The sequence below is a fragment of the Micromys minutus genome (genome assembly GCF_963924665.1).
Source record: "Micromys minutus genome assembly, chromosome: 13".
NCBI classification, from domain to species: Eukaryota; Metazoa; Chordata; class Mammalia; order Rodentia; family Muridae; genus Micromys; species Micromys minutus.
The window spans coordinates 58,346,734-58,418,822 of NC_137982.1; the positions used below are offsets into that span (position 1 = coordinate 58,346,734).

At 34.3% G+C, this 72,089-nt stretch overlaps 5 protein-coding genes and 2 pseudogenes across 7 annotated transcripts; 2 read left to right on the forward strand and 5 right to left on the reverse strand.

Moving 5' to 3' along the window:
• Window positions 1-16: 16 nt before the first annotated feature.
• LOC308429080 (UV radiation resistance-associated protein-like) lies at window positions 17-2,667 on the forward strand (the record flags this gene model as incomplete). Its single annotated transcript, XM_080927720.1, is given in 3 exon segments — window positions 17-35; window positions 38-1,437; window positions 1,439-2,667. Coding segments are annotated over 3 exon segments (1,695 nt in total). The 3' UTR covers window positions 1,715-2,667.
• Window positions 2,668-7,541: 4,874 nt separating this feature from the next.
• Window positions 7,542-8,480, reverse strand: LOC308429012 (olfactory receptor 5L1-like; the record flags this gene model as incomplete). The annotated part of the gene is made up of 1 exon (XM_080927659.1): window positions 7,542-8,480. One exon carries the CDS (start codon window positions 8,478-8,480, stop codon window positions 7,542-7,544), a length of 939 nt encoding a protein of 312 aa, XP_080783785.1.
• Window positions 8,481-20,623: 12,143 nt separating this feature from the next.
• On the reverse strand, window positions 20,624-21,562 carry LOC308429018 (olfactory receptor 5L1-like; the record flags this gene model as incomplete). Its single annotated transcript, XM_080927664.1, has 1 exon — window positions 20,624-21,562. The coding sequence occupies one exon, from the start codon at window positions 21,560-21,562 to the stop codon at window positions 20,624-20,626; it is 939 nt and encodes a 312-aa protein (XP_080783790.1).
• Window positions 21,563-36,407: 14,845 nt separating this feature from the next.
• Window positions 36,408-39,398, reverse strand: LOC308429246 (olfactory receptor-like protein OLF2; annotated as a pseudogene). The gene is made up of 2 exons: window positions 39,387-39,398; window positions 36,408-37,003 (listed from the first exon to the last, which is right to left on the reverse strand). The product of its transcript is annotated as an olfactory receptor-like protein OLF2 (transcript).
• A 1,816-nt stretch (window positions 39,399-41,214) lies between these two features.
• LOC308429247 (olfactory receptor 5D18-like) lies at window positions 41,215-42,180 on the forward strand (the record flags this gene model as incomplete). The annotated part of the gene is made up of 1 exon (XM_080927975.1): window positions 41,215-42,180. The coding sequence occupies one exon, from the start codon at window positions 41,215-41,217 to the stop codon at window positions 42,178-42,180; it is 966 nt and encodes a 321-aa protein (XP_080784101.1).
• A 4,884-nt stretch (window positions 42,181-47,064) lies between these two features.
• LOC308429003 (olfactory receptor 5D18-like) lies at window positions 47,065-48,006 on the reverse strand (the record flags this gene model as incomplete). The annotated part of the gene is made up of 1 exon (XM_080927644.1): window positions 47,065-48,006. One exon carries the CDS (start codon window positions 48,004-48,006, stop codon window positions 47,065-47,067), a length of 942 nt encoding a protein of 313 aa, XP_080783770.1.
• Window positions 48,007-59,080: 11,074 nt separating this feature from the next.
• On the reverse strand, window positions 59,081-60,347 carry LOC308429035 (olfactory receptor 5D14-like; annotated as a pseudogene). The gene is made up of 2 exons: window positions 60,176-60,347; window positions 59,081-59,838 (listed from the first exon to the last, which is right to left on the reverse strand). The product of its transcript is annotated as an olfactory receptor 5D14-like (transcript).
• Window positions 60,348-72,089: the final 11,742 nt, after the last annotated feature.

Below are 72,089 nucleotides of genomic sequence, written 5' to 3' on the forward strand. Positions count from 1 at the left end.
CCGCCCAGGTGTCTAGATGAGCTCCTGCGCCTCGCTCAGGGCCCGGTGCCTCTGCCACCCCCGGGCCCGTCTGCCGCGCTGACGCCGGGTGCCCCTGCGCGGGCCTTGCATGTGGAGCTGCCGGCTCAGCAGCGGCGTCTTCGACATCTCCAGAACATTGCTGCTGGGAACATTGTTAATAGAAATGGCCATCAGCTCCTGGATACCTACTTCACTCTTCATTTGTTTGATAATGTGAAGGTCTGTAAAGAGTTCTATAGGAGTGAAGTGATTAAGAATTCCTTGAATCCAACGTGGAGGAGTCTTGACTTTGGAATAATGCCGGACTGTCTGGATACATCTGTGTCCTGCTTTGTGGTGAAGATTTGGGGTGGAAAGGAAGAGGCCTATCAGCTGCTGATAGAGTGGAAAGTCTACTTGGATGGGCTGAAGTACTTGGGTCAACAGATCCATACTCGCAACCAAAATGAAATAATTTTTGGGCTGAATGATGGCTACTATGGTGCTCCATTTGAACACAAGGGTCATCCACATGCACAGAAGAACCTCTTTCAAGTGGACCAGAACTGTGTCCGAAATTCTTATGACGTCTTCTCTTTGCTGCGGCTTCATAGAGCCCAATGTGCAATTAAACAGACTCAGGTAACTGTTCAGAGAATTGGAAAGGAAACTGAAGAAAAACTAAGACTCACATCGACAAGCAATGAGCTGAAAAAAGAAAGTGAATGTCTGCGATTAAAAATTTTGGTGCTTCGAAATGAACTGGAAAGACAGAAGAAGGCGCTGGGGCGGGAGGTGGCCTTCCTGCAGAAGCAGCAGATGGCTCTACAGGACAAAGGAAGTGCATTTTCGGCTGAGCATGGCAACCTTCATCTGCAGAAGGAGTCCCTGAGTGAGCTGAGGAAGGAGTGTACTGCCAAAAGAGAACTCTTTCTGAAGACCAATGCTCAGCTGACAATCTGCTGCAGGCAGCTGCTCTCGGAGCTCTCCTACATCTACCCTATTGATATGAATGAGCATAAGGATTATTTTGTATGTGGTGTCAAGTTGCCTAATTCCGAGGACTTCCAAGCAAAAGATGCAGGTGTAGGCTTCTCGACAGGCAACCCTTCACCCGATAAAGTACATCGAAAACGGGCCAGCTCAGAGAATGAGAGACCCCAATATAAAACCCCTCCGCCCAGCTACAATTCAGCATTGACACAGCCTGGGGTGGCCATACCCACCTTGGGAGACTCTGAGAGGAAGGTCACCCCACTGTCCTCCTCCCTGGACACCTCCCTGGACTTCTCCAAAGAAAATAAGAAAACAGGAGTAGACCTGGGCAACAGCGTAAGTGGAGACCACGGAAATGCGGACTCCGGCCAAGGACAAGGGGAAGCTCTGCCTGGGCACCCGGCAGCCATAAATGGCACCACGCTTCCCAGCAAGCAGGCTGGCCCTGCCAGTACCCTGCTGCCAGGCCCGTGCCACTCGGCCCCCTCAGCGGAGCTCTGCAGTGGAGCAAGCAGAAGAAATTATTGGGCTGGAAGCCACAGGTTTCACCTCGGGCGACCAGCTCGAGGCGCTCAGCTGCATCCCAGTGGACAGCCCGGTGGCGGTGGAGTGTGACGAGCAGGTGCTGGGAGAGTTTGAAGAGTTCTCTCAGAGGATCTATGCCCTCAGTGAGAACGTGTCCAGCTTCCACCGGCCTCGCAGGAGTTCTGACAAGTGAGGCCAGCAGTCAGGCAGCACCCTGGCAGAGCCGCTGCCCTGCACCCGGCCCGAGCTGCACTTACCCTGTTTGATAATTCCGACACATGTGGAGCAGATTCCTCAGAAAGGCTGACTTTGGGACAGAGCAGACTCAGGGTCATTAGGTACCAGTGGGGCCAGTCCGTGAGATTCGCTTTCCAGGCGAAGGCCATCCTCTTGCTTACAGCTCGTCATGGTTAGGCATTTGTCTGCGCTTTATTTACACTGTGTTCTCAGAGGGAAGGATGAGTGAGCTCACCTTTAGTTTCTCATAAACATCCACCCTCTCCATAGCTTGTAAAACAAAAACCACTTTCCACCACTAAGAGGCCTGCGCCCATCTAGTAGGCTAATGAATAAGAAACGAGGTGGTAGTCTCTGGTCCAGGCTCTTGGCCCCAAGTACCCAGCCTGCAGATCCCGCTGTTGCCTGCTTTCTCAAGATGGGCCGTGCATCCTGAGAACTTGGGCGGTAAGTCTACTAGTCCGAAACCAGCAGAAATGATGTACTGTCTCTGTCTAGTGTGCCATACACTGATGAAGACTTGTCCTGTGGAGGATCCCAGGGGACCCTCAGAAACTGCACAGTTACCACAGTCAGAAGGCAGCCAGCTTCCTTTGGGGCCAAAGTTTTTATGAGGTCCAAAATTGGGCACACCTCTGGCAATACACACCCCAGATAAAGACCCCCTAGATATAAATCCTATTAACTTATTACACTTCAGGCAGAAGGAAGCCGTCATATGTGACAGAGTACACATAGAGTCAGGAAGCCCAGTGTGCAGACTGTGAGGCAGCTGAGGTACAGCATAGAGTGCATTTCACAACGCTCAATTATGTTTTACAAGTCCATTGTCCTCACACACTCAGATTCCATTCGCTCTTGCTTTATACATTATGTACCCACAGACATGCAGGGTTGCAAGCTCTTAAAAGAGAAATTTATCCACATATCCATGTATTGTAAAGAAAAATAAAAATAAAATTTACTTCACTTGAAAAAAAATAAAGTAAAGTTGTTCAATTAAAAAAAAGAAAGAAAGAAAGGTGAGGCAAAGGCCCAGCTCTGTTTCTTTTGCTCTGTGAACTTTGGCAGACACCTTAACATCTCTGTGTCTTCACTTCCTAACCAAATGAGAAGCCCACATGAGGTACAGCATCCAGGGCTGTGGAGAGAAATCTTGATGAATTCAGTTCATGATGAGTTTGTTATGTCTTTGATGCAGGATCCATAACTGTTCAGTCACCCATGCCCAAACGATTTAAAACAAAAATTGAAGAAGAAGAAGAAGAAGAAGAAGAAGAAGAAGAAGAAGAAGAAGAAGAAGAAGAAGAAGAAGAAGAAGAAGAAGAAGAAGAAGAAGAAGAAGAAACAGAAGAGGAGGAAGAAGCAGAAGAAGAAGAAGAAGGAGAAGGAGAGGAGAAGGAGAAGCAGAAGCAGAAAGAGAAGGAGTAGGAGAAGGAGAAGGAGAAGAAGGAGAAACCAGAAGGCCCAACTTCTTTCTATATCTCAGTTTTATCCCCTGGAAACTTAAATTTATTAGGAAGTTGAAGAGAGCTGAGGAAAAAGTTGCTCAATCAGTACAGTACTCACTGCTCAAGCAGAACTTAAGCTCAACACAATTCATTTAAAAAAAAGGTGGATACAATAGAAGCAAACCTAGTTAGCATAGCTTTGGTGAGCTTTAATCATCTCACTAACAATGGTTCTTGGATAAAGCTGACTTACTCAACAGAGGACACCAAGAACAACAAACAGCATGTGTACATCTATGTCTGTGCCAAAGAGTGTGGCAGGTGTTGGCAGATAGAGACCTCAAAAATCTATAGGCACAATTTTCTGCCTGCCAAGAAGCAGTCAAAAGCAACTCTTATGGCTTGAATATACTTGGGCCAGAGAGTGAGAATATTTGGAGTTGTGGCCTTGTTGGAGTAGATGTGTCACTGTAGGGAGGGGCTTTAAGACCCTCATCCTAGCTGCATAGAAGTCAATATTCTGTTAGCAGCCTTCAGATGACAATATAGAACTCTAAGTTTCTCCTGCACCATGCCTGCTTGGATGCTACCATATTATTGCCTTGATGATAATGAACTGAACCTTTAAACCTGTTAGGCACAGTAAATTGGCCAAGCCACTGCCCATAGAGGCCAAGCTCATGAGGATGGCAGATCTTTTTTCTTGGGAGGAGGCTGAGTACTGGTCTCTTATTAAGCATTGCTAATTTCTTAGGTCCAGACAAACAGCATCAATTGTCCAGTGGTATCCTTCTTGTTTTGACTAAAAAAGCCAGATCCACAAGGCCAAAGATGTGGAATTCTGCTGCTTGCAGGAGCTGGGACGTGGTCCCTTTGTTCTATAACAATATAACTAGCTTCCTATTTTCAAACTTCTTCACTGCCTAAGATTTGCTGTCCTGGATCTTGCTCTGGAGATTGATCTTGAACTCAGAGATCTGCATGCCTGTTTCCTGGGATTAAAGGTATAGGCCCTGTGTATGGTGCCTCAGGCTTTGTGTGTTCGTATATGCTTTGATCACGTTTTTAAATGTATTTGTTTTCTTGATGTGCTCTGACTTTTATGTTATCTTTTTTTCCTCTTATCCAGGGTTCTATAATGGCTGAGAGGATAGATGTAGAAAGAGACCCCATTAGGGCTGAGTGATCTAGAGCACCCCCCCCCCTTTGTAATGTTTAGCTGTAGCTCTTTGCATTTGTTCTTATCTGATACATGAGCAAGAATATCTAATGATAGTTGATCAAAGTGCTGATCTATCAAAATAGCAGAAGAAGTATCTTTATGGTATTATTGCATGTATTTTCCAAACAATCAGATTCAATTTTACCCTGAATTCTTGGTCATCTAAGCAATGTCAGTGTGCATTTCATTAGTAGGAGTTGTCTTTAAGTCAATTAAGATATTGGTTGCTTATTACTATAAGTTTTATGCTATCATTTCCCTAGCATATTTTGTAGGCAGGATATCATGACAAAGCAAAGAATTGGAGTCTGGATTGGTGTTTATATTTCTCTTTTGGTAATAGAAGGACACCCTTCTTCAACCAAAGACTCCAACAAGCAAGGCTCTATTTGGGTACCCACTCAACTTCTCTTTCTGGAATGAGTTGAGTCTAAGTGCTGTCTTCTGTTCTAGAGAGCAACCTATTGTCTTGGCAATGGCCTGGGTTTTTTTGGGAATTCTAATGGGACTCTTTTGGCTAACAATTTAATTAGATGTAATCCAATCTCCAATCATGGTACTAGAAGCCTCATTTGGTGACAAGGCTGTAACTCACCCCCCCCCCATTATTTGCTGTTTTTATTTAGGTCACCTTCATATATAAATATATTTTAGGAAGTTTGTATGTTATTATCTTTTCGTTCCAGGCCTTCCCTCATCCATCCATAACTATCTATACTGTCTATTTGATTTCCCTTTCTTAATGAGATATATCTCTATCCTATAATCTCTTATTATATAATTAATCTTTGTGGATCTATGATTATAGCTTGATTATAATTTACTTAACAGCTAATGTACACATATACGTAAGTAGATATCTTATATTTCTTTCTGAATCTTGCTTATCTCCCTCCCTCACTCAAAATGCGATTTCTCTACTTCCATCCATTTGCCAATGTGCACACTTATGTAGCTGTAACTACTATCTCACATAAATCTACATAAGGTGATTTTATTTGCTGGAATAACTATAGAAAAGAATGTCTTTATCTTTGTTTTGGGCCAATTACATGCTTTGTAAGTATTATTTTAAGCCTATACCAAAATATTACTGTTCATCGATTAAATATAAATATCAATCTGAAACCTTACTGTTGCATCTTCTATGCTTCTCTTCTATCTCCTCGAAGGTTTTACATCACCCTCTCTCTATATAAGCCTACCAGGATCATTTGCCTCATGAAGATTAATCTTGTTTACTACAACTCAGAAAAATATAAGTTCAATTAATTTATGACTTGTGGATAGAGTTATAGCTTATTTATTTAGATGGGACTATCTTTACTTGTATCATGAAGAGTAGATTACATTTTTCTTCACATGTGTTGTATGACTGTGACCAAACATCAAATGAACGCAACGCCATATGTGAGAAATGAGTGTTATTGAGTATACATAGACTTTATGGGAAAAAGAGTGAACTCCTGTTGGAGTACAAACAGTTAAAATGTTTCTTCTGTATTCTGCACGCAAAGCCAGTAGGAAGCTGACTGAGGTTAATATGGTTTGTCAGGAAACTCTTAAGTTCTTGATCAGTGATGTTGTTTTCAAAGCCTTCCATGAGTTTACCCTATGGGCTTTAGAGCATACCATGTAGGAATAAATCAATGATAGTTTTACAAGTTGATATTTATTATAGATCTACTAAGAGTTTGTGAAATAAGAAACCAGTGTCCAACAGTAGAGAAATGAATAAAAATGATGTGGAATAAAAATACAGTGGAATTCCCATAAAAGTTGTCCATATTAAATAAAAAGTATATAACCAAATTAAGACTGTGAAGTCAATGTCAGAAAGACAAATGTATATTTTCTATCACATGTAGTCCCTATAGTTTATAGGTTCATGTACAAAACTTTAAAAGTCAATAAGTAAAAATTATTGACAAAGAGAAATCAGATTCAAGACAGTAATTTGCCTTCATTGAACTTAAGTTAATTTCCTATAAAATTTAAATACAAGAAGAGAGATGTCTATGAACAAAGAAATATACTTAACAAACTAAATTTTTCAATATTACTAAAAAAAATTTGAAAACATGGGAATTTTGGAAATAACATTTTATCCTGTAATGATATGTGATTTTTACAAGGAGTCATAGAGCATGCATAGAGCATGAATGGAGCTGACTACAAGTATTTCACCTGTAAATGAGTTAACATGAGCATGGGATTAAATATAAAGCAGAGAAAAAGAGTTCAGAATTTCTGTCTTCAATGGCATTTCTCAATAGGCAGAAGAAGACTAAAACTCATTTAATCGAGAAAGTGAGCTTTTAAGTGTATGCTTTCTACTCTGTAAAGAAACTCTTTAGATGGTTCATTTTTTATGACAGATTTATGGTCTTCCAGAGTACCTCAGCTAAATTCTAATGACTCACATCTGGTGTATAAGATTAACTATAGCTTCAGAAGGCCCAAGATTCTTACATTCTTTGTGCACTGTGCACACATGTGAATTTATCACATTCTATATATTCACATCATGTAATTAAATATTATTTTCATAAATAAATATTACTGAAGGAGTTTTGTAAATGATTGCATATTATCTAATATTTTAAGTGTAATCATTGTTATAGTAACATTTAACGAGTGGAAGCAAAAAATAAAAGACACATGGAAGAGCAAAGTAAATAAAATTATGACCAAATATATATGATATTCTCATTTAGTATATGCAAATATGTTAGTGTCATTATTTTTTCTGTAAGTTATATGCATACTTTATTAAAATAAATAATAATGTCCATTATAGATACAGAATTTAAATTTAAAACTTTGCATAATCCATATTAGATTTGAGAAGACTTTACAAACAATGAAACATGATTACCTTGGTATAATATGAATCAAAACTAACAAATTTAAATTAAATGATGAAATTACTATGCAAGTTTAAACTTTTAAGTGCTATGATAGTAAATTTAAGAGTCACAATACTGACAAAGGAAAAAGAGTCACTAAGAATAACATGGACATTTCAACAACTTCTAGGCAAACATTTTTTCATCTATTAATGTCTATGCCAGTATCTACCTTTGGTCATGCATCAAACAATACAATATTCATTGGGAATATATCTTAGAGTTCACAACTTTCCTGAGAGCACCTTTGACATCCTTGTTTCTGAGGCTGTAGATCAAAGGGTTGAGCATGGGAATCACTACAGTGTAGAACACTGTGGCTACTTTGTCAGCATCTCTACTGTTGTCTGAAGTGGAAGAACAATAAATGGAAAGGATCGTCCCGTGGAAGACAATGATGACTGTGAGGTGGGAGGCACAGGTGGAAAAGGCTTTGCGTCTCCCCTCTACAGAGCGCATCCTCAAGATGGTGATGAGGATAAACAAGTAGGAGGTAAAGATAACCACAATGCTAAAGCTCTCATTGAAGGTGGCTACAACAAATAGGAGCACTTTATTAATAGTGACATCAGAGCAAGCAAGGCTCAAGAGAGGGGGCAGATCACAGAAGAAGTGGTTGATCACATTTGACTTAAACGATGGGATCTCAAGGGCTAAGCACAAATGAATCAGAGAACACACTGATGCACACAGGTAGCAGCCAGACACCAGTAACATACGTAGATCTGAGGACATAATAACCATATATAGTAGTGGGTTGCAGATGGCTACAAAGCGGTCATAGGCCATCACAGTCAGCAGGAAGATTTCAGAGATCACACATGTGCAAAATAGGTAGAATTGGACCATACATGCCAGGAATGATATGGCTTTGTCATTATTGAAGATGTTAGCCAGCATTTTAGGCACAATGATGGAGGAGTAGCAGAAATCCACAAAGGACAGATGGCTGAGAAAGAAGTACATGGGTGTGTGAAGTTGAGAGCTGACTTGAATCAGTGTAGTCATTCCCAGGTTGGCTAAGACAGTGACTCCATAAATGAGAAGAAAAAGCAGGGAAAGAAAACCACTCAACTCAGGGACATCTGAAAATCCCAGTAGGATGAACTGTCCCACAGTGCTGCAGTTTTCCTCAACCATCTGTCACATTTGAGTGTTGCTTGAAAATATATCTTTATTATTTTTCATTTTATATTTTAAAATGCAATATAAACTCTCTTAAAATGCAATTGTGTTGTATATACCTGTAAATGTATTGGAAAATGTTCATGTAAAATTTAGCATTGACTGATATTTTGATTAAAAAAAAGTCATTAAAATCCACAGTTTAAATCAGAAATTACACCAGTACAAAACGTCTGAATTGTAATAAATTGTTTCAATTTGTTTTATCTGAATTGCAAACATATACATAAATTACAAAGAAGTAGCATAATGTGTTTTTCATTTAGTTACTCCATGTTCTCTGAAATTCAAATTCATTTACCCAGAGATTTCCTCAGTCAATGTTGTAAATATTAAGTCCATGAGAGATAATTTTCAAGGTAACTTTCACTAAGTCTTTATAGAAACTTACACAACTATTGTTATGAGTCATTTGCTCCTATGTTTTAAAATGTAAGAATGGATACAAATTCTATATGATTTACGTCTGTGAAATAACCCTCTGATATAGACAAATTTAATGCAGCCGCACTTCTCCTTTGGCAGTAGATCACATTTAAAGACTGTTAGGGCTACATGATCTAGCTGGAATTCAGACACAGCATATATTTTTAAGCCCTCAAGCTGCAATGCAGAGCCATCCTTATTATACACAATTAATTGAAAACAATGTAGGTGAGGTTATTTGTAGAAGGAAGCAATCATGTTTGGAAGCTCTGTCTAACTGAGGAACAGACAAAGTGCAGAATCAGATACAGATTGGACAGAATGAATCTGAAATAGTGTATGTTCAATTTTCTGACACAGATAAATATAGATGACTTAAGAAAACTGTGCATAGAAAAACAGAGAGACTCAGAAAGAGATAGAAAGGAAAATAGGAGGCAATTTTACTAGAATAGTTTTACAAAGGCAGGTTGCAAGTGAAGAAAAAAGGAAGAAAAGAATGACAAAGAGTCAGAATTTTAGAACAGATTCCCAGGGATAGTCTAAGGCCAATCATGAAAATCCAGGGTTAATTTGTCTGCTTGGAGAGGAATTTTTCAACCAGATCAGTGGGGTTGAGCCATGCAGCCTGAATTCAGAGAGAACTAGGAAACATTAACTTATTCAGCAGTAAATCTCTGAGACAAGAATTACCTCAGATGGTTTACACACTGATTTGCTTAATTTTTGATTACTACTTTCAATTTTATATTGATGGCTCTTTAGCTTATTTCTAAAACTATATTGGTTTAGATTTCTTGGAGAAATTAATCAAAGGTGTAGACAAAGTATTGTAACAATTGCCTGCTGATAATTTTCAATGTTTCAAGGTGTTAAAATTTATAAATTAAGTAGAAAATTTAGGGTGACTGAAAAATGTTGTAATAGATATGAAAAATATTGTACTTGATTATCTAAATTTGTAAAATATAAAGCCAAAAATACAGAAAAATAAAATGGAAAATGAAGCATATACACAGATAGATTAGATAGATAGATAGATGATAGATAGATAGATAGATAGATAGATAGATAGATAGATGATGGATGGATAGATAGATAGATGATGGATGGATAGATGGATGGATGAATATATATATATATATATATATATATATATATATATATATATATATATAGAGAGAGAGAGAGAGAGAGAGAGAGAGAGAGAGATAGATAGATAGATAGAAGATAGACAGATAGATAGATAGATAGATAGAAAATGCATGAGGCATTGTGTGCTGGGGCACCAAACAGAAAATTTTGGAGGAAAGATTGTAGAGAAGACAAAAAACAAATTTTATTTTAAATCTTTCAGTTGGTTTCAAAGACTTGAAGGTAGACTAGTTAATGTGTATTATTTTAAATTCAGGTCATTGTTCTGATTTGAAAATGTTAATTCCTCAAATGTACAAAAATGACTATTTTTTCATTGAATTTAGAACAAAAGAAAAACATTATTTTGAAAATGTGTAACAGGAAGAGTTACATGGTGACTAGATCCTGATATAGCTGTCACCTGAGAGGATCTGCCAAACCTTTACAAATACAGAAGCAGATTCTTTCAGCCAACCGCTGTACTAAGAATAGGGTCCCTGGTGCAGGATTTGGAGAAAGGACTGAAGGAATTGAAAAGGTTTGCAACCCCATAGAAAGAACAATATCAACCAACCAGACACCCTGATTTCCCAAAGACTAAAACACCAACCAAATAATAGACATGGAGGAACCCATGGCTCCAGCCATATATATAGCAGAAGATGGCCTTATTGGGCATCAATAGGAAGAGAAGCTGTTGGCCCTGTGAAGGCTGTTTCCCCAGTGCAGAGGAATGTCAATGTGGGTAGGCAGGAGTGGGTGTGTGAGTGGGAGATTACTCTCCAAGAATCAGAGGGAGGGGAGATGGGATAGAGGGATCCCCAGAGGGGAGACTAGGAAAGGGAATAACACTTGAAATTTAAGATAAGATAATGTACAATTAAAAAAATCTTGCTTATTGCCTCACAAGCACTGCTTCTTTTAATCTAGGAATGTGATACAGGATGATACTAATCAGTATGCAAAGAAAACTTTTCTTTCAAAATATGGAGGAAGTCTGGTGATACCTTGTTGGAAGGCTTCTGATCTCACAAGTATACTGATATTTCACACAAAACACATTAAACAAACTGTGATGTAGACTAAACTGTGAATGGAGCCACAGCTGGAATTCCTGTATAAGACCATATTTGGCATCCTATTTCAACACTGAAATAAATCCCCTCTCTTCTGCTTCAGCATGGTTCATTTGTCTATGCTTCTACATGAACAGTTATAAGAGTTATTTACTGCTAAACTGAGTATTGCAATGACCATAAGCAAAATCTCCAAACAGCCTTTACCAGATTGACTAGATGAATTTAGGACAAACATGAATAATATAATATGTAGGAACAAGCATTCACTTCCTTGGTTCACATGGTTTCCCTCTTAGACCAATAACTTCCCAGTGGCTTTCCTTAGATTAAGCTGATAATATTTCCTGCCAGGATTTTCTATTACCATGGAAGTGACATATTACCCAACACACATTTCAAAAGCATGCTGTCTATTAATACATATTCTAGAAGCCATGCATAGACACAAAATAGCAGTGGTTTATGAATCAGTAGTCTTCCTTTACAAACTTTTCATTATAAATGTTTTAATATTATCCCATAGATAAAATAATGATAATTTTAATGCTCAGAAACTATTATTTCAGCTTATTCTACCGAAATCGGTGGTGTTAAAAATATCCAACAAACTAACCTGTGAAACAAACATTATATACTTCCTTCTGCTTCTAAAGATGTCACTGCAGAAAATCCAGTTTTTATGTGTTAGTCTGAATCCCTAGAGCCTATAATCTTAACCTACTGAAAACAAACACAAGTCTCAGTGGGACATTAATGTGGCAAGAAGAAAATACTCCCTATTGAGATTAAATTATTGATGTAATGAGATATAAAATAGAAATATTCAATAGTGCAATTCATTGTGTATTTATATAACATAATTTATTTGAAGTTTCTTGATGAACAATGTATGCCACATCTAAGCATTACCTCTGTGTTATATGAGAATAAATCACATGGATATTCCCTTATTTTAATGATATACCCTAGACTCACTAAGGAGTCTGAAGTCACCATAGAAATCACCCACACAAAAGAGAAATGTGATAGTGAGTATACCTTGATTCTCCTTTACACCAATAATAAACTAAAGATCATCATTGTCATGGTTCAACTTTACAAAACTGAATGAGGTCAACATTTCTTCCTGACATACAGTAAAAATATGTGACCTCTGTTAAAGAAATACTATTTATCATTTTGTTTTGTAAATTCATTTGACAAAGAACAGATAATAGGCATTGAAATTTTGGGAGAATAGATACCATGTGTACTGAGGGAGATCATAACACTGGCATATTTCATCACCTATTCTCACATTTGGTCTTTTCCTAAGTATACAAGGTTGCCTTAAAATATGTGTGCTTAGCATCTGTGTATGTTTATATATACATCAAGCTGTATTAAAATGTAATAGTGTAATTTGACACAAATAATATGTCCAATTCTTAATAGTCTATGCATAACTGTTTAAAACTAATTGAATATTTTATTTTTAAAGGATTTATCAAAGTATTCTTTTATATATTATATCTTGAGATAATTTTTTCCTGTTCCTTAAGCATAAGATTTTCTTTCTTTCTTTACATCTTCATTGTTAATCAAAACAAAAGCAAATGCCTGAAGTCTAAAGCATAAAGATCATTGAGATTTGGTTATACCTGGCTTTTTACCTTTTTCCTCAAAACTACTCAAATTGATCATTCATTTAATATAAAATAATGATATATTGTACATAATTAATGGATTGTTTTAAAGTCAGATGCAATGTTGTTGGTGTAAACATAGTATCCACTAATTTATTTTTAATTGATGTTAGAAATATAATCAAACTATGCACATTGAAGTGTAGAGTCCCACAATAATAAACTGGGAGATTATCTATGGAGAGTAGCCCTGGGAGACACATTGTGTAGTATCCTATTAGATGTATCACATAAATTTTTTGGGAGGTTTCCACTTACCTTAGATTTAAAGACATAAATAAAAAACATTTTAAGATTATGTTTATTCATTTTATAAGCCTTTGTATTTCTTTTATAACCATAAATATTAGAAGCTTACTATTAACATTTCACCTTATTATGTTTTTATTTAGATTTACTTATTTGTTTTTTTTTGTTTTCCTTTTAATAAACTTTATTTTAAAAACAAAGATATAAAAAAAATTAAAATATTTTTGCATGAATGTACACAAATACAATTGTGTCAGTTCTTGGCTTCTTTTCTCTTTTTTAAGGTTTGATACTCTGCATTAAGGACTTACTAGTTACAATGAGCAAAAAGTCCATGTAAAACTGGGTGTAACCCGGATTAGTCAATGTTTTTTTGGTGTGTAAAGATTGAGAATGATTTTTTTTTTGTTTTGTTTTGTTTCATTTTGTTTTCTTTTTTTCTTGAACTTCATACAGTCTGTGAGGTGTTCCTAGGGCAGTCTGAGCCTCTGGGGTTAGCATCCCACTATCAGTGACTGCCATATTATGTCATTTCTTTTGTGACTGGGTTATCTCACTCAGGATGATATTCTCTAGATGCAACCATTTTCTTAAGAATTTTTTAAGTCATTGTTTCTGATGGCTGAGCAGTACTCCATTGTGTAAATGTACCACAATTTTTGTATCCATTCATCTACTGAAGGACATATGGGTCCTTCCCAAATTCTGGCTATTATAAATAGAGCTGCTATGAATATTGTGGTGCATGTATCTTTGTTGTATTTTGAAGTGTCCCTGGGGTATATGCCCAGAAGTGGAATAGCTGGAACTTCAGGTTGTATTATGTCCAATTTTCTGAGGAATCGCCAGACTGATTTCCAGAGTGGTTTTATCAGTTTACAACCCCACCAACAGTGGAGAAGTGTTCCTCATTCTCCGCAACCTCACCAGCATCTGCTGTCATCTGAGATTTGGATCTTGGCTAATTTGACTGGTGTCAGGTGGAATCTCAGGGTTGTTTTGATTTGCATTTCCCTGATGGCTAAGGATGGCCAGAACTTCCTTAGATGTTTCTCAGCCATTCTATATTTCTCAATTGAGAATGTTTTGTTTAGCTCTGTACCCCATTTTTTAATAGGGCTGTTTGATTCTCTGGTATCTAGCTTTTTGAGTTCTTTGTATACCTTGAATATTAGGCCTCTATCTGATGTGGAGTTGGTAAAGATCTTTTCCCATTGTGTTGGCTGCCATTTTGTTTTCTTGGCAATGTCCTTAGCCTTACAGAAACTTTGGAATTTCATTAAGTCCCATTTGTTAAACTTTGACCTTAGAGCTTGAGCCATTGGTGTTTTGTTAAGAAAAAATTCTCCTGTGTCTATGTGTTCTAAGGTTTTCCCTACTTTCTCATCTAATAGTTTCAGTGTATCTGCTTTTATGTGCAGATATTTGATCCACTTACACTTGAGCTTTGTACAAAAAGATAAGAAAGGGTCTATTTTCATTCTTTTGCATGCTGAGTGCCAGTTGGACCAACACCACTTGGTGGATTGGCTGTCCTTTTTTCATTGAATATTTACGGTACCTTTGTCAAAAATCAGGTGACCATATACGTGAGGGCTCATTTCAATTCCATTGATCCATGTGACTATTTTGGTACCAGTACCATGCAGTTTTCAGCACAATTTCCTTGTAATATAGATTGAGGTCAGGTATAGTGATTCCTGCAGATGTTTTCTTGTTGTTGAGGGTGGATTTTGCTATTCTAGGTCTATTGTTGTTACAGATGAAATTGCACATTGCTCTTTCCAACTCAATGAAGAACTGGGTTGGTATTTGTTGGGGATTGCATTGAATTTGTAGAATGCTTTTGGTAGGATGGCAATTTTTAAAATGTTGATCCTTTCAATCCATGAGCATGGGAGATCTTTTCATTTTCTGAGATCCTTCTCGATTCCTTCTTTAGAGGTTTGAAGTTCTTGTCATACAGGTCCTTCCCTTGCTTAGTTAGAGTCACACCAAGGTATTTCATAGATTTTATGACTATTGTGAAGGGTATCTTTTACCTACTTTCTTTCTCCACATCTTTGTCCTTTGAATATAGGAAGGCTACTGATTTGTTTGAGTTAATTTTGTTTCCAGCCACTTAGCTGAACTTATTTATCAGCTGTAAGTGTTCTCTGGTCGAATTTGTGGGGTCACTTAAGTACACTATCATGTCAAAGATATCTGCAAAGATATCTGCAAAAAGTGATGTTTTTACCTCTTTCTTTCCGATTTGTATCCCCTTGATCTTCTATTGCTGTCTAATTGCTCCAGCCAGGAATTTCAGTACTATGTTGAATAGGTAGAGGGAGAGTGGGCAGCCTTGTCGAGTCGCTTATTTTAGTGGACCTTGGATTCCTGTTCTTTCCAGGACTTTTACATGAAGGGGTGTTGAATTTTGTCAAATGATTTCTCAGCATCTAGTGAGATGACCATGTGATTTTGTTCTTTGAGTTTGTTTATATGGTGGATTACATTGATGGATTTCCTTATATTAAACCAACCCTGCATCCCAGGGATAAGTCCTACTTGGTCATGGCGAATGACCGTTTTTATGTGTTTTTGGATTCGGTTTGCCTGGAGTTTGTTGAGTATTTTTGCATCGATGTTCATAAGTGAGATTGGTCTGAAGTTTCCTTTTCTTGTAGGGTCTTTCTGTGGTTTAGGAACAAGGGTTATTTTAGCCTCAAAAGATGACTTGGGTAGTATTCCATCTGATTCTATCTTGTGGAATAGTTTGTAGAATATTGGTGTTACGTCCCCAATAAATATCTGATAAAATTTGCACTGAACCTTTCTGGACCTGGGCTTTTTTTTTTGGTTGTGAGGCTTTTGATGACTTCTTCTATTTCTTTAAGTATTATGGGATTATTTAGATGGTTTACCTGGTCCTGGTTTAACTTTAGGATCTTGTAAATTTCTAGGAATTTATCCATTTCCTCTAGATTTCCCATCTTTGCGGAGTATAGGCTTTTGTACAAAGATCTGATGATTTCGTCAATTTCCTCACTTTCAGTTGTTATGTCTCTACTTTCCTTTCTGATTTTGTTAATTTTTATATTCTATCTTTGCCCTCTAGTAAGTCTGGCTAGGAGTTTATCAATCTTGTTAATTTTCTCAAAGAACCAGCTCTTTGTTTTGTTGATTCTTTCAATGGTTCTTTTTGTTTATGTTTGGTCTATCACAGACCAAAGTTTGATTATTTCTTGCCTTCAACTCTTCTTGGGTATATCTGCTTCCTTATGTTCTAGACCTTTTAGCTGTGCTGTCAAGTTGCTGATGTATACTCTCTCCAGTTTCTTTTTGGAAGTGATCAGGGCTATGAGTTTTCCTCTCAGTACTGCTTTCCTTGCATCCCATAGGTTTGGGTATGTTGTGTTTTCATTTTCATTTTATTCTAAAAATACTTAATTTCTTTCTTTATTTCTTCTTTGAACCTGCTATTGTTTAACAGAAAATTGTTTAGTTTCAAAGTGTATGTGGGCTTATTTTTGTTGTTGTTGTTGTTAAAGACCAGCCCTAGTCCATGGTGATCTGAGAGGATGCATTGGAGTATTTCAATCTTCTTATATCGATTGAGGCTCATTCTGTGTCCAATTATGTGGTCAGTTTTCGAGAAGGTGCCATGAGGTGCTGAAAACAATATGTATTCTTTTACTTTAGGATGATATGTTCTGTAGATATCTATTAATTCCAATTGGTTCATAGTCTCTGCTAGTTTTGCAGTGTCCTTGTTCAGTTTCTGTTTCTATGGTCTATCCATTGGTGAGAGTGGGGTATTAAAGTCTCCCACTATCATTGTGTAGGGTGAAATGTATTTTTTGAGCTTTAGTAGGGTTTCTTTTATGAATGTGAGTGCTTTTGTATTTGGAGCATGTATGTTAAGGATTGAGAGTTCCTCCTGAGAGATTTCCCCTGTAATGAGTAAAAAGTGTCCTTTATTATCTTTTTTGATAATTTTTAGTTGGAAATTTACTTTATTCGTTATTAGAATAGCCACTCCATCTTGCTTCTTGGGGCTGTTTGCTTGGAAGTTTTTTCCCAACCTTTTACTCTGAGATAGTGTCTGTCTTTGTCTCTGAAATGAGTTTCCTGTATGCAGCAAAATGATGGGTTTTGTTAATGTATCCAGTCTGATAGCCTATGTCTCTTTATTGGGGAGTTGAGTCCATTTATGTTAATAGATATCAAGGAATAGTGGTTTTTGTTTCCTGCTATTATTGCTTTTGTAGGTTGAGTTGTGTCTGTGTCTTTTTATTCTTTTGGTTTTCTTGCTTAGGAGTTTTCTCGTTTTTACTAGGTCGTAGTTTCCCTCATCGTATTTAGTTTTCCACCTATAATTCATTTTAGTGCTGAGTTTGTGGTCAGATATTGTGTATATTTAGATTTGTCTTAAAATATCTTCATCTCTCCATCTATGTTGATTGAGAGTTTTGCTAGGTATAGCAGCTTGGGCTGGCACTTGTGCTCTCTTAGGGTCTGCATGATGTCAGTCCAGGCTCTTCTAGCTTTCATATTTTCTGTTGAGATATCGGGTGTGATTCTGATTGGTCTCCCTTTATATGTTACCTGACCTTATTCCATTACTGCTTTTAGTATTTTTTCTTTGCTTTGGGCATTTGGTGTTTTGACTATTATGTGTCGGGAGAAATTTCTTTTCTGGTCCAACCCATTTGGAGTTCTGAAGGCTTCTTTTTTGCTCGTGGTCATCCCATTCTTAAGTGTAGGGAAGTTTTCTTCTACAATTTTTTCTGAAAATATTTACTGTACCTCTTAGTTGATATTCTTCTTCCTCTTCTATTCCTATTCCTTATCCTTAGGTTTCGTCTTCTCATTGTGTCTTGGATTTCCTGGACATTTTGGGTTAGGAGCTTTTTGGTTTTTGCATCTTCTCTGGCTGTTTTGTCTATGTTTACAATGTTGTCTTCGGCCCCCGAGATTCTCTTTTCCATCTCTTGTATTCTATTGGAAATTCTTGCTTCTGTGACTCCTGATTTCTTTTTTAGGTGTTCTACCTCTAGGGCTATCTCTTTTAGTGTTCTGTTTATTGTGTCAATTTCCATTTTAAATTCCTGCTTCCATTCCTTAATCTCTTTGGTTCTGTTTTCCTCTAGTTCTTTGATTTCTTTGAGTGTTTTTTTTTTTTTTTTCTCTTTAAAAGCTTCTGATTCATTTTGCTTTTCCTCCCATTCTTGTTTAAGGATCTCTATCAGTGTCTTGGGGTATGATTTTAGGTCTGCGTCTTCTTTTTCTGGAGTGTTTCTCATTCCAATGTTTGCTGTGATGGGAGAGCTGGGTACTGGTGTTGCCAGGTTGTCTTGGTTTTCTTGGGATATGCTCTTTTGCTCTCCTCTTGACATCTTGTTGTCAGTGACATTTTCTTGTCTTTCCCTTGTACCTGGTCTGTGTCCTTGGATCTCCACTGGTGTGCCCCAAAGCCTCTGGCTGGGAACAAAGGTCCCAATGCTGGGTTCCTGGTCCCTGGATCAGGCAGGGCCGGTGTGTGCTTTCTGTGCGCAATCAGCTGAGATCTCTCTGCTCCCTGGCTGCTCAGATCTCTTTCTCACTAGTCCTTAACCTTTGGGAACTGTAGATTTACTTTTTAGATAGTGTTTACTTTTTATAAAATATGTGGATTAGGTGAATAATAAGAATTTAATACTTGAGACCTATTCTACCCCCTTTTTGTGATTTCTGCATTATTAAAATCTTACATGTGTAGATATATATTTTTTTCAAGTAACAGCCAAATTTGATTCATTGTTAAATATATTCCAGAGTTACTGCATATTCATATATTTTGGAAGTTTAATTGATCTTTTTTTTTTTATTTTTTAAAGTCTTGAACAGACTTTAATATGTACACAAAATTTACTCTCCTCTTTTCTTGGTGTCTTTTCTTTGACTGTGAAAATTTAATAAGCTATGTTTGTTTTATATCAGTGTGTGTACTGGTCGTACAAAGCAGTATGTTTTATTATGTTTTATATAATTATATTTTCTTTACTGATATTATTTCTTTAACCTTTTCTGTACAATGGTATACATACACTGTTATCCACCTTCTCTGTAATAACCCTCCTTCTAATTTTTTATATTATATAGACTCTTACCCTCATCTGATTCTGGTCCTGCCAACTTACAATTGTTTTATTGTATCATATTAATGCTATAAAAGTTCAGGAAATTCACACAAATATATATTCAAATTATAAATATTCAAATCTAGAACTTACATGTGAAATAAACATTGCATGTTTATTTAATTCTTAATAATATTATCTCCAGTTTTGTCTGTCTGCATACAAAGAATTTAATTGTATTTTTTACATTGAATGAAAATTTACTCTCTATAAGTGCCATCTTTTATTCTCTATATGTACTCATCTCATATTGGTTATCTGAGCTGATTCTTGTTCCATTTTTTTAGAGTAATGCCTCAATAAATATACATGTGCAAGTATGTCTGATGTAGAATAGAGTGTGTTGTGTATTTGCCAAATATAGTGAGAAGTTGTGAGCATGCAGATGTTTATGTGTATTCAGGTACACATATTAATAAGTATGTATGTGAATGTGTATGTGTGCGTGTGTGTGTGTACATGTGTGTGTATGCATGTGTATGTGCATTTGTATATGCTTATTTGAGTATGTATGCATATGCAGAAATGTGTGCAGGTTTGTATGGATATTCTGGTGCTTTTGTGACTTTAAGTATGTATTGTCTCTATGGGTGTGCATATGATTGTGGCTATTTACACAAACAGAAACTCTGAAAGTCTATTTCAACTGAAATTGTATTGGCACAAACTCTTATTTAAGAACAATTTACTGATGCCCACACCCAATGAACAATCTGTACAGCATATATGCTTGGTTTTACTTTTCCGAAACTGAAAGTAGAGGGTTCTATTACCTTGTCTGAACTCTCAACAACAAAATTAATAATCCAGAAACTTGAAGAAAATCGTAAAAGATAATAGTAAATAGAGGAAATACAAAACCCTTTCAAGTACTCTGAAGTGACAAACTTCAACTGGCATTTTTCTAATTGAATATAGATTTTTCTCACATAAAATATATTCTGAACACAATTTCCTTTTCTTCCAAAGCTCCCAAACTATTGTGCATGATAGACATTTGATACTGAAATGGATAATAATGTCCATTATGAATACAAAGTAAAATTGAAAAATTTACAAAATCTGGTTGTTTTTTTTAGATTTAAGAAGAGCTTTAGAAAATGAACTGTAAATGTATATGTTGTAGTAGGACAAGAAACATAAGTAACAAATTTAAATCAAATTATGAAATGGACTCTAAATTTTGGAATCTAAAAAATGACAAACTTTTAAATTTAAGAGTCAGAAAACAGAACCAAAAAAAAAAAAAATCACACAGAACTGTCATGTATCTTATTTCTATTGCCAGCAAATGTTGTTCCTTTAGTAATTACTCTGCCAATAACTACCTTTGACTATGTATCCTGACAATGAAACATTCATTGGGAATATATCTTAGAGTTCACAACTTTCCTGAGAGCACCTTTGACATCCTTGTTTCTAAGGCTGTAGATCAAAGGGTTGAGCATGGGAATCACTACAGTGTAGAACACTGTGGCTACTTTGTCAGCATCTCTACTGTTGTCTGAAGTGGAAGAACAATAAATGGAAAGGATCGTCCCGTGGAAGACAATGATGACTGTGAGGTGGGAGGCACAGGTGGAAAAGGCTTTGCGTCTCCCCTCTACAGAGCGCATCCTCAAGATGGTGATGAGGATAAACAAGTAGGAGGTAAAGATAACCACAATGCTAAAGCTCTCATTGAAGGTGGCTACAACAAATAGGAGCACTTTATTAATAGTGACATCAGAGCAAGCAAGGCTCAAGAGAGGGGGCAGATCACAGAAGAAGTGGTTGATCACATTTGACTTAAACGATGGGATCTCAAGGGCTAAGCACAAATGAATCAGAGAACACACTGATGCACACAGGTAGCAGCCAGACACCAGTAACATACGTAGATCTGAGGACATAATAACCATATATAGTAGTGGGTTGCAGATGGCTACAAAGCGGTCATAGGCCATCACAGCCAGCAGGAAGACTTCAGTGACTACACATGTGCAAAATAGGTAGAATTGGATCATACATGGCAGGAATGATATGGCTTTGTCATTATTGAAGATGTTAGCCAGCATTTTAGGCACAATGATGGAGGAGTAGCAGAAATCCACAAAGGACAGGTGGCTGAGAAAGAAGTACATGGGTGTGTGAAGTTGAGAGCTGACTTGAATCAGTGTAGTCATTCCCAGGTTGGCTAAGACAGTGACTCCATAAATGAGAAGAAAAAGCAGGGAAAGAAAACCACTCAACTCAGGGACATCTGAAAATCCCAGTAGGATGAACTGTGCTACAGTGCTGCAGTTTTCCTCAACCATCTGCCACTTTTGAGTGTTGCTTATTTGTTATTATTTAAAGTTTAGTTTAACTCTTCTAAGATGGTGGGGTGTAATACACATCTGTAAATATAAATACATCTTTTTGTGAAATTTAGAATTACTAAAACCTTGATAATAGAAGTAGTTTTAGCCCAAAGTTGAACTCAGAAATCACACCCAATTTACAAAGTGTGGATTGTACTTAATTGCCTCAGCTGATTTTGTCAGAATTGCAAACATGAATTTAAATTACACAGAAGCTGCATAAAGTACTTTTCATTTAGTTACTTCACTGATCTCCAAAATTACAAATTTATTTACTCAGTTTTTTCACCTGCTTATATTGTAAATATCAGGCCTCTGCAATTGACTGACGAGTTCAAAGGTGATATCCTTTGAGACTCCAGAGAAACTTATATAACTTATGGGATGGGTTATTTGTGTCTCTAGTGTGTTTTAACATGGATTCAGGGTTAAGTTCTGTATTATAATTTACCACAGTACAATAATTACACCCACATAGAGGAATTTTAATCCAGTCCCATGGGTGTTTGGGTAAGGTATCATAACCAAAGACCTCCTACGTATGCATTATCCAGATTGAATGCAAGCAGTCCATACACCTTTAATGCCACAGTGTGGAACACAGATACTCTTTAGTACACAAATTTAATCTAATCTCAAACAATGTAAGGAACTTTCATTTGTAGAAAGAAGCAACCTTTTTGAACGTGATTTCTAATTGAAGGGCAGAAAAAGTGAAGCATCAGAGAACAATTTGACATCATGAATCAGAATTAAGATATGTTGAGCTCTCAAGAGAATAAACAAGAGAGAGAGAGAGAGAGAGAGAGAGAGAGAGAGAGAGAGAGAGAGAGAGAGAGAGAGAGAGATGGAGACAGGTAGACAAGGAGACAGAGAGACAGAAAGAGAGAGACAGAGACAAAGAGGTTTAACCAGAACAAATTTACAGAGGAAGTAAGCAAATGCTAAAGATCCAGATTGCCAGTGTTAGTTTGAGGCCAAGGAGATAAACTCAGTGAATCAATCAGTTTTGAATGAGATTTGAGCTGGAGCTTTAGAGTTGATCAAGCCATCCAAAGTTTAGGTAGAACTAAAAGCAATAAGCCTCTGAGATGACAATTATTTCAGTAAAATAAGAGTTATATTCACATACTGATTCAATTTATTTGAATTTAATTTCAGTCATGGTTGAGAGAATAAATAATCTTGAATGTTACCTTCAAATATACATGGCTTTTCAATTTTTTAAATAAAAATATATTTTAAAAACAAATATGTTGTTTTGAATTTTTTGGAAAACTTATCAAAGATAAAGAAAAATGAAACAGCAATTGGGTACTGATAATTGTTAATATTCAAAGGTATAAAACTTTATTAATCAAGTGGAAAATTGAGGGTGATTAGAAAAATCGTTTAATAGATATGAAAATATATATCACATAACTCTCTATATTTGTGTAATTAATGCACAAAATACAAGACAATAAATAGAAGTTAAAAGCTTGATGGACACAGGGCAAGCATACATATAAACTACATACTTTCCTGTACTTTTAAACATTTTATTTTTTTAGTATTATTATTTGGAAGAATTGATAAGATAACCAGATTCTAAAGCAAGTTTTCACATGACAGCTGTCAAGGAAGTGGAGATAACTTAGAAATTTGAATCTTAAACATGTAAAAAGCCCTTCCTTGTAGACTTGCCAAGACCCCTGGGTGAAACGTCCATGAGGCATAATTCTGGGGCTCAAAGAACATAATAATGGAGAAAAGAATGTAGAAAGGTCACAGAATATATGAAGTTCAAGAAAAGAAAAAAAAGAAGAGAAAAAACCATTATGCTTAATCCTTACACACCAAGGAAACTTTGACTAATTCCAGGTTATATTCTGTTTTACATGTACTTCATGCTCACTGTAAGTAGTAAGATCGTAATGCACACTATCAAACCTTTTAAAAATAAACAAGCACTGACAAAAATATTTTTGTATACTTTTATGCAAAAATGCTTAAAATTTGTACATTTATCTTTGCTTTTTAAAATAATTTTTTTTCAATAAAAAAGAATGTCGAAAGGTCACAGATAAGCTTTTTGACAATTTGATGATTTACCAACTGATCTCAAAAACTTGAGGATGGATTTGTTACTATGTATCATTCTCAAAAAATGTCATTGTTCGGATCTGATATTGTTCATTCAGAAAATGTATAAGAAAATGAGTTATTTAGCTTTTACTGAGTTAAAAATGACTATTGAGGAATAGAATGAAAGGGGAAAAGTGGTTGAACTGTAAAAAGAGATATAAAATAAAAGAAAATTGAAATAAAAATGTAAAAGAGAAAATGATTGATCTATTACATGATTAATGGTGAAAAATATTTTGCACATTGCCTCCACCAAACACTACCTTTTTCTTTTCTTGGTAAGGAATGTGATACAGGAGCATATTCATGAGAACACAAGGACACTTTCTTTTGTTCACATGGATTTCATTTTCTACGTGTTGAAAATAGAGTGCCAATAATCATTGGCAATAATCATTATTGAACAAGTCTCTTAACAGATGGTGCTATGCAAGTAGGCAGATTGAAGCAGAAATTTTTCTATCCTGTTTGGCAACTGTGAACCACATTGAAAAGAATGGCAAGATATCATAGAGGTGTAGTGGTGTTATTCCTGTTTTGATAGTAATGAACACATGCATAATTGAACTTCAGACCTGTCCAAGAGGAGAAAAATCATGCTTGGTAATAGAAGTCTAGCTAACTAACTTACCCATTGATCTGAGCAAAAATTGAGTGAATAGTAGGTGTTGAATGGAAAAAATGAGAAAAAGGAAGGGTGAGGTGATATAATCATATTACAATTAAAGTAAAGATCATTAACTTTTATGTATTAAATGTAATGTTAAGCAAATAAAAATAGTATGTTTCTCTACTTATTAAAATATTACTAGACATACAATGATCTCTTCTGTGTATAACATAATCCAAGATTCATTGAACCACTATTTTTTTATATTCCATATTACATCTCTAATGAATTCATTTTTACCAATTTTATTAACATTGCTGATGTATTGTTTAGTTTTTAAACCCAAGTAACTTAATTTTGAAAATGTTATCATGTTCTTAAAATTAGCCCATAATGCTGTCTCTATCAGAATTTGTTCCATTCACTTTCACTTTTTATCTTTCTCTCATGTTCTATCTATAAAACTATCTATGAGACACTTTTTCAAGCATTTGTTATCTGTATGTTTACAGACCATATCATAAAAATTTGTTCTTTAATATTTCCTTGTTCTAATAGCAAAATTTTATTAGATCTTGCTCTCAGGGTTTCCTCTCAAACCAGTAACTATCCAATGCCTTTTTATAGATTAAATAATAACATTTCCTGTCAGGATTATCTATTACCAAGGAATGAATATATTATCCTATATGCATTTTATAACATGTTATATACTAATGCACACTCTAGAAACAAGGTAAAAAGACAAAATATTAATGGTGTCTTCTTCCATAGTTTTTTTTACAAACTCTTCTTTTTAATGCAATCAACAATTATGTTATCCCACAGAGGAAATTACTCAAATTTGAGCTCTCAGAAACCATTATTTCAGTGTATTCCACTAACAAAAATGTAGTTAAGCGTTTTCAACTAACTCACCAATGAAACAAACAGTCCATATATCCTTCTGCTCCTAAAAATGTCATTATGCAAAATGTCACAGTTTTTATGTTTCATTGTGTATCCCTAAATCTTATAATTCTTTTTTTCTAAAAATAAGCATCAGTCTCTGTGGGACATCATTGTGACAGCAAGAAAATACTTCCTCTTGAGATTAAATTAAAATATAATGAGATACAAAATGGGAATATTCATCAGTGTGATTCATGGTACCTTAATGTAACTTAATTTAATTGATGTGTCTTGATGAACAATATATGCTACAACTAAGTTTTACCTGTGTTTAATATGTAAATAAATCACACAAGATGTGTTTGTCTTATTTCAGTAATACACCACCAATACAATAGTCAAGTCACCATAGAGTTGCCCCAAATCAGAGAGAAGTGAGTGAATACAGTGAATCCTCATGATGCAACTTTATCAAACTAAATGTTGTCAGTATTTATTTCTAACATAGGCTAAAAATATGTGATCTTTGTTAAAAGGAGCAGGTGGTTAGTAAATCTGTATGACAATGACAGATGATAGTTGCTAAATATTGGGAAATTAGACACCATGTGTACTGAGAGAGGCAATAGCACTAGTATACCTCATGATCTCGTCCCACATATGGTCTTTACCTAAGTATTTAAGTTTGACTTCAAATACATGTGCTCAAAGCAGCCTGTGTGTGTTCAGATGCATCAAAGTGTTCAAAACTGTGTTAGAATAATTCAACTCATATGATGTTTCCAATTCTCAGTTGTCTATATATAGTTGCCTAAAATTAATATGAGACATTTTTAACTGTGAAGAAATTATCAGTGCCCTTTTACAAACTGTATCTTAATATATTTTCTCTTGTTCTTTAAGCACACAAGATTTTGGTTACATATTTACATCTCCAATACTCAAATACTACAATGATCAAAACAAAAGCAAAGACCAAAAGCCTAAAGCATGGGGACTCTTTGTGTTTTTGCCATGATATATGACTGTTTTGTTTTTTCTCAAGACAATTTAAATTATATATTCATTTTATATAAAATAATAATATATTAGGCATACTTTAGTTTGTCAAATAATATGCTTAATTCAGGCATAATATAGTTAATGATCATAGAACATCCTCCAATTTAATTTTAGTTGAGAGGAGAAATATTATCACATTATGTATGCTCTTGAAGGTCAGAGTCCCACAACAGTAAAATGGGAGAGCATCTATAGAGGGTAATAATGGGAACTATGATGTACAGCACTCTAACAGATGTTGTTCATAAAGGTTTTGTTGAGTCTCAACTTATTTTATACCTAAAGACATGTTTCAGAAATATTTCATGAGTTGGATTATTCTTTTTAGAATGATTGGTATTTTTAACAATATTACCATTATAGGCTCACTATAAATGTACAAATTGTTCATGAGTGAGCATCACTGGAGTATCTCCAGATACAGGATTTCAGTTAGGTGTTCACCAATGTGTTCAAATCACTTTGACTGTGAATCTGAAATTCCTAGGGTTATACACACAATAGAGGAATAAAATTGGCACCATAGAAGATGGAATTTGTAATATATGCCTGAATTTAAGATAACATAATTGGCCAATCAGGAAGCATATTTTCCCAAGTAATCATAGCTGCTTTTACAAACTTTGGAGGATACATATTGGTTCTGGATTTATGTGTCTTGCATCAGTTAATATCATATAAAAGGTAGACAGAAATACAAAAGCTCTGATTGAGGATGTCATATTTTCTTTTCTTTTTCTTTTTATTTTTATAACATTTTGTTCTACCTTATTTGTTTGGTATTTTCCTCTGTTTATACTGTCTTAGGTTTCATTTTATGTATTTTTTTTCTTATTTATTTATTTATTTATTTATTTATTTATTTATTTTAAGATTGTAATTAAGTAATGGTGCATACATATACATACACATATGTATATATGTAGCAATAATATAGAAAAAGAGGCTATTAATTTGAGAGGATAGAAGAGAAACTGGGAGGGTCTGGAGGGAGGAAAGGGGAATGTGATACAGTTCTATTTTAATTAGAATATATACTTTTTTGTTTTTCTTTCTTTCTTTCTTTCTTTCTTTTTCTTTAACTTTCCTCAGACTGTGACTTGTTTCTGGGGTGTTCAGAACTCTCAGGGTTTAGTATCCAATTATCAGTGACTGCATATTATGTCTGTTCTTTTGTGACTGGGTTATCTCACTCACAATGATATTCTCTAGATGCATCCATTTACTTAAGAATTTCATAAAGTCATTGACAAATTCCGGGTTAAATCCTGATATACATGTACTTTTTGCTCATTGTAAAAAAAAAAAAAAAAAAAAAAGAAAAAAAGAAAAAAAAAAAAAGCCAAGCACTGATACAATTGTATCTGTATACATTTATGCAAAAATGTTTAAATTTTTTTATCTTTATTTTTTAAAATAAAGTTTAAAAAAAAGAATTTCATAAAGTCATTGTTTCTGATAGCTGAGCAGTACTCAATTGTGTAAATGTAACACAATTTTTGTATCCATTCATCTACTGAAGGACATATGGGTGTTTACCAGCTTCTGGATATTATAAATGAAACCACTAAGAACATTGTGGAGCATGCTTCTTTGTTGTATTTTGGAGTGTGTCTGGGGTATATGCCCAGAAGTGAAATAGCTGGATCTTCAGGTAGTACTGTGTCCAATTTTCTGAGGAATCGCCAGACTGATTTCCAGAGTTGTTGTCCCAGTTTAAAACCCTACCAACAGTGGAGAAGTGTTCCTCTTTCTCCACATCCTCTCCAGCATCTGCTGTAATCTGAGATTTGGATCTTGGCAAACTGACTGGTGTGAGGTGGAATCTCAGGGTTGTTTGATTTGCATTTCCCTGATGGCTAAGGATGTTGAGCACTTCCTTAGATGTTTCTCAGCCATTTAATATTCTTTGATTGAGAACTTTTTGTTTATGTCTGTACCCCATTTTTAATAGGGTTGTTTGATTCTCAGGAGTGTAGCTTTTCGAGTTCTTTATATACCTTGGATATTACGCCTCTATCTGATGTGAGGTTGGTAAAGATCTATTCCTACTCTGTTGGCAGCTGTTTTGTTTTCTTGACAGTGTCCTTAGACTTACAGAAACTTTGCAATCTCATTAAGTGCCATATTTCAATCTTTGACCTTAGAGCACGAGCCACTGGTGTTTTGTTCAGGAAATTTTCTCCTGTGCCTATGTGTTCTAAGGTTTTCCCTACTTTCTCATCTAAAAGTTTCAGTGTACATGGCTTAATGTGGAGATCTTTGATCCACTTGCACTTGAGCTTTGTAAAAGGAAATAAAAAAGGGTCTATTTTCATTCTTTTGCAAACTGAGTGCCATTTGAACCAGCACCATTTGTTGAATAAGCTGTCCTTTTTCCATTGAAAGTTTATGGCTCCTTTGTCAAAAATCAGGTGACCATATAAATGAGGACTCATTTCTGAATCTTTTATTCTATTCCATTGATCCACATGCCTATTTCTGTAACAGTACCATGCAGTTTTCAGCACAATTGGCTTGTAATATAAATTGAGGTGAGGCATAGTGATTCCCGCAGATGTTTTTTTTTTGTTGTTGTTGAGGATGTATTTCACTATTCTAGTTCTTTTGTTATTCTATATGAAATTGCACATTGATCTTTCCAATTCCTTGAAGAACTGGGTTGTAATTTTGATGGGGATTGCATTGAATATGTAGATTGCTTTTGGTAGGATGGCCATTTTTAATATGTTGATCTTTCCAATCCATGATCATGGGAGATTTTTCCATTTTCTGAGATCCTCTTCAATTTCTTTCTTTAGAGGTTTGAAGTTCTTGTCATACAGGTCCTTCACTGGCTTAGTTAGAGTCACACCAAGGTATTTCATAGTTTTTGTGATGATTGTGAAGGGTACCTTATCCCTAATTTATTTCTCCACGTTTGTCCTTTGAGTATATGAAGGCTACTGATTTGTTCGAGTTAATTTTGTATCCATCCACTTTACTGAACTTGTTTATCAGCTGTAGGAGTTCTCTGGTGGAATTTTTGGGGTCACTCAAGTACACTATCTTGTCATCGGCAAAGAGTGATGTTTTTATCTCTTCCTTTCCGATTTGTATCCCCTTGATCTCCTTTTGCTCTCTAATTGCTCCAGCCAGGATTCCAGTACTATGTTTAATAGGTAGGGGGAGAGTGGGCAGCCTTGTCGAGTCCCTGATTATAGTGGGATTGCTTCAAGTTTCTCGCCATTAAGTTTGATGCTGGCTGTTGGTTTGCTGTATATTGCTTTTATTAGGTTTAGGTTTCGACCTTGGATTCTCGTTCTTTCCAGGACTTTTAACATGAACGGGTGTTGGATTTTGTCAAATGCTTTCTCAGCATCTAGTGAGATGACCATGTGATGTTGATCTTTGAGTTTGTTTATATGGTGGATTACTTTGATGGATTTCCTATATTAAACCATCCCTGCATCTCAGGGTTGAAGCCTACTTTGTCATGATGAATGATAGTTTTGATGTGTTCTTGGATTCGGTTTGCAAGGATTTTGTTGTGTATTTTTGCATCAATGTTCATAATTGAGATTGTTCTGAAGTTCTCTTTATTTGTAGGGTCTTTGTGTGGTTTCGGTACAAGGGTTATTGTAGCCTCAAAAAATGAGTTAGGTAGTATTCCATCTGATTCTAACTTTTGGAATAGTTTAGAGAGTATTGGTGTTATATCCCCAATAATAGTCTGATATAATTCTGCACTGAAACCGACTGGACCTGGGCTTTTTGTGGTTGGGAGGCGTTTGATGAATTCTTCCATTTCTTTAGGTGTTATAGGGTTATTTAGATGGTTTACTTGGTCATGTTTTAACTTTAGCATCTTGTATATGTCTAGGAATTTGTCCATTTCTTCCAGATTTTCAAATTTTTGGAATAATTTTTGTAGTAGGATCTGATGATTTCTTGAATTTCCTCAGTTTCAGTTTTTATGTCCCTACTTTCCTTTCTGATTTTGTTAATTTGCATACTCTCTCTTTGCCCTCTAGTTAGTCTGGCTGGTGGTTTATCAATCTTGTTGATTTTCTCAAAGAAACAACTCTGGGTTTTGTAGATTTTTTCAATGGTTCTTTTTGGTTCTATTTGGTCTATTTCTGCCTTAATTTTGATTAATTCTTGCCATCTACTCTTCTTGGGTATATCTGCTTCCTTTTGTTCTAGGGCTTTTAGCTGTGCTGTCAGGTTGCTGATGTAAGCTCTCTCCAGTTTCTTTTCGGAAGCACTTAGGGCTATGAGTTTTCTTTTCAGTACTGCTTTCATTGCATCCCATAGTTTTGGGTATGTTGTGTTTTTGTTTCCGTTGAATTATAGAAAATCCTTAATTCCTTTTTTTTTATTTCTTCTTTGACCCTGCTATCGTTTAACAGAGCGTTGTTTAGTTTCCATGTGTATGTGGGCTTTTTGTTGTCTTTGTTGTTGTTAAAGACCAGCCGTAGAATATGGTGATCTGAGAGGATGCATGGGAGTATCTCAATCTTCTTATATCCATTGAGGCACATTCTGTGTCCAATTATGTGGTCAATTTTCGAGGAGGTACCATGGGGTGGTGAGAAGAAGTTGTATTTTTTTTTACTTTAGGATAATATGTTCTGTATATATCTATTAATTCTAGTTGGTTCAAAGTCTCCGCACGTTTTGCAGTGTCTTTGTTAAGTTTCTGTTTCCATGATCTGTCCATTGGTGAGAGTGGGGTATTAAAGTCTCCCACTATTATTCTGTGGGGTTAAATGTATTTTTTGAGCTTTAGCAGGGTTTCTTTTATGAATGTGGGTGCTTTTTTATTTGGAGCATATATGTTAAGGATTGAGAGTTTCTCCTGACAGATTTCCCTGGTAATGAGTAAAAAGTGTCCTTCCTTATCTTTTTTTGATAACTTTTGGTTGGAAATTTACTTTATTCAATATTAGAATAGCCACTCCAGCTTGCTTCTTGGAGCTGTTTGCTTGGAAGTTTATTTCCCACTTTTTTACTCTGAGATAGTGTCTGTCTTTGTCTCTGAGATGAGTTTTCTGTATGCAGCAAAAGGCTGGATTTTGTTTATGTATCCAGTCTGATAGCCTATGTCTCTTTATTGGGGAGTTGAGTCCATTTATATTAATGGATATCAAGGAATAGTTGTTTCTATTTCCTGCCATTATTGCTTTTGTGGGTTGAGTTGTGTATGTGTCTTTTTCTTTTTTTAGTTTTCTTGTTTAGGAATTTTCTTGTTTTTACTAGGCTGTATATTCCCTCATTATATTGGGTTTTCCACCTATAATATGTTGTAGTGCTGGGTTTGTGGTCAGATATTGTGTAAATTTTGATTTGTCTTGAAATATCTTCATCTCTCCATCATTGGTGATTGACAGTTTTGCTGGGTATAGCAGCTTAGGCTGGCACTTGTGCTCTCTTAGGGTGTGCATGATGTCTGTCCAGGCTCTCTAGCTTTCATAGTCTCTGTTGAGAAATCGGGTGTGAGTCTGATTGGCCTGCCTTTATATGTTACCTGACCTTTTCCCCTTACTGATTTTAGTATTCTTTCTTTGCTTTGGGCACTTGATGTTTTTACTATTATGTGTCGGGAGGTATTTCTTTTTTGGTCCAACCTATTTGGAGTTCTGAAGGCTCCTTTCATGCTCGTGGTTATCTCATTCTTGAGGGTAGGGAAGTTTTCTTCTACGATTTTGTTGAAGATATTTTCTGTGCCTCTTAGTTGATACTCTTCTCCCTCTTTTATTCCTATTATCCTTAGGTTCGTTTTTCTCATTGTGTCCTGGATTTCCTGGACATTTTGGGTTAGGAGCTTTTTGTTTTTTGTATCTTCTCTGGCTGTTTTGTTCTACCTCTAGGGTTATCTCTTTTTGTGTTTTCTTTATTGTGTCAATTTCCGTTTTAAATTCCCTCTTCCATTTCTTCATCTCTTTGATTCTGTTTTCCTCTAATTCTTTGAGTTCTTTGAGTGTTTTTCTTGTTTCCTCTTTAAAAGCTTCTGAATCTTTTTGCTTTTCCTCCCATTCTTGTTTAAGTATCTCTTGAGGTATATTTCAGGTCTGTGTCTTCCTTTTCTGGAGTGTTTGGAATTCTGATGTTTGCTGTTATGGGAGAGCTGGGTTCTGGTGTTGCCAGGTTGTCTTGGTTTCCTTGGGATATACTCTTTCGCTTTCCTCTTGCCAATTTGTTGTCAGTGATATGTTCTTGCCTTTCCCTTGTATTTGGTCAGTTTCGCTGGATCTCCACTGGTTCAGGTGGCAGATGGGTCAAGCCCTGTTCTATGCCTCAGAGTCACTTGGTGGGAACAGAAGTTCCAAAGTTTTTTTCCTGTTCGCTGGATCAGACAGGGCAGGGCAGGGCATGGCAGGAGGTGCACTTTCCGTGTGCACTCCGCAGAGATCTCTCTGCTCCCTGGCAGCCTAGGTCTCCTACCCACCAGTTGCTCAGCCTCTACGAGCTGCCGTTCCAGCTGTCAGATTGGCCAGGCTCTGCTCTGCGTCCTGAAGTCGCCTCTGGGTGGAAACAGAAGTTCCTAAGTTCTGTTCCAGGTCACAGTTGTTCAGTCTTTTTGAGCTGCCGTTATGGGTGGCAGATGGGTCAGAGTTCGCTCTGTGTCCTGAAGTCACCGCTGGGTGGAAACAGAATTTCCAAATTTCTGTTCCTGGTTTCTGGATCAGAAGGGCAGGGCAGGGCAAGGCAGGGGGTGCACTTTCCGTTTGCACTCCACAGAGATGCCTCCACTCCCCAGCAGCCTAGGTCTCCCACTCACCAGTTGTTCAGCCTTTACGAGCTGAGTTCCGGGTGGCAGATGGGCCAGGCTCCGCTCTGTGTCCTGAAGTCGCCGCCGGGTGGAAACAGAATTTCCAAATTTCTGTTCCTGGTCGCTGGATGAGGCAGGGCAGGGCAGGGCAAGGCGGGGGGTGCACTTTCTGTGTGCACTCTGCAGAGATCTCTCTGCTCCCTGGGAGCCCATGTCTCCCACCCACCAGTTGCTCAACCTCTATGAGCCGCCGTCAAAATTGGACTTTCTAAATGAAGTTTACTTCTATACATATTAATCATAGACTGAAATGAAGTACTTATTTCAGAAAATTGGTTGGCACTGAATCAAAGATTATTGTCAAGTGAGTTCAAAGGATGCTGCTGGTGCCAAGAAAAAATAGTCTATTTTTTTCTAGACATGAATAGAAAATACTGCAACAAAGACACATGCACCACAATGTTCATAGCAGCGCTATTTATAATAGCCAGAAGCTGGAAAGAACCCAGAGGTCCTTCAGTAGATGCATGAGTACAAAAAATGTGGTACATTTACACAATGGAATATTACTCAGCTATTAGAAACAATGACTTTATGAAATTCTTAAGAAAATGGATGCATCTAGAGAATATCATCCTGAGTGAGATAACCCAGTCACAAAACAATAGACATAATATACATTCACTGATAAGTGGATACTAACCCCAGAAAGCTCTGAACATCCCAGAAACAACTCGTAGACTATGTGAAGTTCAAAAAAAGAAAAAAAAGAAAAGAAAAAAGCCATTATGCTTAATCCTTACACACCATGAAAACTTTGACTAATTCCAAGTTACATCCTGTTTTACATGTACTTTATGCTCATTGTAACTAGTAAGATCTTAATTCACACTATCAAACCTTAAAAAAAAAACAAGCACTGACAAAAATGTATTCCTATACTTTCATACAAAAATGCTTAAAATTTGTACATTTATCTTTGTTTTTTAAAATAAAGTTGTTCAATAAAAAAATACTGTGTTTGAAAAGTGGGAACAACTCTGATTTACAGGAAAACCAGCATGTTTCAGTAACATTGTTTGGGAGCTTCCCTACCTGGAATATTTTCAATTTCTTAATCACATACATTGGTACAATCTATCTTTGTCATATTCCTCCACCACTCTCTTTCTCCCTGTAGCTTCCAACTTTTCTCATCTCATTAATAGCTTGATATATATGTGTGTGTGTGTGTGTGTGTGTGTGTGTGTGTGTGTGTGTACATCAAAATTAACTTATCATATGCCATGAGGCATGGAAAACTTATCAATAGCTTCTATTTCAAAGAAAAGTAGCTTTTCTTACTGCAGCAGTCATTACCTCCTACCATTTTCTCAGCTAGATGTGATGCCCTTTTCACAGTCTCCCCACAGGATAGATTAAATACTTTAAAATTCATTTCCTTTTTGTGGGCCAATGTACTGGAGGCTATCCATAGAGATCTATGACATGGCCAAGTAGGAGGGTTCAAGCAAAGGGAAAGGGGTGTGAGCAGGAAGAGGAAGTTGACTCCACTTCCTCAGCTGCTCCTGCTGCTACCTGTAATGTTCCTTCCAGAGGCAACACTGGCCATGTTACACTCAGCATGATGGTGCAGGGGAGCTCTGGTGGCTTTTCTGGAGAGCAGTTCTCTACTCTGGTGGCAGTGTTATAGCTTTTATGACAGGAGATCTCAGACAATAGAGTAATTCTCACACACCTTTATTCCTTCTGGATGGGATCTTTATACAGTTTTGAGGTGGGTTGGGGTCTGACATTAGGTGAGAATGAATATCATCAACCCACTCTTAGAATCTATAATTCTCTCCTTTGCATGATTTCCAGTGAGAAAAAGTAAAAAGATAATTACAGTATGGGAGAATCGGTTGGTTATGGACATGAACAATGCAAATAGATCAAAGCCTGGTGATATCCATTACCATTGCAGTACTTGTAAAAAAATAAAACTTTAAATCTGGGTCTCTATTAAATTCCTGTATAGGTCCAGGATCTTTTAAATTGCATTACCAGTTGATTAATTTTCAAGTATACCTATAAAACTGGACAGAAATGAAGTGTTTGACTTTATCTTCTATATTTACACATAAACATGTCAGGTTAATGTCCACATATGCTCTTATCCAAATCATCTTGTTTAAGTCCATACTTATTAGATATACTTACCAGATCAACCAAAAGCTTTAACATCATGTATATTCCTGTGGCTTTTCCAAAATGGCCCTAGATTAATTCTTTTTCTGGAATTAATTAAGACTTACTCTTTTTATAGGTACTGTCTTACAAACTATAATCACTCCACATATGTTCTTAAACCATAAAGTACATTCTCAAAGTACAATGTACCACTGAACTTTTTTAATTTGAAACAATCAGTTTTAATTTGATAGTCACAATGAGATCACATGGTTTTTTCCTATTTTATGTATTAACAATAATATAAGTAATGCAGTGATATTTATAGTATTAACATATTTTTTGAGTCAGTAATATTATACGTCTAACCTAAGAGGGCAAATTTAATGTAAAATAATTTATACAGAGCAATGCCATTCAGAGTGAACTCTTAGAGAAGTAAATGTTAAATCTGAACTGGGAAAAGCAAAAGAGCATGACAAGCTCAGTACAGATGCAAAGTAGAGAGTTTTATGGGCTGGGAGTAGTTTGTTTGACAACACTGGTGCTTCTTGCTTTTCATTTATATTCTCTTGTTTTGTTTTTAGTTGATTATATATTATATAAATTTTTGAAGTATAATATAATGCCAAGAGCTGATTGAACATTTTATATTTATCAAATCAGCACATTTGTCATATTCATTACATAAAATATTTATCATTTCTATATGGTGTGATGATAAAAATAATCTTTACTTATTTTCAATTATGTAGTATAGAATAATTGACCCTAGTCAGAGAATTTTTTACTACAAAATCAAAATTATTCTGCTTTATTTATACTAAAAGACAATATAAGTAATTAAAAGTGAGTAAAGAGTGCATAGACATTTAAGTAAATCATTAGAATTGAAGACATACAATTTCTAAAACTACAGTATAAATACTCACCCTACACTCAGAAAATGAACATTAAAGGCATTTTTCTGTTTGCTCACCACATCTCTGAGTCTTTTCTTCTATACCTATACTTATATGACTTATATCGCCAACTCAGCATGGGTGGTTTCAGGTTCTGCCTCTGAAGTTAATCATTTTATCTATGATTCTAGTAAATTATATAATTAATATCGGGTAAAATAATATCATTTTTTACTACAACACAGCTACTAAATATGCATTATAATAACAGCTGCTTGAGGCTCATATTAGCATAATACATGAGCAAAATAATAATAGATGAGGAGGGACATCACAGAACAAATGGTTGATTTCATTGGACTGACAGAAAGACAAGTGGAATGTCAATATTGTATGTGTCAAAGCATCTACTATTGCAACCAGATAAATAATAGCCAGGAGCTGATAGCACATCACTCTAGACATATCTACTGCATACAGCAAGGGGTTGCTAATGGCTTTATACTGGCCAAAAGCCATGACTGCCAGCAGCACACATTCAGCATCTGTAAAAATGCAGAAGATAAAGAACTGCACAGCACAGCCAGTTCATGGAAATGACCACTTGTTCATAAGGCCCATGAGCAACTTGGGCCCAAGTGCAGTAGAATAGCAGATGTCAGAGAAAGAGAGATAGCTGAGGGAAAAGTACATTGGTGTGCGAAGCTGGAGATTTATCCTTATCAAAATGATCATCCCAAGATTTTCAACAGGAATAATGAGATAAATTATTAGAAAAGTGGTAAAAAATCATCTTGATTATAGGGTTATTAGTAATTCCTGAGAAGAAACTCATTGACTGAACATTTTCCAACCTCTATTCTTCTTTGTTTTATAAGCTATTTTCAAATGAGAAAAGAAAATTTAGTGATTATTTTCTTATATGTACAAAATATATTTATGATATGTAATTATATATATATATATATTTTTTTCCCCTGTAAACTGTTAGTCTTTGGAAAATTACACAGAGAATGTTCTCCTTTCAAAGAGAACATAATTATCAAATGTTTAATGTTAGTTGTTAGTATTTCTTTCTAAATTGTATGTAGTTAATCATGTAAATGATTTACCTTGACACATCTTATCCATGCCTAGGGATTATATTTGAATAAATTAAATATTGACCTAGATTCAAAGTGATAGAAAAATTAAAAAATAAAGAGCAGAAAATCAGAAGATATATGGCAGGAAAACCCTTTTGTTTGATCAACAGAAGACATTCATTGCCTTTAGAATAGAGTTTAAACATTATTTATGTTGCTGCATATACATTAGGAAATGGAAATTATCCTGATGATATTTTTGTCAAGGCATTATTTAATAATAAAATATATTTTGTAGCAATTTTCTAACAGATTTATTCACTATTTTGCCAGAATCTTTATAAGCTGTTTCTTAAATTTAGCAGAATCCAAATAACTCAGAGAACATGTGGAAAGTGTGAATACCTGACATCAAACAATATATAACAGAAATTCTCCTAATACAGTGGATTCTCATTTGTTCTCAGCTTCCAATTGTTGTTAAATATAAATTGAAATGGGGTGCAATGATATTTTCTGAGATTACAGATGCCGAGTTCTCTATTTATATTTGTACTCATAAGTGCATATGTGTACATCATAGGGCTCTTATAAATATGTCTGATTTTAATGTGTAAATATTGGAATGTAGATGGAAATCTCATTCTTACTTTTTCTAGACTTAAATACAATATTCATTTCATTCATTGTGTAATGACTATACATTGCATAACACTATTTGGATGGTTAACTCTCTTACCATTTTAAGACATAAATTTACATGCACATCATTATTATGGAGTAATCTGAATCCTAATGATTTACTGATAGCTTCTGATTAAAATATTCTCTTTAAAATGTTTATACAAATAACAAGTGAAGTAATTCAATTTCACATATTATTAGCAAGAAAATGTCATTGCTTATTATATTACAATTTATGTTTAAGAGCATAAGTTGTTCACTTAAATATCAAACAATAAAAATTCTTCTATTTCTCAAAGAAAGATACATTATTTAAACATAATTAATTACTAAATAAATAATACATATAAAGGAAGAAAAAATAAACTAACATTTACCCTGCTCTATTACGATGCTCCTCCTCTCACCCATTCACAGCTTTTCTTTTAATTCTGTTTTGATTTCTGTATCCTTTTTGTTGGTATGATTTATTTTAATGTCTGGGTATTTTATGAGACTGTTAAAATAATCTTTTATTTGAATATAGGTCATCCATAATATTTTGTTTATATCCATATATTTATAAAACTTCTGAAAAAATCTTGCTGACTTATTTTTATATTATTATGCCCATAAAGATTGATGTTATGATTCCATTGTTAATTTTGGATTTAGATTTTCTTCCTGGGTTTCATATTGTTTAATTTACCTGTGAGAATAAGGAACATTCCTGTATAGTCATTTTATATTTGGAAACATCAAAAAATATAGTTTGGCATGTATTATGTTTTCACCTAAGAAAAGAATAAAAGAATCAAAGAAAATATGAAGATTCCTCTTTAAAGGATGGATTAAGAAGAAAACATAACTGAGAATTAATGAATAAAGAAGATTGTCTTCTTGATTCTAAAAGATATATATTCACAAAGGCTGATGAGCTTATATATATTGTTAAGGTTAGAGATTATAAGGGCTTTTATTCCTTAGGAATTTTATTTAGAATTTTGATTTTTATTAAAATTCATTGTATGTAAATAAAGAATTCTCATTACAGCTATACACATAAAGAAACTAAAATTAGTCTTTGAAAAAAAACACTCACCTATATTTTGCATACATTTATGTTTTGCCAAAACTTAGAACCCATGATGAATAGATTTTTAAAACATACACATGCACAGATCTGTTTTTTATTCATTTTTAAAATGTGAAGTCTATTGTTTTCAGTTATATGGACAGAATTATGTATAAGTGAAATTATCTGGGAACTAAAGGAAAGGATTCCATGTGATTATAGTTTGTGCATGCTTACCAGAAATAAGTTTGCAGAACAAATGTTCCCTGAAGACAGACATGGAGTTGGATTGAAGAATTAAATATTAATGCTAACTAGCAGTGTAGAATAATTATGGACATTTATATCTCAGAAATACATTTAAAGTTTCCTGCATAGAGTCTTGTATCCTTTTAGTACTAGAATGACAATGCTTACATTTTTATACTCATCACTTACTTTGTCCTTCATTATATGCTGCATATGAGTTTTGAATACCACACAATATTTCATGAAACATGTAATTTAAGACACACTTAAAATACCTGTGATTTTCCAACAAATGTATTCCTCCTTTTTTCTACAATCCATAATGCATGTTACTTGGCATTAAATAAAGCTTTGAAGTTTCAATGGGTTAAAGAATAATAAATTGATATGCAAAAAAAAATAAATAAACATAATATATCAGATAAATATAATTAATTGTAATTGCTTATGTGAGGCCTCAAAAGATTACAAAGATTAAGTCTCCAGGGTTTGCGTCTTCATGCTGGAGTCATATATACAAAACTATGTATATCACTCCCACTCACAAAAATAACAAAAGGTTTGTTTTCCAGCTGTAGAAGAAGGTATATATTAGCTTGGGGCAAGAAAATAATTTCAGTTGAGGTAAGTTCATTTATTTTGATACATTGTATCACTAAGAAAAATTCAATAATCTCACATTTTGATATACAATGTATCTCTGAGTGAGAGTGATTCCTTAATATCTTACTTATCTCAATGTTTTATCTTGATACTTTATCCTAGTATATTTCTTTTATTCTTGTCTTGTATTTTAAACATTATACTTTGTTACATAAATGAAGATATGATCATTTAAAAACAATTATTCTAAAGAAACAAAAGAAAATGGAAAGATGAACTTGAGAAATTAATGAAAATCTTTAACTCTAAGTATCATGAAATGAGATATAGATATGTAAATATATCTGCATTTCAACATTACTGGAGTGATTCTTGGATAAAATACATATTCTGTGTCTGTCTGTGTTTGTCTGTGTATGTGTCTTTGTGTGTACATGTGTGGTTTTTTGTGTATCTGAGTGTTTGTGTTTCAAAGTTTCATTCTTTTTGTCTCTCTGTCTCTGTTTTCAGTGTCTTTATGTTTCTGATCCACTTTATGTATGTGTATGTTTGTATGTTTGTTTATGACTGTGTATATTCACATGTGTTTAGAAGTTATGGGATGACTTCAGAAATGTTCCTAAGATAACATACACCTTGGATTGAAGGATCATAAGGCTATGACAACTAGCCTGCAAGTCACAAAATCTACATATGTTCATCTTCCAATTGTAGCTCATGCTATTTAAACCTAGCTCATTGAAAATAACCTCACAAGGTTAATAGGCCTACTAAGAAAGTACACTGATCTCTCTTCACTTCTCCAGAAAGCATAATATCCTTTTATTTTATGTATGTTTGTATTCTTTAGAAAATATAAAAATTTAATATATTTTCTATAAAATTTAAGACTGTTTTCATACAATAGTTTTCCAAATGTCAGATATGCAAATATTTTAGATCCAATAAGGAATAATAAAAATGCATACCAATTTATATATATATATATATTTAATATAAAGGTGTGACTGTATGTTATAAATTATTTTTACATGTTAAATATTGTTATTACATACAGAGAAAAGAAAATAATGTATAGGCTAATCATTTATGCACATATACAATGAAAAACAATAGACTATTGTATTATGTATAAAATTGATTGGAGATGAAGATGATATAATTCCTTGTTCTTGAAACTATAAACACAATCCAGCATAAATTTAACTTAGTAATTGTATTGCCTTTAAGAAGATTAAAAAAATTGTTTCAAACTTTTGAAGTGTATAATCTGTAGTTATTTAGAAATACCATAATACAGATATTTAAAGAATAATTTTCTTTTAAATCCAAGGATTATAACAAATTCCTACTTTCCCCATTCTCTGTTTTATTAACCCCTAGAATAAACTACATATTCTGGAGAAGACAAGCAATGTTACTGACATATGGAAATAGCAGTGGGGCCACGTTCACTCTTTTGGGGTTCTCAGATTATCCAGATATAGAGGTTCCTCTCTTCTTGGTTTTTCTCATCATCTACAGCATTACTGTAGTAGGGAATATTGGCATGATTGTCATAATCAGAATTAACCTCAAACTGCACACTCCGATGTACTTCTTCCTCAGCCACCTCTCTTTTGTGGATTTCTGTTATTCCTCCATTATTGCTCCCAAAATGCTCATGAATCTTTTTGTAAAAGACAGAACCATCTCATTTTTAGAATGTTTAGTACAATACTTTTTCTTTGCTATATTTGTGGTAACTGAATCAATTTTATTAGTGGTTATGGCCTATGACCGATTTGTGGCCATCTGCAGACCACTTCTCTACACAATAGCCATGTCTCATAAACTCTGCATCAGTCTAGTGGTGGGATCATATTCATGGGGACTCACATGTTCTTTGATAATGACATGCTCTGTTGTCCAATTATCTTTTGTTGGTTCCAACACAATTGATCATTTCTTTTGTGAGTTCTCCTCACTTCTAGTCCTTTCATGCTCTGACACACGTGCTAATAAAATACTTCTCTTCTCACTTTCCACTGTGAATGCTGTGAGCACGCTTCTCATCATCCTCCTGTCATATGTGTTCATCGTTTTCACCATACTCAAGATGCAATCATCCAGGGGACGCCAAAAGGCCTTTTCTACGTGTGCTTCACACCTGACTACCATCACCATCTTCTATGGTACTATCCTGTTTCTGTACTCTGCACCCAACTCAAAGAACTCCCAGCTCACATTCAAAGTGGCCTCTTTGTTTTATACCTTGGTGATACCCATGCTCAACCCTCTGATTTACAGTCTGAGAAATAAAGATGTGAAGGATACAATCAGAAAAATCATAAAGATCATATGTATAGGTCCCCCACGTTCATCTTCTCAAGTACATTGATCCTGTCATAGGCACAGGGGTTTTAGAGAATGTTAATTATAAGATCATGTTAAAAATAAATATTTCTTCAACTGAACAGAAATAGCTTTATTCAAATAGAATTTCCTATTCCATGTATCAATTTTTAGAAAGTAATATGAAATCTCAAATTATTTGTATCACATCTATAAAATTAAAATAATTATAATTTATAATCTCATTGTAATATTTAATTATATCTATCATCATAGATATTAACATTACATAATAGCATTTCCACTATATCCCTCTTTATAACACCTCATGTAGCTGAGATTGTCAGAGGACTTGTGACTATTAAATAAAAAATTAATATGTATTTATTACATATGCATTAGTAATGTAATACAAAGTTATTGAACTGATCATGTAATCAAATTTCTTTTCTATTATATGTATCTGTTCTTCTGATTTACACAATTTTATATGATAGTCCACATCTGAACATACTATGATAGCTTCTATAAGACCTGTCCAAGTTCCAGACAGTCCAAATCTCAGCATGGTGGAAGAAAGGTAGAAATATCCACATAACATCCACATAATGAATTGTCATTTGATAGCTTCTAAGAAAGGAATAATTGGTTTCTTTGTAATTATGTGGTTCCCTGCTATGCTTTTGACACAACACAGCTACCCTACTTCAAAGACTAGATAAGCAACAAAAATGGTATTTGATAGGGGAAAATATATCTCAAAATTGGTTGGGAAGGTATGAAAATATTTGAGATAACTGATGGAAAAAGAAAATTTGAGAGACAATATCATAATTTGCTGAAGCCTATGAAACTTTCAAATATATTCATTTGTGCTTTAAGTAAGGAAATTCAGCTAAGAATAGACATACTTTTGCACATGTAAATGTAAAATCAAATAATAAAAATATGGAATTTCTACAAATAAATAGAAAACAATAATCCTTATACCCACCATTGTCTGCTCTCCCTCAAATAAATAAAGACCCAGTTCAGAAGGTTAGAAAAGTAATAGATGTAATAATAGCCACAAGAACACAGAGTGACTATTGATAATATAAGAGTAGAATGAACACAATTAATATTCTCAAGAAGAATGAATAAAATAGACTTCTGAAAAATATTTAAGTTAAAATTAATTTTTTTAGATTGGTAATAAAAAACAGAGACAAGTTTTGTTTTTTAATAAAGAAATTGTTGAGATTATACATCTCTCCTATCCAAAACAATATAGAAATCTTCGAAACAGAGGGAAGCCATTACCAGAAACCACAAGCAATTAAAATACAGAGTCCAAAAGGATATGTCAAATATGCAGTTTTAAACCTAAAATTTAGGTAACATTGAAGATAAGGAGGAAGAAAAATTGTAAGATACAGGATCAAGAAGTGCCTGTGAGATAGGTTCTTCTGAGCATATCAGAAGCCACAGCATAAAAGCTAACCGATATGATTGCCCAAGACAGAAGACTGAGTAATTAGAGACATATTTGAGGCAAAAAGAAGTTTTATTCAGAAGATAAAAGAAAACAGTGAAATCGTGAAGTAAGAATGTAGTACTGGGTTCAAAAATCTGATGGTTGTTTTACTGAGAAAATTTGTTATGACTTTCATGGTGTTGTTCCTCTGTTGTGTGCATGTGTTCTCCAACTCATCACATGGATGACTTAAATAGAAACCTGTATGACCTAAATTCATCATTTAAAATATACTTTAAATAAGTACAATAGTTAATGATTAATACTAGAAGTATGCTAAATGATTTATTTTATATTCATATGTCTACCTAGCCTATAATATACCATACTAGTCTATTTAAATGATGTCAGAAATATTTCAATTCCCTGAATAAACTTTTACTGAATTTTTGTGAAAATATTAGTCTTTGGTCAAATAATTCTAATTTATTATAAATGAAAATTGATTGTGATCTGGAACATTATGAATTTATTACTTATCGAATTGCACTCTAACAGAAAGAATAGTCATCATGTCCTATTTCCCAATGCATGATAAAAATACCGTATTCTTTCTCTTTGAACCACTTGGTTGAATAATCGCCTTCAGCCATCTATCCTAGTATGGAATGTGAACGTGTGTAATTTTAAGTGTTGATTAATCGATGGAACAAATACATTTTTATGTATTTGGAAAACTGAAAAAATGTAGAAGGATAACAAAAAACATTATGGTACAAAAGCTCATTAAAATACTTTTGATCAAGTTATTTTGTATATGCGGTAATTATTAAAATGTTTATTTGATATAAATTCCAAATTAACAATGAACAGTTTTTTATTGTATATGCATTTGATATATATAATTATCTAAAGTAATAAGAAAGTAGTTTTAGAATTGGTTGTCTGAAGGAATCTTTTTTCTATTGTGTTTATTTCTATTTGTTGATTTTCACAGTTTTATATTTTACATTGTATCACTTGCAAATTATTTAATTTAAATGTGAAAGAGTAGCATTTGAATTTAACATAAATTGTGCATTTACTTCTGTCTTCCCTAGAAAATCACATTTTTTTTTGATAGAAGCAAGAAAACCAAACACGCAAGTTTACAGTTTATTCTGACACAAAAAACAATGACCATTTTACTCTCAAATTCTAAGAGACCTGTGATTCACAGCAACCCTATAAACAAGATGTTGGAGCATCTGGGTATAAATAACTGTTGTTTATAAGATGCTGACCACTTCAATCTATATTTCATAAATTACACACTTTATTATTCTTATGGATGTGGACTGCTCTATTATGCAACACGTTGTTGTATACATTGATGGGCATTTGGTTCATGCTTTTGACAATATGAATAATACTTCAATGATTTGATCATTGGAAAGTGCAGATCACTTTGGTGATTGACATGATGGCTTCACTGGGAACATGTGCTCTATGAAAGTTTCTGGATAAAATAATGCAGTTTTTAATTTCACCAGTTTTATTTTATTTCATTTTGTTTGAATTACTTTGACATAGAATTTTATTATATAAACCAATGTGGTCTCAAACTCAAAAACCTCTGGCACAACTTTCTGAGTTTTGGAATTAAAAAAGCATGTCATTAACAATAAGCTTAACTTTTGCTTGTTTTTTGTTCTTGTTGTCCTTGTTTTTATTTTAGAGAAAGCTTATTTTTCCATAATAGAAGGTGCACTTCTACTCACATCATGTAAAGTTTTATTTTTCTTGTAAGCATCCCTTAGTTTTATCTTTTTTAAATCAAACATTGTAATTGTAATGAGGTGGTTTTCCACTGTGAATCAATATGCATTTTTCTGATGTTGAATTTCAATTTCTTATGCTTGTTCATAGTTTGTGACCAGCCTCTTATATGGCATTTGTTTTTATTTCAGCTATATAAATGTATTTCTTTTTTGTTTTGCTCTGCATTGGTTTAGTTTGGTTGCTGAAAATTTGAAGTTCCCTATCCATAATAGGTTTAAACCTTTGGCCTAAGCTTAGTTTACACATGGTCTTTTTTTTTTTTTTTTTTTGTATCTCATAGGTTTTTCTGGAGACACAATACATACTAAGTTATTCAGCCAGGGAAGGGAACCCACTTAATGTTTCAAATTTGAACTAGGAGTATCATTATAATTTTATTGTGTCATAAAACAAATTTGGACAAAGAAATACACATAGGAACAGGAATTAGGAAGTATCTTCATCACTTAAAACCCCAAGCTTGTTCAGGTAACAACTCATGAAAGCTGCAATCTTAGCACTCTATGAATAACTAACTAGCTGCTCACAATTGTTTATGTTTTTCTATAACCCTTGAAGGGGATTTCCTGAACCTTCCAACTGTCTGATTTTACATGTATATGGCATTTTATTTATAATTTGAATCTCAAGAGTCTCGCCTTTCATCTTGAAAGCAATTTTTTAATCCAAATAAAATGCTATACCACACTATTCCATTCCAGAAGCTGTTCTTTTGAGTATTTTCTTTTTTTATACAGAGGTGGTTTTGTGTGAGTTTTTGCAAATATGACAAAGATATTAAGGTTTTGTATTCACAGTAGCTGTAGTTTTCACATAAGGCCCACACAAGGGCAAAGTAATTAAGACTTAAACATGGATGTGGTAGTGACACATGAAGTCTACTAATTGGCTCCTAAGTGATTAGAGGTTAATGGCTCCTGGGAGAGGAAGAGACAGTTTTCTTCAAGAGTAATTTTCCTGGTAAGTTGTTCATGCTTGCGTTGGATGGTTTTCATCCATGACTGTATATAGGTATTAATATGGCTTAGTTATCTTTAAAAATTAGGAAGAATTAAGTTGTAAGAGCGATGTTTTGGAGTACCCAAGGAGAACTTAGAGAAAAGCCTTGAATTTTATATGGTCAATCAGACTATATATCTATGAAATTATCAATGAAAATTAACAAATATTTTAAAATATAATGCTTTGACATCACATAGAAAATAAATTGTTGAACCATTTTAATTTTTTTCATTTTGATACATATACCCATACAGATTTTTAGATATGACTTATTGTTTCATGTAAGTATCAGATAAATCTTATGTATCATCTAAAATTTCTACTATTACTTCACAATTAGTAAGCTAATCATCTTTGTAGTATTTTGAGATCTGTAATGTTTTTATTAATTTTCTTCATATAGAGTAAGATAACAACCAAGAAATTAAAAATTCTTAGCCAAAATATTATTAAATATCAAACTCTAACCTCTAATGCTAAATGACAGAGTACTTGAATTTTTCATAAAATAAAAGGTATTTATTCTAGTGCAATCAAACTAAATTTCCACTCTGTTGTGCTATATGAACTATAATAATTTTAAAAGAGTCTATTAAATTAGCCTTTAAAAACACACTGTACACCAAGGAAGAACAGAAATACTTAATATGCCTAAGAAGAACAGACCTTAGTACCTATTATTTTTTTCACTGTATCCTTGACATCCTTATTTCTTAGACTGTAGATTAGGGGATTCAGCATAGGGATCACCACTGTATAAAATACAGAGGCCAATTTGACAGTGTGCCTGGAGTTCTTGGAATTGGGTACACAGTATAGGAATAGGATGGTTCCGTGGAAAATAGTTATGGCTGTCAGATGGGAAGCACAAGTAGAGAAGGCTTTGCGGCGTCCACTGGCTGAGTGCATCTTCAGAATTGTAACAACGATGAGCATGTAAGACAAGAGGATCATAAGGAGTGTGCTAATCTCATTAAAAGTGGCAAAAATGAAAAGCAGCAATTGACTGACAGATGTATCAGAGCATGAAAGTGCAAGAAGAGAGGAGAACTCACAGAAAAAGTGGTTGATCACATTGAAACCATGAAAAGACAAATTCAAAGCAGAGCAGGTCAGTATCAAGGAACATGCTACCGCCCAAGCATAGGATCCTAACACCAGCATGGCACAGAGCCTCTGGGACATGGCTACTGTGTAGAGTAAAGGGTTGCAGATGGCCACAAACCTGTCATAAGCCATCACACCTAATAGAAAAGATTCAGTTACCACAAAAGTACAGAAAAAAAAGAATTGCACCAAGCATGCTACAAATGATATGGCTCTGTCCATTATAACTAGATTTACCAGCATCTTGGGGGCAACAATGGAAGAATAACAAAAATCCACAAAGGAAAGGTGGCTGAGAAAGAAGTACATGGGGGTGTGCAGTTTGGAGTTAATTCTAATTATGATGATCATGCCAATATTTCCTACCACAGTGATGCTGTAGATGCCGAGAAATATCAAAAAGAGGGGGACTTTCAATTCTGGATAATCTGAGAAGCCCAACAGGGTGAACACAGACACACTATTATTTCCATCTGACAGTGTCATGACTTTTGTTTGTAAGACTCTAGAAGACCTAAAAATAAACATAGACTGTGAAGACATACCCTTGTTTTTCATGAACTTAAATCTTGGAGGATAAAGCATAATATCTTTAAAAGGTAGTATACTTATAATAAAATATAGATATTATATAATATAAAATATGCATACTATAAAGATATGTAAAATTAAAAAACTATTAAAATTATAACCTCACATAAAAGAAATTCATTATAGCTATAGTAATTTGAGAGATATGAATGAATTTTTTGCTATTTCTAGTCAAGTGCTTATATTTAAATTTCAGTGATACTGGATTATTTTAAGTTCACAGCAGATAGCATAAAATAACACATGACTGGCTATATCACCCTATTATCAGTAATAAAAACAAGGAATATATAAAAAGAACTCAGGTATGTATCTATGTAACAATATTTGAAGTACCAATAATTCTGATATCTCAACTTTTTGAGTTTATTTTCTTAGTACTGTATGTGTTTATCTCACTCTTCCTTCTACTTTCATTGGTTTATTTTATGACTGTGTCTTCATATTCAATTTAACTTGTACCCTAGTCCATTCATATAAACCTTGTGTTACCCATAATATACAAGAATCATTATTTGTGTTTAGTATTGAACATGAAGACATTTGATGATAAAGAAAATCCACATTATATGTATAATAATCTTTATATGTCACTTTATGATGAGAAACAGAGTTCATGCTGTACACTGCATATATTGCTTTCTCTATTACCTTTAAAAAGTGATACTTTTGGTCACCCAAATGTTTCTAAACAAAGCCCCAAGATTATAGGCAAGGATAATGCATTTTTGACCATGTATCAAATATACCACTTAGCCAATAAAGACAATAAATTTCAATAACAAAATTACACTCAATTTGTTGTTAGTTGTTTTTTGCTATTTTATAGAACATTTTCTTTCTTCAATGTTTTAAAATTTATTTTTTATTGTGAATTTTTTTACTTGATTGTTTAGATTAGCTGGGATAACTTACACTATTAGAAGCTATTGTGAAAGGTGTTATTTCCTGATATCTTTTGCAGTCCATTTACATATAGAAGGTCTACTTGATTTTTATAAATCTATTTTGTGTCTAGCTACTGTGTAAAAGTATGTATCAATTGTAGGAGTTTCCCATTGCAATATTTAAGGTCTCTTTGTGCTTAATATCATTATCATCTGAAAATAAAGATACTTTAACAGCATCCTTTTTTATTCATAATGCCTTGTTCTTATTCAGTTGTCTACTTTTGGATAAGGCTTAAAGTACTAAATTAAATAGGTATGGAAAGAGTGGACAACTATGTCTTGCTCCTGATTTTAGTGGTTTTGCTTTGAGTTTCTCTCCATTTAAGTTGATGGACTATGAGCTTAATGAAACTGTTTTCTTTTTTTTTAATGTTCAGAAATGTTCTCTGTATCGCAGAAACCTCCAACACCTTTATTGATGAATAGAATATTGTCCATGATCTTTACTGCATCTAGTTCTAATGAAATATAAAAAAGATAGCAGATCTGGATCTGAGGGAAGAGCGAGGAACTGAGTCAAGTACAGGAAGGAACAAAACTAATCAGGGTGTGTTATATGAGGGAAAAATTATTTCATTTAAATAATGAAAAAGATTCAGGATGAAATATAGGTATCATTTTGACATTATACATAATACTTAAAAGTAGAAGTTTTAAGAGTATTTTACAAAAATGAAGCAAGAAATATGTTGCTATTTCCAAAAATAATTATTGTATGCATTGAAAATACAGGACACAAAGGAAGGTGTGTAGAGAAGGAGAACAGAGAGTGGAAACCTGAGGGCATACCAGTGTGAATGTATGAAACCAAAATACAATGTATGATATCCTCAAAGAATTGGTGATTTAAGATATGTTCTTAATTTGTTAGATGATCATACAAAAATTATTTTATGTTTATATAAAGGCTCTTGTTCTTATATTATTTAATTGTATTAAATATTTGGTGAAGACATCTATCTCTCTTTCAAAACCAAATCTAATTTGTTACATTAATTTTATGCTTTGTATCTTAATAATACCCTTCTTTTATTTTTATTAGTTGATAATATTTATTTTACTTTATATAAATATCTGAGAACTCTTCCTTGAGTTATTCTTTAAAATATTAATAAAATGAGAGCCTTAAACCTAGTTGTTCCTTTACATAACAGAGGCATTAGCATTCATTGGATTCTTAAGGTACTTACCTGGGTCAGGGCCCCTGAAGCAAAGGTTCACAGAGAGACTGCACCCTATGACACTGGCTCATTCACAAAACATTTAAAGAGTGCTTTACTAATGAATTCTGAATTTCCATTGATATTAAAGTTTAAACTTGTGAACCTATCTTGGTAAAGATAAAGGCAGGGCCTCTCCTTTTGGGGAGTGGCAGATAGATCTTATATTTATTGTTACAGCCTCAGAGACAGGAACCTTAGAGACTACCATATATTCTCTTGAGATAATAAAATAAACAATTACAATTAATCTCTTCAATCTGATGCAATTGCAGGTGAAAAATTAGATTACTATTGGGAACAGTGTATAAATATAGTATAATATGAGTACATATCAATTACATATACAATATATATAGTATATTATATTTTACTATAACATATACATATACACACATATATATCATATTATACCACAACTGAACAATGAACTCCTTATGTATTTCTCTAGAGATAATATATTTTAGAAATCAATAGTATTACAGTTATTTAATATTTATGTCATCCATTATGTTCTTTTTTTACAATACACTTGCTGTGTCTGAGATATATCAATATTCTGCTCTCAGGTCATCAGGGTTTGTTAAAGATGAAAACTTTATAACTAAAAATCCAAATGAATTAAGATTTTATACCTGTGTTCTTTGTACTCACCTACCAAGTATTATGATTTTATTTATTTATTTATTTTAAAAGTGACCATTTTTAAATACGGCCCAAAGTGCTTCACTACTTAGAATTCAGCCAAACTTCTCAGAACATTCTCAAAAATTCAAGGAATTACTCTCCATGCTGTTTACCTTTCTGGGCATAGATAAAATGTAGGTTTCAAATTTGTTTTCATTGTACATATTTAATAGTCTGTTTCTCCTTGAAGAACGAAAATGTGCAAAAAGAATAAATTTTACATTTGAGTTCACCAGTATCTTCAAAATTACTGCATGGATGACTATTTCAAAACTATTTATTGACTACCATTTGCATGTTATTAGAAAAGAATGAATTTCCCAATCATTCAAAGAGGATAATTTAGCAAAACCAATTTTTGATGGTTTTTCATGATATGGCAATTTATTGTCAATATATCCTATATCCATTAAAAGGAAAAGTAAAAGCATCCAGTCAACAATAAACAAAATTACTCTATACTGCCATTTTCTTTTCTTTTTTTTAATCATAGTAAAATTTATTTTTAATTTTTTAACTTTATTTTAAAAAACGAGGATAAAGGAAAAAATTTAAACATTTTTGCATAAATGTATACAAATACATTTTGTCAGTGCTTGGCTTTTTTTTTCTTTTTTTTTAAGGATTGATACTCTGCATTAAGATATTACTACTTGCAATGAACAAAATGTACATGTAAAACAGGATGTAACCAGGAATAAGTCAACATTTTCTTGGTGTCTCAGGATTGAGAATGACAGGTTTTTTGTTTGTTTGTTTGTTTGTTTGTTTGTTTGTTTGTTTGTTTTGTTGGAGCATATATGTTAAGGATTGAGAGTTCCTCCTGACAGAGTTCCCCGGTAATGAGGAAAAAGTGTCCTTCCTTATCTTTTTTGATAACTTTTGGTTGGAAATTTATTCGATATTAGAATAGCCACTCCAACTTGCTTCTTGGGGTTGTTTGCTTGGAAGTTTTTTTCCCAGCCTTTTACTCTGAGATAGTGTCTGTCTTTGTCTCTGAGATGAGTTTCCTGTATGCAGCAAAAGTCTGGATTTTGTTTATGTATCCAGTCTGATAGCCTATGTCTCTTTATTGGGGAGTTGAGTCCATTTATTCTAATAGATATCAAGGAATAGTTGTTTCTTTTTCCTGCTATTATTGATTTGTGTGTTGAGTTGTGTCTGTGTCTTTTTCTTCTTTTGGTTTTCTTGTTTAGGAGTTTTCTTGTTTTTACTAGGCTGTATTTTCCCTCATTGTATTGGGTTTTCCACCTATAATTCGTTGTAGTGCGGGGTTTGTGGTCAGATATTGTGTAAATTTTGATTTTTCTTGAAATATCTTCATCTCTCCATCTATGGTGATTGATAGTTTTGCTTGGTCTAGCAGCTTGGGCTGGCACTTGTGCTCTCTTAGTGTCAGCATGATATCTGTCCAGGCTCTTCTAGCTTTCATAGTCTCTGTTGAGAAATTGGGTGTGATTCTGATTGGTCTGCCTTTATATTTTACATGACCTTTTCCCCTTACTGCTTTTAGTATTCTTTCTTTGTTTTGGGTACTTGGTGTCTTGACTATTTTGTGTAGGGATGAATTTCTTTTCTGGTCCAACCTATTTGGAGCTCTGAAAGCCTCTTTTATGTTCGTGGTCATCTCATTCTTAAGGGTAGGGAAATTTTCTTCTACAATTTTGTTGAAGATATTTACTGTGCCTCTTAATTGATGTTCTCCTCCCTTTTCTATTCCTATCATCCTTAGGTTTGGTCTTTTCATGTGTCCTGGAACTCCTGGACATTTTGTGTTAGGAGCTTTTTGCTTTTTGCATCTTCTATGACTGTTTTGTCTATGTTTTCAATGTTGTCCTCACCCCCCCAGATTCTCTCTTCCATCTCTTGTAGTCTATTGTAAATGCTTTCATCTGTGACTCCTGATTTCTCTTTTAGGTTTTCTACCTCTAGGGTTATCTCTTTTAGTGGTTTCTTTATTGTGTCAATTTCCCTTTCAATTTCCTTTTATTACTTCATCTCTTTGGTTCTGTTTTCCTTTAGTTCTTTGAGTTTTTTTCTTGTTTCCTCTTTAAAAGCTTCTGATTCTTTTTGATTTTCCTCCCTTTCTTGTTTAAGGATCTCTATCATCGTCTTGAGGTATGATTTTAGGTCTGCATCTTCTTTTTCTGGAGTGTTTGGCATTCTGCTGTTTGCTGTGATGGGAGAGCTGGGTACTGGTGTTGCCAGGTTGTCTTGGTTTCCCTGGGATATGCTCTTTCGCTTTCCTCTTGCCATTTTGTTGTCAGTGATATGTTCTTTCCTTTCCCTTGTACCTGGCCTGTGCCCCTTGATCTCTGCTGGTCCAGGTGGCGGATAGTCTGAGCCCTGTTCTGCACCTGAAAGCCACAGGGTGGAAACAGATGTTCCAATTCTGTGTTCCTGGTTCCCGGATCTCGCATGGCAGGGGCATGCTTTCCGTTTGCACTCGGCAGAGATCTCTCTGCCACCTGGCTACTCAGATCCCCTTCTCACCAGGCCTTTATCTCTGGGAACTGCTGGTCCAGGACTACCATTTTTTCTATTGTCAAGACCTGTCAGTTTGTTTCTTTGTTTTGTTTTAAGAATGAAAAAGAATGACTGCATAAACCAAGTTTCAACTATTTGTAATGGAAATCAACTTCTTGATTGCACCTTGTTGAAACATGTAATAATGTTTTATCTATGATACCTTGCCTTTTCATTAAGTGATCCTGTTTTCATACCAGTTGGAATGAGTCATATAACAAACTATTGAAAAAGAATTAATCGAAATATATTTGTTGAAATATATCTATTAATTTTTCCACTTAAGTGAGGAGAATCATTAACTAGATTACTGTATGAGTATGAATCATTAATTATAAATTTAAAAATTATCAGACATTGCTTTCTGGTGGAGAAATTCAGTAAAATGAGTTGAGTATAGCAGGAAGTAATTCATGCAATTACTCATTTTTCACACTACCATATATAATTGGCTTCTCATGAGCCTTACACTATATTTCGTAGGCCCCAGGCAAAAAAATATATGTCTTTATTGACCTAATCTACATGTAAAAAGATAATTTTAAAACGTAAATCAGAAACATATTATGAGAATGCTGGAAAACATATTACTAGTTATGTCATTTTGAGACAAGACAGACAAGACCACTGTAAAGTACATTTATGTAGTAAGAAATGATTTTCAAATAGCTAGCAGAAGGTGTTGACTTTTTTTACAAGCTCATTTACTTTCAGATAGTTTCAAATTGCTTTAGCTTCTACATAGATAACAGGTAAGAAAACAGGTTCTATTAAATGGCAAAATTGCCTTCTTAAAATTTGTTTATAAAAGTTGTAGCAGTAAATATTTTAAAATCTCTAAAAGGCACCATGATTTGCTATTACCAGCTACATTCTGACCCAGTGGTGATCTCATCACAATGGCTAGCTCCAACAGCAAATACCCATCAAGTTCTCATGGTGGGTCACTGACAAGCCAGCCCCATGAAACCACTGCCCAGCTTGCAGTTAGCTGTCACAAATCCCTACAACCCAGAAAAATCAAAACTCTAGAGGTTTTTAATTTATCAATCAAATTTATATCAGTAAACTCTCACCCTACAAAATGTCCAACTCAGAGCCAATTCATATTGATATTAACTACCCACCCAGATAAGACAAATTGGCCTATAATTATTCTTCCCTTTTAATATCCATAGTTACCTGTTGCTATTTAAAGCCACGTGGATCTGGATCATCCTTTATTCCTCCATGTTCTTTTCTTTCTCCTTTCTCACCTATCTCTGTCCCATCGTTAAAATTCTCAGCCCACTTTTTTTTTTTTTTCACTGCCCAATCACAGTCCTTGTTTATCTTGTGGCTGCCCTCACCTTTATATAGACAGCAAACCACGAAAACTATTTGTTTTTCTCATAAACTTGCTTAGAAAACTGACAGTTTACAGCAGCTAAATATAAAAGAATACTTTTCTATTAGGGTTTAGCCACTAGTAGCTTTCTGAATCCCTGGTCAGTAAGTTCATCCCATGTATCTTATGTTAATACTAATTTAACTCAGTGAGGTATTAATAATAACTTTTAAAATAAGAATATTTGATGCACATATAGGCATACATAAAAACACATAAATATTTAATGAAATAAATTAATTTTTAAAAATTTTATATTTAGATTCACAGAAAAAATATGTGGTAACAAAACCAGAAAAGAACATCTTTTTTTTTCTTATCAGTATGTCTCTGAAACTATTCATTGAAACATCTTTGATAATATGTCCAAGACTGTCAGCTTTAAAACAAATGTGTATATGTTTTAAAATATATTTTTTATCTCAAACTAATTTTTTTAGTTTCCAAAGTATTTCTCATCCAAAAAGTTCTGTGATCAGCCTGCAAAGCAAGTATTTTAAATGTCCATTTTGTAAAACTCAAGGCACTCATAAGGACAGGTGCTGAGCTCTGATCCCATAAATTTGGGTCATTTAAACCACTACCATATTTCTATGTTTTCTTTCTTCTGTCAATCCATTTGTAATTGTGCTACCATTTATGGCTTATGAAAATGATAACCACCATTTCTCTTTCTTGACAGCATCTCCCATGTAGACCTGGCTGTCCTGGGACTTGCTCAGAAAAGCTGGCTTTGAGTTATGAAATCTGTCTACCTCTGCTACTGGAGTATTGAGAATAAAGGTGTGTGCCTACACAACCACGCTAAAACTGTAATTACTTGTAAATTAAAAATTATTTGAACATTTTGACAAAATGTTTACCCATAAGATACATTATTGTCAGTTTCATTATTTAATCAATGCTTAATTTTCTCTATTTATCCCTCCAACTCCTTTTTCTCTATGTTAGATTTAACCAAGAATCAATGCATTTCAGTTTATAATTGTTTTCTACATTCTGTAATTGGTGCATACATTAGATAAGATTTTATATTTTGGCAAATTTTATGATGGAGAGCATCAAGCATTTGTAGCTCGTTCTTACTTGTAATCTCTGCTGCAAGTTTATTTGGTATTGATTTCTTCCTTGAAAAAGTCACTTTAAACAGATAGTGAGATTAAATACTTATAAATTTAAGTTTATTTTAAAATTTATGTTTGGCTAAAGTTGTCACCACTTGCTCTATCTGTCATAGCTAATTTGAGAGCCACAGAACTATATTTCATTTCCAACACTGATCAGCAAATTCAGATACAGTCAACAATAAATTTTTTGCACACAAAATTATTATTATGATACATTGTTTAAATTAACATTAACATTTTTAAATGGTACCTTTCTAATTTGGTCCTACTGTTTCCATTCATTGATTCTAAATGTCTTCTTTTAATACTGTGATGAAATCTTCATGGTAATTAAAAAGGTAAAAATATGTATTTCTGTTTTTGTATTTTTATAACAATAATCATGTTGAAATGTTTAGTCAGAAATAAAGCTCTTTTATTCATACATTAATGTGTCATTTTTAATATCAAATAAGGCTGAACATGTAATATTCCTAAAAGAACTAGAGTGAATATTCATTTTTATAAAAAATATTATATGTAAACTAATAAATCCATTTAAATTACCACTTTAATGTTTTTGAAATTATCACTAGCTGTTGAGGATTAGACTACCAGGAACTCTTCTTTAATCCTTAACAATTTAGATTTTTACTTCAATCATTTACCCAAGAACCTTGAGTTCTGTTTCAAAGGAAAGTATTTTTCTGTTATAGAATATTTTGTGGTTAATTATATTATTCTCTAGATTTATTCTTAATTGAGATTTATTCTTTGGGTTATGTCTTTTGAAGAAATTCCTAAATCAAGTTAAGATGAATTATTTGTGCTTAAATTCTCAAAGTTATGAGACCTAACTCTTTTCTCATTCTTCATGCTTGTGGAAACTGATATCATGATAGTAAGAATGTAAGCAGAATATTCATGCACATAAAATAAAATAATAAACATTTTAAAAATATACATGAAAACACAAATGCAAATATTTACACATATTCCTATGTCATTACTCATTGATAGAAACCAAAATTTTATTCAATTACTTTCTTATTGAGTTATATACATACTTTGTTATTATTCTAAATTATGCATATAGAAATATTTCTGTAAGTATCTTACTTTAGCACTGGGAATAATTCCTAGAAAAGCCACTTTTAAATGAAAGAGGAAAATGTGAATTTAATGTTGCTATTCCTTCAAATAGTCTCAAATAAATGGTAAACCTTGCAATAATACTTGTAGAATGCATAAAATTGATGGTTTCCTTACCACTGTACCTAAGACTGTTGTCTCAATTATATTTCATTGCCATTACAGAAGACCATGACAAAGGCAACTTAAAATAGAAAGTGTTTACTGGGGTCTCAAAGTTTTAGATCATTAAAAATCACGATCATCATGATAGGAAACATGGCAGCAGAAAGACAGGCACAGTGCTAGTGAAGTAACTGAGGGCATATATCTGATTCAGAAGCAGGGGACAAAAGGAAGAAAGAGTGAAAGAAAGGGAGGAAGGAAGGGAGGGAGGGAAAGTAGGAAAGGGAGAGGGAAGGAGGGAAAGAGGGAAAGGGACAGGGAGAGAGAGAGAGGCAAGAAGAGAGAGATCAACTGAAGGTGGTATAGGCTTTTGAAACTTCAAAGCAACATACCTCCTTCTTCTCAAATAGTTCTACTAACTGGGGTCCAAAGATTCAACCACATGGTAGTATGAAGGTCTTTTGTATTCAAGCCTCCTTAACGTTTTCACTAAAAATTTTGTTTCCTACTATTCTTAGAGAATAGAAATGGTAATACAGATATACTTTTATTCCATCGACACAATGAGAAACACCTACTTTAAAAATGTTATTGTAGTTTTGATAAAACCTAAGGATATCTTATATGAATGTTTTATGTAAGTGACAGTTTCTCAGTGTTTAGTCATTTCTATTAATCTAATAATTCTCTATTTATAAAATTTAAATTTACCTTTAGCATTTAGACTTTGCTTGAAAATAAATAAAATAATATAAAATAATTTTCCTCATAGGATCATTTTTTCCAAATTGATGTTTTAAAATCAATGCATTATAAATGTATATTAATTTATGTAACAATTTTTATCATTCAATTTACTTTTAATTTATATAAAATTTACAACCAGATGTTTAGTTTTATTCATTCATTAATATGAACTATGAAATAGAAATATAAAATTATAATTTTTTATTATTTCTGGGTATTTTTTTCTTTGGATGAATTACTATAAATGATAGTTATAGATAATTTGATAATAAGTTATTCTTGAGTGAAAGTTTTCACCAATTAACATCCAACTCATACCTTAGAAATGAAATCATTCAAACATTGTCCTTTCTGAAGCACAGAATTAACTGTCTAATAATTGCTTCACATAAAAAGTATATATTCAATCTTCAGAGTGAATTTTTAATTTTAAAAATCTGCCAGTTTTTCACTTTTTCCTTAAATGTTTGTGTCAGTTTCTACAAAAGACATATTTATCTTTATGATGGCAGCTTCTCAAAAAAAGTGACTATAGAGTTCAGTATTCTCTACACATATCATTTGTGGGATGTTAAGAAATGAAATGACAATAAGATGTAAAGATATTCCCTTGTGTTTGAATAATTTAGTTAAATAGCAAATATCTATTAACAATGACAGAATTTCTGTGAAGTTTACTGTCAGAATCTTTCTGTTGCAGATATAACAAAACTAGGCAAGTTTCTGCATTTCAACATTAGTTACCATCATTCTTTCAGAAAAAGGATGGTCTACAGTATATCTAGCTACACTGTCTAGTAACTTACATTGTCCACTATAATCATCATCATCATCATCATCATCATCATCATCACTGAATTGAAATAAATATTGCTCACCAAAATATTTGTATTTTCTCCAGATAGTTAGCATCTTTGCTTTTTGTCTTCTGAGTCGATTTTATCAATCTGTGCATCATAAAAATGTAAACATTTTCTAAAAATATAGACTACTGAAGGTAGAAACAGCCATTGCTCTAATTTGATTATTGTACTGAACATATTTTATTTTTTATTATTTTTACTTATATTTTATTATTGTATTGAACATTCAGTGAAGTTGAAACTTCAATGAAGTGCTCACTAATTTATGGAAAGCATTCTTCACATCTTTGTTTTTCAGGCTGTAAATCAGTGGGTTCGGCATGGGGTTGACAACAGTGTGAAAAAAAGAGGTCACTTTGACGACTTGCCTAGAATTTTTAGAGCTAGGAACACAGAACAAGGAAAGTGTGGTTCCATGGAAAATGGTGATGGAAGTCAGGTGGGAGGCACAGGTAGAAAAGGATTTGCGACGTCCACTAGTAGATTTACTTTTTAATACTCTCACAAAAAATGAACATATAAGAAGTGAGAATGATAAGCAGGGTACTCACTTCATTAAAGGTTGCAAAACAAAGAGTAGCAGGCTGGGGATGCATATATCAGAACTAAAGACAGCAATGAGGGCAGTATATTCACAGAAGAAGTGGTTGATCACATTAAATCTTGAAAACTTTAGTTGCAGAGCATAGAAGAGGAGAATCAAGGTGGCAAATGTGCTCCAGATATATGATCCAGTAACAAGCAGGATGCACAGCCTCTGTGACATGACCACAGTATACAGCAAAGGATTACAGACGGCCACAAAGCGATCATAGGCCATAACTGCTAGCAAGTAGGACTCAGCCACCACAGCCACACAGGTCAGGAAGTACTGCAGCATGCAGTTGAAGTAAATCAACAAGAACAAGGTTCTCAAGAAGCTTGGGTGTGATGATGGTTGAGTAGCAGAAGTCAACAAATGAAAGGTGGCTAAGGAAGAAGTACATGGTGTGGAGAGCTGCAAGGTGCCCTGCCCCGAAGATGGCTTTCCACCTCCTTGATGGCGAGTGCTCTCAGTCATAAACAAGTCTTTATTTGGCTGTGCCTGTTCAGCTTCCCTGTTTCTGCATTGAAGCAGCCTATCTGCAGGGCTCACGTGGTTTAAGGGGTTGGCAGGCACAAGGGGATTTAAGTCTGTGGGGCTTTCCCAGAGGCAGAGGCCGAGGCGGAGACGGAGGCATAGGTGGAGGCAGAAGCTTGTTCAAGGATCCTGAATAAACTGCTTGAAGAATGTCTTCCCAGGGTCATGTCTTCCTTGCTGGCTGAGGTTGGGTGCAACAACATGGGAGTGTTGAACTCGGTGTCAATATTGATGAGCACTATCATCCCAAGGTTTCTCACTACAGTGATGATGCACATGAAGAGAAAGAAGGATCTGAAGCTCGGGGTAGTCTGTGACGCCCAAAAGTGAAAAAAATAATCTCCACTCTCACATTTCTTTCCACTGGTACCATAATGCCTATCAGTAGACAGCTGAGGCTGAAGACTCTCTTGTTTAATACAAAATTATATAAGAAATGTCAAATATTTTTCAAAGAACAATACATGTGTTATTCTAGTTTGAGTATTTGCATAAATCTAACAGTGGAGTTTTTCTTTTTAATTTAAGAAATAAAAGATTAGAGAAATTTAAGAAATTACAATTTAAGAAATAAAATGTAAGAAAAGGAGATGTGAACTGTACCATTTGACCATATATTGTTTTCTAATACCAATGAAGTGTAGAAGACTCAGAAGTTTAAACTTTTCTTTGTTACTAATTGCCAAAGGCTGTGGCTAAGGGAAAATTTATGTATATGCAGTTCTTTCCTAACTAACATTTTAAAAATGGCCATCTTACTAAAAGCTATCTACAGATTCAATGCAATCCCCATCAAAATTCCAACCCAGTTCTTCATTGAGTTGGAAAGAGCAATGTGCAAGTTCATCTGGAATAACAAAAGACCTACAATAGTGAAATCTATCCTCAACAATAAGAACGAGTCTGTGGGAATCACTATCCCTGACCTCAAGCTATATTACAAGGCTATTATGCTGAAAATTGCATTGTACTGGCAAAGAAATAGGCATGTGTATCAATGGAATAAAATAGGAGATCCAGAAATGAGCCCTCACATATATGCTCAACTGATTTTTGACAAAGGAGCTGTAAACATGCAATGGAAAAGAGAATAGCCGATTCAATAAATGGTGTTGGTCCAACTGGCACTTAGCATGCAGAAAAATGAAAACATACCCATTCTTATCTCCTTGTACAAAGCACAAGTGTAAGTGAAACAAAGATCTCCACTTTAAACAAGGTACACTGAAACATTTAGATGAGAAAGTAGGGAAAACCTTAGAATTCATAGGCACAGGAGAAAATTTCCTGAACAGAACACCAATGGCTTGAGCTCTGAGGTCAAACATTGACAATTGGGACTTAATGAGATTGCAAAGTTTCTGTAAGGCTAAAGACACTGTCCAGAAAACAAAATGGCAGCCAACACAGTGGGAAAAGATATTTATCAACAGCACATCAGACAGAGGCCTAATATCCAAGGTATACAAAAAACTCAAAAATCTAGACACCAGAGAATTAAACAACCCTATTAAAAAATGGGGTAAAGACTTAAATAAAAAGTTCTCAATCAAGGAATATCGAATGGCTGAGAAACATCAATGGAAGTGCTCAACATCCTTAGTCATCAGGGAAATGCAAATCAAAACCACCCTGAGATTCCACCTCACACCAGTCTGATTTGCCAAGATCCAAAACTCAGATGACAACAGATGCTCGTGAGGATGTGGAGTAAGAGTAACACTTCTCTACTGCTGGTGGGGTTGTAAACTGATACAACCACTCTGGAAATCAGTCTGGCGGTTCCCCAAAGAATGGACATAGTACTACCTGTATCAATATTATTAAGGAAATTTTGTCTGAAGGAATTTATTTTTCTCTTACAACTATATTTAAAATGATAGAGAAATATGTGCAGATTTTTAAAGGCATTTTGCCATAACACTATATGAATATATTTTTGTCAGTATTTAATTCTTTTAGAAGTTTGATACTATTCATTGAAATCTTACTAGTTCCCATATGCATAAAGTACATGTAGAACAGAACACAACTTGGAAACATTCAGAGCTTTCTTGGTTTGTAAAGACTAAACATAGTGATTTCTTTATTGGGTTATTGTGTGGTTCAGGTATAAATGCAAGTGTGGCTCTTTATAATGAATTCATTAGTTTTCCTTCTGTTTCTATTTGTTGAATAATTTGAAGAATAATAATATTAGGTCTTTGAAGGTAGGGTAAAATTATATACTAAAACCATCTGGTCCTGAAGTCTTTTGTTTGTAATATTTTTAATGACTGTTCTTATTTCTTTAGTTATAGGTATGTTTTAGTGGTTTATCTGACCCTAATTTCACTTTGGTACATGTTACCTGTTGAAAAAAATTTCCAGTTCATCTAGGTTTTTTAGTTTTGTTAACTATAGGTTTTTCTAGTAGGATCTGTTGATTTCCCCCCATTTTTGTAGTAATGCATTCCTTTCAATTTATGATTTTATTAATTTGGATATTGTTACTGAACCCTTTAGTTAGTCTGGCTAAAAGTCTATCTTGTTGACTTTTATCACAGAACCAGCTTCTACTTATAATGATTCTTATTATAGTTCTCTTTGTTTCTACTTTGTTGTTTTTAGATCTGACCTTGTTTATTTCCTGCTGTCTACTTCTCTTGGATATATTTACTTCTTTTTGTTCTAGAGCTTTCAGATATGCTGTAAATATGCTAGTTTATGCACTCTCCAGTTCCTTTTTGGATGCACTTTGTGGTATGTGTTTACCTCCTAGTGCTGCTTTAATTTTGTCTCATACTTTTGGGTATATTGTGCCTTCATTTTTAGTAAATTATAAAAACATTGCAATCTCTTTCTGTATTTCTTGCCTGACCAAGTTATTATTGAATAGAGATTTGTTCAGCTTCTGCGTTTATGTGAGATTTTTGTTGTTTTTTGGTTATTGAAGTCCAGCCTTAGATCATGGTTATCAGATAGAATGCATATGATTATTTCAATTGTTTCCTATCTATTTAGACCTATTTTATAACTGATTTTATGGTCCATTTTGGAGAAGTAACATGGGGTGCTTTAAAAAAGATATATTCTGTTGATTTAGAATGGAACATTCTATAGATTATCTGTTACATTGAGTTTATTGGATGTAAGGATATCTACTCTAGCTTGTTTCTTGAGACCATTTGCTTGGAAAAAAGTTTTCAAGTCTTTTACTCTGAATTAGTATCTGTCTTTGTTCCTGAGGTTTATTTCCTGTATGCAGCAAAATGTTGGGTCCTGTTTACATATCCAGTTTGTAAGTCTAAGTCTTTATATAGGGGGATTGAGTCCACTAATATTAAGAGATATTACGAACCAATGATAGTTGCTTCCTGTTATTTCTGTTGTTAGAGGTGGAATTGTATTTGTGTGGCTATCTGCTTTTGGGTTTGTTGAAAGATTACTCTCTTGCTTTTACTAGGATAGACTTTCCCTCATTGTGTTAGAGTTTTTCATCTATTATCTTGTGGATATGTGGAAGGATATTGTTTTAATTTGAAATGTGTCATAGAATATCTTGGTTTCTCCATGTATGGTAATTGAGAGTTTTGCTGAGTATAGTATCCTGGGTTGGCATTTGTGTTTTATTAGGATTGGTATGACATATACCCAGGATATTTTATCTTTCAGTTTTTCTGTTGAGAACTCAGGTGTAATTCTGATAGGTCTGCCTTTATATGTTACTTGACATTTTTCCTTTACTGCTTTTAATATTCTTTTTTTTTTCGGTTTGTCCATTTGTTGCTTTGATTATTATGTGACAAGAAGAATTTCTTATCTGGTCCAATTTGCTTGGAGTTCAGTAGGTTTCTTGTACATCTATGGTCATCACCTTGTTTAGGGTATTAATGTTTTCTTCAATAATTTTGTTGAGCCTTTGAGTTGGGAATCTTCACTTTCTTCTATACCTTTTTGTTAAGTTTTTTAAATATATTTACATTTGTTTTTAATATTTGTGGCACAGGAAACAAAACACAAAAAGCCAATAACAAAGTCACCCAAGGCTAAGCAGCTCAGCTAGATGGTGTGGTCTATATCCTGCAAGTGTACATACACCTAGGTAATTGAGATTATGTAGTATGTACCATGATTTTTCCACATTGTGAATATTCACCAACTAAAAACCCCACACTACACAAGAATTTTGAAAACCATGAATACACTATGCCATCTCAATCTGTCAGACATAATTGCAATCCTGACTTCTTTGGCAGCAAAAATTTCATAAAAGACAAAAAAGGCAGCAGGCCTCTAGGTAGATGTGCTGGCTATGATAAAACTAAATTCTGCATTTCTCAGTGCTCATCTTACAAGGAAACCCAAAGCAACAGACCACACTAAGTATACCATTCCTAAGCTTAGTATCAGCTCTATAAACTAACATATATGGAAGGGGGTGTTCCCAATCAAGAAATGTATTCCTTTGGAACAGCTGGGAGATGTACCTACGGCAGTGGCTCTCAGGATATCAGTTTTCACACAGCTGCAGATCTGGCCCTGAACTTTGTCACACTCTCCAGACATGGCTTAACAAGTTCCATGTTTAAGAGTAATGCTATTTGTCAATTCGGCCATATCCACTATGTGTACTTTTTACCATTTACTCTCCTTTAAGACATAATGTTCAGAAGATGAAAAATAAACTCTGCTTAATGAGTACAACTATCTCACTAAGATGCACATAAGGACCCTTAGAGAGAACTGTCTTCCGGACACAGGCACTAGCAGCCTTTCCCTCTTCCATCCTCTTCCCTGCACAACTCCTAAGTGCAAAGGATCCTAATAAGAGGAATAGCAAAGGCCATGTCCAGAAGACAGTCCTAGCAAAGACTAGCCTGACATCTAGTGATTCTTTTGCTATTTCTAACATCCAAGCACTATGGCTTACGTCTGATGCCTGGCAACATTACTGAAATGCACACCTAACCAATGGCTAAACAACTTGAACCAACAGATACAGTGCCTTTTTTCTATGCACTAAACTTTGCCTTAGCTCACTTCCACCTTGTAACATCATCTGCTCAAAAGCCAAGATTAACCTCCATTTCACCAGTGTGACCATTCTTATAAAGTAACAAGTCAATCCTAAAAAGTGGTGTCAGCTCTCTATTTTTACTATGTTTTGCATTTTTACATGCATGAATTACTGTATGCATGTGTACAAACATGTACCACTGCTCTTGTGTGTAGGCTTAAGGACAAGTTGTGAATTACAATTCTCCTATCAAGTGGATCCTGGAAATCAAACTCAGGTCACCATCCTGGTGACAAGCACCTTTAAATGCTAAGCCCCCCTACTAGTCCATTATGCACACATTCTTACTGTTTTGAGACAAAGTCTTATAGTTCTGGCTGACCCAGAAGACAGAGATTCACCTGCCTCAGTCTAGAGTTAACAACATGTCGTACCACATCAAGTCTATTATGCACATGAGTGTCTAGAGACTAAATATTCCCAATAAGCACTTACATTTCCTAAGCATGAGTACAATGCAGTGTATACACTGCACACTTAACAAAGGCTGCAGTCAGACACTGCAGGGTACACACTGCATACCTAACAAAAGCTGCAGTCAGACACTTTAGGAAACACATTGCACACCTAACAAAGGCTTTAATCAGAAACTGCAGGAAATACATTGCACACTTAACAAAGGCTGCAGTCAGACACTGCAGGGAACACACTGCACACCTAACAAAGGCTGCAGCCGGACACTGCAGGGAACACACTGCACACCTAACAAAGGCTGCAGTCGGACACTGCAGGGTACACACTGCACAACTAACAAAGAATGCAGTCGGACATTGCAGGGAATAAATTGCACACCTAATTAGGCTGCAGTCAGACACTGCCTTCTCAATAGCAAGGCTCTGGTCTAGTTGCTCTTCTGGTTCCTTCCATCCAGGGGTTATGTGTGCAACTGCCATGGTTTTGTGGAAAGATTAACACTGTCACTTCTAATGTGGTTTTTAAGAAGTTTTTTTACCTACAAATTTTCGCATAATTTACAAACATGTCTGTTCACTAACTCTACTCTGTCACACATTGCCACATCTTTCCTGTCTAGGTAGACTGGGTGCTGCAAATTTTAACAACTCTTTTTTTTTTCTTTTTTTTTTTACATGCCTCCCCCACCCCCCTGAAATGTCTTCAATATGTTACAAAGTAAGATGCACAGATATAAGAAACGATGACTAATCTTGCATTACCAAACATATATTAGCATTAGGCCCTTCATTCATTTTTTTTTCCTCCTTTAAAACCCTCAGAAGCAAGGCTGCATTGCTGCTCAGAAGTAATTTTCTCGTTCTAGGTCCAAAAGACAGCATTCATCATGAGTTTAAACTTCTATACTTATTATCCATAGGTTTGATCTTTTATTATATTCTGGATTTCATGGATATTTTGGGCTTGGACTATTTTGCATTTTGCATTTTTTTGAATGTTATGTCAATGTTTTCTATGGTATTTTCTACACCTGAAATTCTCTCTGCTATCTCTTGTAGTCTGTGATGCTTGCATCTATGACTCCTGATTTTTTCCTAGGGATTCTATCTTCAGAATTGTCTCTTTTTGTGATTTCTTTATTGTTTAAATTTCTATTTTTAGATCCTGGATAATTTTGTTCAATTCCTTCACCTGTTTTGTTGTGTTTTTCTGTAATTCTTCAAGGAATTTTTGTGTTTCCTACTTAAGGACTTCTATCTGTTGATCTGTGCTCTCCTGTATCTCTTTTTAAGGGAGTTATATTCTTCTTAAAGTCCTCATGAGATATTGTTTTAAATCATAATCTTGCTATTCTGGTGGGTTGTGTTTGTAAAATATATTTCTATATCCTACAAAGAGCATATAGTGACATATTTCAATTGATTATTGAGACCCAGAATCTGTATAGCCACAATAAATGCTGCAACTTCCTTTCTTATTTCTATCATTATTGACTTGATAAAAATTTTATAAAGAAAGTATGTATTAGAGTAGGTTTAAGACACTTATCTTTTATTTTCTAAAGGATTAATTCTTCTTCTGTAAGAAGAATAATAAGCAAATTAAGTTCTTATAATCATTTTCCCTGACAGAAAAAAAATGTAAAGATTCAGAAGTAGTGGGCCCTAGAAATCCTATAATATTGTATTCTTTTTATGGAATTACAACTGAAAAAAAATAGAAGACACGGAGACTCAGAGGTGTATGCAAGACTCCTTAAAAATATAGTGTCTCATGAGAAAGCACATGGCCATGCAGCCCTGCAGAAGAATATCAATAGAGGCTTTTCCACTGTTGTTAATAAATTGGTTGTAAAGTCATAGAATCCCAGTAAATACAGCACGCTGCAAAGAATTCATGGACTGAAGGAAAATCAACTTGGTTTTAAATACTTTCTCATAAAACAGTTAAAATATATAAGTTCAAATTACAATTATAAAATTTGCTTAGAAAATGAGTTACTGTATAGATAATTAATATAATCAAAACCCATCTATTTCAAGCTGAATTTGTGGCTGCAGATACAATACTTGTAGTGGGCAACCAAGGCATATTTTTGTGTGCATACTTATAAATAGAGCCAAAGTATAAATCAATATAAAACCATTTTTACTACTAAATTTTAGCAAACTAATTTACAGGTTTTCAAACATCAGTGGGAGAAGCACCTAGTTCTGCAGAGATTTGATGTGCCAGGGAGGAGGCATACCCATGAGAAACTCTACTCTCTCAGAAAAGAAAGGAAAGAGGAACAGGAAAGATTTGTGAGAGAAAAAAGAGGAGGGGACAATTTGTATGTGAAGTGAATAATACAAAACAACCATTTGTTAAAGAGGTTGTCCTTTTCCATTGAATATTTTTAACTCCTTTGTCAAATATCAAGTTATCATAGGTGTGTGGGTTCACTTCAGGGTCTTCAATTCTGTTCCATTGAGCTACCTGCCTACCTCTATACCAATACCATGCAGTTTTTAACACAATTGCTTAGTGATATACCTTGAGGTCAGAAATGGTGATTACCTTGGACATTCCTTTATTGTTGAGTATAGATTTTGCCCTCCTAGTTTTTTTCTTATTCCAGATGAATTTGCAAATTGATCTTTCCAGCTCTAGGAAGAATTGATTTGAAATTTTGATTAGGATTGCTTTGAATCTGTAGATTACTCTTGGCAAGATGGCTATTTTTACAATGTATTTTTTTTCCAATCTATGAGCATGGGAGCTATTTCCATCTTCTGAAATATTCTTCAATTTCCTTCTTCACTTGCTTAGTTAGGGTCACACCATGGTATATCATATTGTTTTCGACTATTCTCATCAGTGCCTTTTCCCTGATATCTTTCTCAGCATGTTTATGCTTTGAGTAGAGGAAGGATACTAATATCTTAGAATTAATTTTATAACAAGCCACTTTGCTGAAGCTGTTTATCAGGCTTAGGAGTTCTCTGGTGGAATCTTTGGGCTCACTTAAGTATACTATCATATCATCAGAAAATAGTGAGATTTTGACTTTTTCTTCTCCAATTTGTATCCCTCTGACTTCTTCTTCTTCTTCTTCTTCTTCTTCTTCTTCTTCTTCTTCTTCTTCTTCTTCTTCTTCTTCTTCTTCTTCTTCTTTCTTCTTCTTCTTCTTCTTCTTCTTCTTCTTCTTTTTGTCTAATAGCTCTGGCCAGGATTTTCAGTACTATATTGAATAGGTAGAAAGAGAGTGGGCAGTCTTTTCTTGTCCTTAACTTTTGTGGAATTGCTTCATGTTTCTCACGATTTAGTTTGATGTTGGCTACTGCATTGTTGTTTATTGCTTTTACTATATTTAGGTATGGGCCTTGAATTCTTGCTCTTTCCAAGACTTTTAACATAGTGGGGTGTATTGTCAAATGATTTTTCAAAATCTAATGAGAAGATCATGTTTATTTTTTTTTCTTTGAGTTTGTTTATATGGTGTATTATATTGATGAATTTCTCTATATCGAAAGATCCCTGCATTCCTAGGATGAAGCCTACTTGATCATGGTGAATGATTGTTGTGATGTGTTCTTGGATTTTGTGTGCAAAAATTTTATTGTGTGTTTTTGTATCAATGTTCATGAGGGAAATTGTTCTGATGTTCTCTTTCTTTGAAGTGCCTTTGTGTGGTTTAGATATGAGCATTATTTTGGCTTTGAAGAACAAGTTGGCTAGTATTCCTTCTGTTTCTGTTTTGTAGATTTCTTTGGAGAGTTTGTATTAGGTCTTCTATGAATGTCTGATAGAATTCTGCACTGAAGACATCTGGTCCTGGGATTTTTTTTGCTTGGGAGGCTTTTAATGACTGCTTCTACTTTTTAGGTGTTATGGGACAGTTTAGTTGGTTTACCTGATCCTGATTTAACTTTGTACCTGATATGTGTCTAGAAATTTGTCAATTTCCTCCAGATTTTCCTCTTTTGTTGAGTATAGGCTGTTGTAGTAGGATATAATAATTTCTTGAATTTCCTCAATTTCAGTTGTTATGTTTCCACTTTCATTTCTGATTTTGTTAATTTGGATAATCTCTTTGTGCCCTCTATTTAGTCTGGCTAAGGGTTTATCAATCTTGTTAATTTTCTCAAAGAACTAGGTCCTGGTTTTGTTGATTCTTTTTATAGTTAATTTTGTTTCTACTTGGTTAATTTCTGCATTTCTGCTTTGAGTTTGATTATTTCCTGTCATTTACTCTTCTTGGGTGTAACTGCTTCTTTTTGTTCTAGAACTTTTTGGTGTGTTGTATATCTGCTAGTGTATGCTTTCTCCACTTTTTTTTTTTTTTTTTTTTTTTTTGCAGGTAGTAAGAGCTGAGAGTTTTCCTCTTAGTACTGCTTTCATTGCATCCCACAACTTTGGGTTTTTTTGTGTTCTCTGTTTCATTAAATTGTTCTAAAAATCCTTAATTAATTTATTCATTTCCTCCTTGACCATGTTATTCCCGAGTAGCATGTTATTGAGCTAACATGTGTATTTTTTTTTTGTTGTTGTTGTTGTTATTATAGACCAGCCTTAGGCCATGTTGATCTGATAGGATTCAGGATGCATGGGAGTATTACATATTCTTATATCTTTTGAGGCCTCTGTAGTGACCTAATATATGGTCAAGTTTGCAGAAGGTACCCTGTGGTGCTGAGAAGAACATATATTCCTGTGTTTTCGGTTGAAATGTTCCAGTAGATGTCTGTTAATTTCAATTGGTTCATAACCTCTGCTAGTTTCTCTGTGTCTCTGTTAAGTTTCTGCTTTCATGATCTTTTTTATCTTTTTTGATAACTTTTGGTTGAAAGCCTACATTATTCAATATTAGAATGGCTACTCCAGCTTGTTTCTTTGGACCATTTCCTTGGAAGGATTTTTCCCAGCCTTCTACCCTGAGATAGTGACTGTCTTTGTCTCTGAGATGAGTTTCCTGCATGCAGCAAAATGCTGGCTCCTGTTAATGTATCCAGTCTGACTGTCTATGTCTTTTAATTAAGGAATTGAATTTATTGATGTTATTGAATCTGAAGGAATAGTGATTGTTGTTTCCTGTTATATTTTTTGTTAGAGTTAGAATTATGTTTTTATATTTTGCTTCTTGTTGTTTTCTTGCATGATTATTTTCTTCCTTTTCCAAGGGTATAGATTCCCTCCTTGTGTTGGAGTTTTCCATCTATTATCCTCCGTAGGGCTGTATTTGTGGACAGATGTACAAATTTGGTTGTCTCCTGGAATATCTTGGTCTATCCATCTATGGTAATTGAGAGTTTTGCTGGATATAGTAACCTGGGCTGGCATTTGTGTTCCAATAGGGCCTGTATAATGTCTTTCTAGGATCTTCTACCTTTCATAATCTCTGTTGAGAAGTCTGGTGAAATTCAGATTGGTATGATTTTTATGTTACTTATCCTTTTTTTTTCTTACTGCTTTTAGTACTTTTTTTTTTTGTTTTGAATATTCAGTGTTTTTACTATTATGTGTCAGGACGAGTTTCTTTTCTGGTCCAATCCATTTTTAGTTTTGTAGACTTCTTGTATGTTCATAGTCATCTTGTTCTTAAAGTTATAGAAGTTTTGTTCTTTGATTTTGTTGAAGATATTTTGTGGACCTTTTAGTTGGGAGTCTATGCCCTCCCCTACACCCATTATTCTTAGATTTGGTCTTTTTATTGTGTCCTAGATATACTAGAGGTTTTGGGCTAGAAGCTTTTTTAGTTTTGAATTTTTTTTGATTGCTGTGTCGATGTTTTCTAGGTTGTCTTCTGCAACTGAGATTCTCTTTTTCATCACTTGTATTCTGTAAGTGATGCTTGCATCTAGGACTCCTGAATTTTTTCCTAGATTTTCTATCTCCAGGGTTATCTCTTTTCATGATTTGTTACTTTTTTGTTTTATTATTTGTTTGTTTCTATTTCCATTTTCAATTCCTTCACCTGTTTGGTTGTATTTTTCTGTAGCTCTTTGAGTGATTTTTGTCTTTCCTCTTTAAAGGCTTCTATTTGTTTAAGTGTGTTCTTCTGTAATTCTTTAAGGGAGTTATTCATGCACTTCTCAAAGACCTCCATCATCATTATGATTTTAAGTCTAAGTCTTGATTTTCTGGTGTGTTGTGAAATCCACTACTTGCTGTAGTGGGAGAGCTGAATTCTGGTGTTGCCAGTTTGTATTGGTTTCTATTGCTTAGGTTCTTGTGCTTTCTTTTTGCCATCTTGTTATCTGTGATTCTAGGTGATCTTTTCTCTGAGTGGAGCTTGTCTCTCCTGTGGGTCTGAGGGCCTGTGAGTTCAGGAGAGAGAATTCTTCTGGACATTTGGCTCTTTGCAGGCAGGCAGTGATTTCTGTTGGAGGTGACTTGGTTTTGTCTCCTTGGGATTGGGTGGGAGAGTGCTTTTGAGGCTCTTCAGGAGCTCAGCCATCTGTGGGCATGTCCTGAGACCTGATGTTGGTGACCTGGCTTTCTCTCTCTGGGCAGGATCAGCAATGTTCTCAGAGAGCATCGTGCTACCTACATCTGGAGAGTTCCTGGTATTCCTTCCGAGGATAGCCAGTGGGACTCTGTGGCAGGTTCACTGTTTGCTCAGGTGGTAGAGTGCTTATGAGGCTCTTCTGGACACTAAAC